Source organism: Girardinichthys multiradiatus, chromosome 11 (genome assembly GCF_021462225.1).
Source record: "Girardinichthys multiradiatus isolate DD_20200921_A chromosome 11, DD_fGirMul_XY1, whole genome shotgun sequence".
Lineage (NCBI taxonomy): Eukaryota > Metazoa > Chordata > Actinopteri > Cyprinodontiformes > Goodeidae > Girardinichthys > Girardinichthys multiradiatus.
The window spans coordinates 29912013-29967930 of NC_061804.1; the positions used below are offsets into that span (position 1 = coordinate 29912013).

Consider the following 55918-nt stretch of genomic DNA (forward strand, 5'->3'; position numbering starts at 1 on the left):
GCCTTGGTCAGTTGCTAGTTTATGTCCATGAAGTGAAAGGGGGGGCGCTGTAATGGTATGACATCTTTGTGTTTTTGTGTTAACTGTTGCTTTATGTTTCCCTTTGTTGTTAATTAGTTCCACCTGTCCCTTCTGCCTCCATGTCTCCTTGCCACACCTGTTCTTAGTTCCTGTGATTACCTGCCTTTGTTTTATCCCTATATATTAGTTGGTCTGTGTTTTTTGTTCCCCGCTGGGTCCTCCGTCACTATTCCTGGTTCTGTTTCTCTACATGTTCCGCAGTGAACTTACATGTACGTTTTTGTCTGGACTCTTGTGATACCTGAAGTGATTTTTTTGCTTCATCTGGAAATCGCTTAATAAAGCTGATAACTCATTTAATCATGCGGCTCCCAAGCTCTTGTCTGCGCATTGGTCCGATCCAAACACAGAACGTGACAAAACAGACATATCTGGACAAGTAAAGTTATAAGTAACTTATAACAAATACAAATATTTTTGTGGAAAGGGCCTAAAAACCTTGAAGTTGATGCATACCTAACAACAGTACCAATTTCATTTAAACTGCATATGTAAAAGAATCTTGTGTGGGTAGGGTACCAAATCTCGCTGTGGCCCAAAGACCCCGCTAATGTGTTGAGTTTATGGTTTCAGACAAAATCTTCAATTAAATGTAAATCTTAGAGAAATAAACAGGTAACAAGTTGTAAGATATTTAAGAAAAAAACTTTATTTGTGACTTCTTAACAAAACACATTACCAGATTGATGAAATCATAAGAACCACTATTATCACTGTAACAATGATTAGCAGGTGTACAAAAAAGTCATGAACAGATCTGTATGGACACAGTGGACCGGTTTGAGCCAGTCACAGCCCCCGCACCCAGCGACTGAGGAACATTCACTATACACAAGCAGAGAATACATCAACTTTTTTTTTTTTTTTTCAAACATTTATGTTTTTATATAGCTTTTTTTCTTATTTTTTGTGTTTTTCTCTACTGGGCAACAGACAGATATGCAGGATGAGTAAATGTTTTTATTTCACATTAGTGTTTGTTTGATCATTACAAAGCTCAACACAAGTTTAAGGATTGATTTTCTTAGCTATGAAAATCATATGGATAAAAACGTTAAAAAAAAGGCCTTTCATACACAATAGCATAATTTATATCTAGAAGATTAAAGTCATTTTCAACAGGATACAAAATGTGTTTCTTTTAGGTTTTTCCACAATTTACTGTTCGCAATAGTGTGTCTTTATGAACTGGATGTGTGTTTACTTGGGATGAATGCGAGTTCTTGAATGTGTGCATTTTCTTTTGTAGGATCTATATGTATTCCAATACACATTGGAGAAAAAAACATACCTATGTATATATAGTATTTATATAGAATCTGTTTCCTTTGCTTAAAGCATGCAAGCAGCCACTTGGTGCTCTGACAGCACAGAATTATGTCTGCAAAACCTTGCAGAGGGGCAGGAATCAGGGACATGGGAGGGACCGGGCAGTATAGCAGCACCTACGTACATAACCCCAATGGTGATTGGCAATACAATGATCTAAAGAAAGGAACACTGAGGTGAAATTTTCCGGTGCTTTTAATCCTGTTGTTCTGACACCTACTGCTTTAAACAGTCTGTCTGACCAACAGTGGTTCATGTTTTGATCACTGCTCAAGTTTGATGCTTGACATGGCACTTCTGGGCAACCTTGTTTCAGCAAAGCAATAAAGCAATAATAATAAAAGTAGGAATAATAGCAAAATTTTATTTTTGTCTCGAATGACCTGCAACTGCACATCAAACAGTTTTACCCCCATTTGTTCTTACTCCCACCCCCACCAAATTCCTAATTGAATTAAAAGTTTAGACCATTTTCATTAGCAATGAACTGTGCTTCATCCTCTTTGTGAGTTCAGTCAACCTAAGTTGATCAATTCTTATCGAGGAACTCCAATTTCTCTTCTCATACAAAAGACGATCAAGTTGCTCAGTAACTTCTCTTTCTTTTGCACAGGAGCAACACTTTTTGCTCATTTTCAACTCCCTATCGTTTTTGCCTCTCCATCATATCCAGAAGATCATAATCTGAGGTTCTGCTAATCTGTCAGACGACCTCACTATGCTGAGTGCACAACCCAGGCAAGTGGCGACAGAGCTGTCAACAATGAGAAGTCAGAAGGTGGGGCTCGCTAGCAGAAGCGCCTAAGCTCGGTTTGAGCCGAAGCCGAACACAAGGAAAGGGGTAGTAAATGTGAGTGTGGTGGATTGAATTATTGCGCCGCTATGCGAATATGCGCCGCTATGAATATACACAAATGTTATACTCTGTTACAATTGCACAGTTCACCGAAGGAGAGCAACTTGAAAGATGCCGTTGAACCATGTAGATCTGAGGAGTCGAGGGAGGAAACAGGCAGCAGGGGCAAGCAAATCCTAAAAGCACTGAAGCAATCGAGGCAGTGATGCAGAGCTTGAAGAACAACTACTTAACATTCAAAGACAGAAGCGGAGGGATCGGGGCTTGAGCAAAAATGAAGCGACAAGCAACGTTCCTGCTTCTGAGCCATATAATACACTCTCGTATTAAGCACTTGCTTTCAGTTCTTCAGTTTGCAGAAAGGAGTTTGGGGTTTTGATTTCAATTTGATTTTTCATTTCTCCTGTTTGAAGACAATCTCTGTGTTTTTGTTTTTATGTGTGAGTGTGAGGCAAGAAGAGTTTGTGTTTGTGTCTGCCTGCCTGGGTGTATTATTAAGACCACATTGACCTGTGCCATGTTTTGAGAGGAAAGTTTAGGGGCCACCCACATCAGCTGCATGTAGGTTCCCTAGTTAATTCCAATTCCTGCTTGACAAACTACACCACAAAAATCTGTTTCAAGTAACCCTATGGAACAGCTATATAATTAAGCAAGCAATAAAGCAAGTGCAAATTATACATAATCACACAACTGCACTTACTAACAGTAAAGTAGCATTTTTCCCTTTTTTGTTTGCAAACAGCACATTTTTGCATTAGCGATTTAGCAAAGACCCTAAGCTGTAAGTTTGAATGTTTCTATCCATTTTCTACACATTATATTACACTGCCAACCAGTTAAATGACAAACCTTTTTAGTTTTTTCTTTTTCATCAGGCAGAATATTCTTCTTGTTTAAAAATTGACTTGAGATGCTGTGTTTAAACCATCATATTTGGGGGTTTAGATTAGGTTGAGATGCTAAATTATCATGTCCATGTTTAGATTTTTTAAATATATGACATAAATATGGCTAAATTATGAAATTGCGAAAAATTCCCCTCAAACCAATTCCAGTCTTAACTCAGCCACGTAGTGGCCAAAGTTATGCCCATTTATTCCTGATTTCATTCATTTGCAAATTAAATATCTGAAATATCTATTGTATGTCCCCTATTCAAATGAACACTTTCTACTTAATTTAGAATATGCTTGATAGAAAAAAAAAAATTATTCATTTTTTTTTTTTGTATAAACAAATTTAAGGCAGTATAGAGTAAAGCAGTAAGCGGTTCTTTCTGTTGAGATGCAGCAACTTTATGTTATGGAACAGTCCAAAAAAGGAAATAAATTAATTAATTGTAACACAAAAAAATCTAATATCACAGCAGCTTTCAAAAATTGTTGGCAAAAAATAATTGGCAGATAATGGACAAAAACATGTCAACCGGTTCTATTAACTTCTAACCATTATACTATTTTCCCATCTGTCTAGTTCATAAAACTAACTCTGTACAATCAATTTCAGTGACTTACTAGTTCCAAATGAACTAGCAGTTATGAAGCCACTTGCTTATAAACTAACTTGGGGACAAACTTGCGGGATAGTTAGTGCACCCCAGTGCAGGTCTTTAGCCCATCCAATATGTTTTTCCATTAAAACACAGCTCTGTCCGAGCATGCTCCACCTTCTCTCAGCCACCTCATTGTCTTAAAGGTGCTTATCTCATGGTAGGCATACAGGAAAGGTTAGAACTTTTTTCTTTTTCACTTTTTTACAAAAGACTTCTGTAATACTGAAGATGAAAGCTTGTACTTCATTTGTTTTGTTCGTTTCATTTTGGCTTTCACTTCACATTGGCTTGGCAAGAAATAAAAGGGTGCCAGAGACATTGAAAACAGCAGCTTCAGCTGACAGTGGTCAGATACAAATAGAGCACCATCTATGGTATATTTCTGTTGTCATTAAACAAAGCAGATCGTTCAATAGATTGAACAAAGTGGTTTGGGGGACTGGATGGTAAATCACAGGAAGGCTAATCTAATGAAATAATTGGTTTGCGTTTTAATTTGGTCCAGCCTATGGATTAAGAATATTTGTATTTTATAAGAGCCAAGGCTGATCAAATGAGCCGTTGGCCGCTGTACAAGGTCTATGCAAACATGGTACAAGCAGGATCCCTTGGTTATATTGTGCATTTGGTTTATTTTTCTGGCTCTGAAACCGAGACGGTGAATTAAGTAGTAGCTCTGCTTTTTGGTCACCTCATTTTCCTCTAATCATCCCCGCTGTCATCCTTTCCCTTATCTTTTTTGTCCTTCTTGTCTTTCTTCTTCTTTTTCTTTTTTTTGGCCTCGTCCTTCTTGCCGAAGCTTATGAAGTCACCTTTGTCATCCACGGGGCCGGCGTCGTGGCGGATGGAAATGATGGCCGGAGATCCGGGAATGATGAAGGCTTCGGGTGGAATCTCTCCAGGTTTCAGGGGTTGAGGAGGTATGTAGCCTTGTCCAGCGCCATATCGGAAGTGCCAGCTATTGCTGTTGACTCCAGCACCCACTGGGGGAGAGAGTTCTCCGCCACCCTCTCCATCTAAAATAAGCATAATAAAAATGAGAGAACATGTTAAATGTAAATAGTATTTGACTGGACTGAAAGAGGTTGACATATTGGGGTTTTTAATTTATTTTATTGGTAAATGGAGTGCATGAAAGTTCACAATAAATATGTATATGCTAGCTAGCAATCAGTTGATATTCTGTACTTTTCAAGACTTTTTTTGACACCACTACAAATTTTTCATAATGAAACTCAATTTTAAACAATGTCACTGTGTCAGCAACAGATAATGAATGGATCAGTGTTGCACTAGAGAAGTCCTTTATCCACAACTAACATGAAATATATGCTTAGCCCCAACCACCTACAGTACAGTATATCCTGAATCCTTGGTTTAATCTGTTTGTCTGTTGCTTGTAAGTTAGATCTAATATTTTTATAGATGGTGGCAAGAAATTCTTCTACATTTTAGCCTGTGCTGTGTTGGCTGTTAGTGTTAACTAAAGAAATTTAAACACAACAAGATTTCTTGTCAAAGTGATGTCTGTCTCGCTTTACACTGTGAAGTTGCTGATTTGGTTATAGCTAATTTTCTGGCTCCTGGATGTGAAGGTGGGTGCTTTAAGCTTTGCCCCCTTTATGAATGTTTTACATTCCATTTCTTTTTGGAGTAAAACAGGTAGTACTTCTTAAGTTGCTGTCTGGTTGTACGACAGTGTCAGCTTAGTCAGCCTTTTTTATTGTGTGGTTTCGTTCACTAATAATAAATTATTTAAAACAGTTTGTATTCTGTGAAACCTTTATTTATAGCAAATAAAATCATTCTTAGTTTCGGGGAAAATGTTGTAAAATGTTGTTAAAATCTTTTCTCATTCTCATAAATGCAATATTATTATATTTAGCTTGATAAAAATACACTTTTTTATATTACCAGCACATGGTAATATAAGCCTATGGTATTTTGACCCAGGCTGTGGAGGTGACTTCGTTATATTTATTAAGCAGTTGTTTCCCTGCTTGAGGCGATTATTTTGAAAGACAAAAGAAAGCAGTTCTTTAGTTGCCCCGCTTTGATGACTGAGTCAACTAAGATATCGTATTTAGCCGGGCAACAATGCTTAATAATATAAACACTGAAGAACTTTTCACAACAGTTGTTTGTGTGGCAACATTATGGGGACTTGATATAAAAAAGTAAGCAACAGACTGATAGACAAGACATGAATTGTATTGTAAACACAGAGAATACCACAACTGACTGATCATTAGCTGTTAACAGCACTATATTTGGCAACTACATTTTGTCCTCTCATTTTCAAAAGCTAAAATACTTAAACTGACCACACATGAATAGGATAATTTTACACTGAATATAGATTCGTAAAAAAACAGTTTGCAATTTATGAAACCTTTATTTTCGTATTGCAACACAAAAAGAAGCGTTTTAATATTTCTGGCTCTATGAGCACTTTAGAATTTGCTATAAATGTTTTTCCCCAAAATATGTGGGATGGATATTTTGATACACTTTTATTTAGCTTATTTATGGACTAGGGTTTGTCAAAAGTGACAGTGAGTGGATATTTATAGAACTACAATTTGGCCTACACGACTGAAACCAAGGTAAGGCAAGGTAATAACCTTAAGAGCTGTTTAACGTTTCAGTGTGATTGGTTTTTGTACTCAGATGATGCCAGCCACATAATCCCACTATGTAGGAGGCCAGAGAGAGGGATTCAGCCTCTAATGCAAAAGCATGGATGTGCAAAAGAAATTAACCCAGCTGGCAAGCCAAGAAAAAAAAATCCTATTTTGAAGAAAGTAAATTAAAAAGTACCAATACAATATACCTGTTAGGGTCAAAAGGTCAGCTATTTCAGAGTGAAATGGAAAGGGGGAGTTAGATAAGATGAAAAGAGAGAAAGCACAAGAGCGAGGCAGTCAGAAGGATGGGGGGTGGGCGGGTTTTGCAGACGGTGCTCTCAGGCCCGCACCAGTTCCTCTGCACTGACCTACTTTCAGTCTGGATTTTATTTAGATCAAACACAGACTGTTGCAAAAAGCTTCATTTTTTTTTTTTTCCTTCCATTCATTTGTATGCTATTTATGACTTTGCTGGAGTGCTGAAATTGTTTTAACCACAATCCCTTCAGGACAAAGTCTATTTTTAAAAATCTGCTACATCCACGTGCATGTTCTCACATTAAATCCCCACAGTCAGATCACCAACAGGAGGAATAACATGTAGTGACTACAAAAAGAGCAGATGATAGGGACACGACTGCACTGGCAGTAGATAGCCCGCATAAATGCCACGCTTAACCATTCAATAAATAGCTAGGCACATCACAGAGAGACCTGTGGCAAGTTTTTGAGCCACAGCTCACTGCAAATTGATTCTATCAGGCCCTAAAATGCAATGATTGACGCAATTGATGTTTCCAGGTTAACAGAGCTTTTGTATAATGTAGCAACATACAAATGCACTGTGACTGAGATATGAAGAAGAAAAAGAGACAAAAACTTAAATATTTTAAGGTATCAAGTGATTTACATGTAATTTATTAGAGGTAACCAGAGAAAAAGATTATTTACATATACCTGCCTATGTTTTACATTTGCAGTTTCCCTTTACTTAAAAAATAAGCATGTTAACAGACTAGTGTAATTGGCCTAATTTAATTATATCATGTCTCATGTCAGCATAAGCAGACTCATTGCTGTAATACCGTAATGATGTCTGTTTCTGAGGATTATGAAATTCAAGAGTATGGTTTGTCTGGCTGTACTTAATCTGTGTATTAAAACCATCAAAACACTGTGGTATACTTCTCCTGTGGAAGATCATAAATATTATTAAAATAAACTAAATAACATCAGATTGAGATCCGTAAAATACCATAGAGGCAAGTAAGCAGTGTACCAGACTGCATCAGTCCGGAATTTATAAACATATGTGTAGACTTGGTCCCCTTACCTATATCAAGATATCCTGAGGTTATGGAAAGTTAGGCCTTCAAAATTGATAAATTTTTCCACTATACAGTTAAAAGAATATATGTAATTACCTGTATTAGGCATTAGGTTATCAGTGCACTTGTAAATGACAAGGTGCTTTTAGTGCCAATATCTTTTCAATGTGATGCTGCTCAAATTATGTTTTGGTTAGATTTGACATGTAGATTGCTGCATATGCAAAATAAATCCCACATTTCATTGCATTGTATTTACATTTTCTACTGGTCATTGTACTTACGTTTGTAGTAGTTGTCGACTTAAAACCCTGAGTGACTTTGTACACCAAATTATGCTAATTCTGCCACAGTGGACACCTTGGAAACCCTTAATTGTTTTATAAAGTTCACAGTCACATTTGTTGCACATAATAATGTGTCCTTCATGTCTTGCAGCAGTTATTTTTCCTTTCAAATGAATTGAGGTAAAGGTGTGACATATATTTAGGCATTTCACAGTTGGTTTAAAATGTTAAACTTAGCGCAAGTGTTACGCCGAAGTCTGCAGATGAAGCCTGCACCTGTGATGAGTACCGAGTGAAATGTAAAGTCTGCCAGTGGGCCTGCAGTACAAATTTTAATAGTTAGGCTTAGACTTTGGAGTTAAATAATAAATAAATAAATAAAAAAAGAGTTCCATCTCTGACCACTACTGATATCTATCATAAATATCAGGCAGTAGAGAATGTCCAGCAATGTTGGATTTTAATCCATAAAAGCTTGTGAATAATGTTTTATACAATTTATAGTAGATTTATCTATTAGCTTGTGGTCATAGTACAGTAGATTTCCTTCGGCTGATGTCATGAAGATTATACATGACCACAATAATTTTATATACAATCAGTGGAAATGTGAGCAACGTATTTGAAGTATAACATATATGGTGTCAGTCACATTTATTGGCAACCCCGGTAAAAATGTGCAAAAACCCATAAAGCAAAATTGTCTATTATTGTAGTAGTATCAGCACACACTGAAAAATGTAGACCAACAATTAGGTTGGTTGCACAATATTTGTTTCTTCTGCCGTCACTACTTTGTAGAACCCATTTTGGAAACAGAACGGCACTCAGTCAACTTCCATCGCACTATGTTGGCATGACATCCTGAGAGAGGGATCTTTGCCCAGTCTACATCATCCAGAGTCTTCTGTCCTCACATTATGCTGTGTTTTTTTTAAGTTCATCCCTTTGAAGTTTTATAGGATTTAAATTTTAGGGACTGCGATGGTTGTTTTTGTGTCTGGTAACTAATGTGTTGATTTAGTCATATGTTTTGGATGATTATTCTGCTGAAAGACACAATAATGACCAATTTTCAGGTTTCTGGTAGGGTCCACCTGATCTTTACTTATAATCTCCTGGTATAAAGCCATGCATTCTTAACAGGCTTCTGAGGACATTCAGAAAAGAAACAGACCTACAGCATCAAAGATCCTACACTATAGCTTTTTCCTCTTTAGTAATAATGCTTAGTTTCATTGGATTGTTTGTTGCTAAAAAGATCAGCCTTAGTCTCATCTAACCATAGCAGACAGTGCAGGTTAAATGTTACATTTGCGATGATAGGCTAGAAAATACTTTTTTTCTGACATTCTGACCTCCAAAGATGTGACTCTTTGAGACAGTTTTCAAACAGCAACCTATGTAGATTTGTTTTACCTTCCTAACCATTCTGCTAACTGTGTGGGGTCCCCGACTGAAACAAATAGACTTCTATGGTGTGTTCAAATTACAATTCAGGGAAATACAAAGTCATGGATTACTAATTAGGAGGTTCTAGAATATGGAGGACCGATCCTGCCATAATTAAGAATAAATATATAAATAAATAAATGACACAATAAAATAATTAATGGACCAAAAAGGTAAATAGGAGCTCCAATAATTGCGCCAAAAAAAAAAAATCTAAGGGATTTTGTTTTTGACAATTTAAGACAATTTTAAACAATTAACATCTTTTGCTGTGAGATGCTGCTGCTGCAATAATGGATGAGTTTAATTTAATGATCTTTAGATGTCTTTCTCAGGGTTGCTAATAAATGAGACTGGTCTTACATCAGCTGAGAAAAATAAGAGTGGAAGCAAAATGAAAATAAAACCAAGCCAACAACAGCATAAACAAGCTTTGGTTTTGGAATCAGAAATTCCAAAGCTCTTCTTTAAATGGTGGTTTAGGATATTTCCCCATATTTAGATCTTGGCTAAGGCAAGGCTAATGCTGATCTTTAGGATTATTATCACCCAGGTAAGACTTTATGCATTGGCAGTGTGGAAGGAATGACAATTTAGCTAAAAAAATAAGACTATTACCAAAACAATTATATCCAGAGCATATTTCATGATGGATTATAACCAGATGGCATATTTCTGGGTTAAAATTTTATCCACCAACACTGCAGCCAGAAATGCATTTAAAACGGGTTCAGCTAAGTTGCTGGCACAACACTGGATAATCTATTGATATAGGTGCCCTTTGTATACTTCAACAAGTAAAAGCTTAGAGTAAAAGGATTTAATAAATTAACAAATGAACAGAGATGTAAAGGAGGCCAGATATAAGAATGGAAATCCCAGTAGCAAAGATTTTCAAGAAAATCCTTCAAAGACTTTCAGAAAGCCAGCTTGACTATTGTTTAGGACCACTTCAGAAGATTCTAAGAAAGACTTGGTCCTTGGAAATGTATGCTATCAGAAATTGAGGGGTGGTTCAAGACTCTTACACAGCACTGCAGCTCTAATCGAGTTTTGTTGCAGGACCTCGGGAGATCCAAGATCTTCTTGGGCTGCTGTGACAAATCCAGATCCCGGACATTGGTAATTAAGATATTGATAATAATCAGATATATTTTTATATTTGTGTATGTGTGCGTGAGCAGGTCATGCTCCAGACTGGTATAATTATAAAGCTATTTGTGCCTCTGTGCTGCTGGTTTTCTGGCATGTTTAAAAAATTTTCCAAGATAAGTTCATTTCAGCATATAAGGGGCTGAAATGGATTATTGTGTGACAGCTGGTAAGCAGGTCAGTACAGCTCCTTGTGAGGACGTTGCCATGACACCTGAGGAGGATGTAAGATCATTTGAAGCCTCATTTTGCCTAACCTAATGTCCTACATTTAAAAGGAAATGAGCTAGTTTATTTTCAGTCTTGTTACAGCTCCATCTCAAGTGAATCCCTTAAGAGGTCATGTATGAAATGCAACGCATTTCATATATATTCATGGCAATTCAGACATAAATAAGTCCCACTTCATCATCTTGACTTCCCATTATTTCCACACTTGATACGTTTTCTTCCTTCTATTCTGCTCCTACTCCTGTCTGCAAAAATTCCATTCAGAGATACAGCCGGTTGCGATGGAAACTGCCTTCACCCGCTCCCTGCTGATGGTGGGTGCGGCTGCTGCAGTAATCTCTCAGTTAGACAGTGTTGCTAGGCAACAAGTCACATGCTGTTACCTAGCAACAACACCACTGCAGGAACCTTACAATCCTCTTAACCTTTCTCTTCCTCCATCCCCCCGCACCTCACATTTTTCCCCCATACGCCACCTTTGCTCTTTTTCTCCCAAACTGCTTTTAATGGCTTTCTGTTTCCTTCCACCGATATCTGATAAAAGCTCGCCTACCCCTCTGGCATGAGACAAATGTCCTCCTTGTCTGTGCCACGGATAGCTTATATAAAATGTGAGTTTGAGGATAAGGCATTTAGATGCACAACAGCATGCTGGACGAGTTCATCATTGAAAAATAATTCCTGCAGATTTGATGTTGTGCCACTGCAGACGTTTCAGATGTTTCAAAGGTGCCACGAAAGTGGCTTAGCCTCAATCAAAAGTAAGTCATAGCCTTAGCTTTTAAATTATTTCCAAATCCAATAAAGTAAACCAAAATATTATCTGTTAAACAAAATATTCAAGGCTTTGCATGATTATGAAGACACATGTTAATCTGATCAAGAAATGCACACATGGAGAAAAAGAGATTCGGACAGGCAATGCCACAAAATAAAGATTCATCCGAATAAACACGGGTACAGACAGATAGAGAGAAACCTTCTGTCACTAACTGTCATGCTACCCTTCACCTTGAAGTCTCCAAGCTTATTCAAGTTGCTGCAGCCAGACAGATAATCAATGAATGGAAGCTCGGCTGAAGGAAGGGAGCACTTCACAGTGTTGCAATAATTCACAAATGTTTTCCGTTCATCTTTGCCACTTTCGACATCTTGTAGTAGTACCAGATGGTCTTAGTCATTAGCTCCAAGACAGAAGATTCTGCAAATGATGCAACACAAGTCATTTCTGAGGGCCAGCTCTCTTTGCCCTTTAAATAGTTTGACATTTTTGTGGCACTAATGCCCTTTATCTAACAGTTTAGAAGACAGAAAAAAGGGGCAGAGAGAGAAGGCATGCAGCAAATGACCCATGCTGGGTATCAAACACAAGGCAGCTTGATCTAGAACTGTTGGTCTCCATATATGAGGCTCCTGCTCAGTCCATTGTGTCACAGATTTTTGAAGTGAAGTGAAGCTTCAAAAGTCATAAGCCGTTAATGTCTAGATAACTCTTGCCATGTTTATCTAGTATGAATCCACCTGAGTTAAACCCCAACACTGACACTAAAAATAAGTCTGAAAGGGGTTAAAATCTCTTAAAATATCTAAATTTTTTTAACTGTCAAAAATGTTCATGCAAACACTATTTTCAAACCTTTCAACCTTTCAAACTGTCAGCAAATTTGCATTGAACAGTTATTCACAAAGAAACCAATAATTATTAACAACAATGGAGTTGGCAGGCAGTGCACCACAGATGGTCTTTGTGTGTAAAAAAAAGATAATCAAAAAGGTACTTATAAATTGCTTCCGGGCCGGGGACAACTACTTAATCGAAAAGTAAGGCAGTGTAAAATTCAGTATAAGCATTGACTTAAACCACTGCAATGTTTTTTTTTTTTTGGGCATGCAACAGTCTGGGTGGTACGCTTCTTTGGGGCTTCACCACACCGTAACTCTCCCGGATGTGGGGAAAACAGTAAAGGTGGACTCATCAGAGAACAATACATGTTTCACATTGTCCACAGCCCAAGATTTGCGCTCCTTGCACCATTGAAACCGACGTTTGGCATTGGCATGAGTGACCAAAGGTTTGGCTATAGCAGCCCGGCCATGTATATTGACCCTGTGGAGCTCCCGACGGACAGTTCTGGTGGAAACAGGAGAGTTGAGGTGCACATTTAATTCTGCCTTGATTTGGGCAGCCGTAGTTTTATGTTTTTTGGATACAATCCGGGTTAGCACCTGAACATCCCTTTCAGACAGCTTCCTCTTGCGTCCACAGTTAATCTTGTTGGATGTGGTTCGTCCTTCTTGGTGGTACGCTGACATTACCCTGGATACTGTGGCTCTTGATACATCACAAAGACTTGCTGTCTTGGTCACAGATGCGCCAACAAGACGTGTATCAACAATTTGTCCTCTTTTGAACTCTGGTATGTCACCCATAATGTTGTGTGCATTTCAATATTTTGAGCAAAACTGTGCTCTTACCCTGCTAATTGAACCTTCACACTCTGCTCTTACTGGTGCAATGTGCAATCAATGAAGACTGGCTACCAGGCTGGTCCAATTTAGCCATGAAACCTCCCACACTAAAATGACAGGTGTTTCAGTTCCATTGTCCAACCCCTGTATATATATATATATATATATATATATATATATATATATATATATATATATATATATATATATATATATATATATATATATATATATATATATATATCTTGACTCGTGTCAGGGATTTGGGATTCTTTGGGATTTTGTATTATGTATTTGTATTCATTTAGAATATTTAGAATTTAACAGTGAAATATAAGACAAAAGTCACAACTTTGTAAAATCTTTTGCAAAAATTGCAAACAGTATTAAATTGAGAAAGTTTAAAAGTTAGACCCTTGTTCTTTTCATTTCTTGCATTGTTGCTCTGGCTTTAGTCTTTTTATCGTTCAATTGATAAATTTGTGTGTAAAACCTGTGGAAGAAGAAGGTTTACTATTATAAAAAATGATGAAGAGACAACTGGTTCCCTCTTAAAGCCAACGCGGGGGACCTTTTATTCAGCACATCTCTGAATACAGGTCCTTCTCAAAATATTAGCATATTGTGATAAAGTTAATTATTTTCCATAATGTCATGATGAAAATTTAACATTCATATATTTTAGATTCATTGCACACTAACTGAAATATTTCAGGTCTTTTATTGTCTTAATATGGATGATTTTGGCATACAGTTCATGAAAACCCAAAATTCCTATCTCACAAAATTAGCATATTTCATCCGACCAATAAAAGAAAAGTGTTTTTAACGTCAACCTTCAAATAATCATGTACAGTTATGCACTCAATACTTGGTCGGGAATCCTTTTGCAGAAATGACTGCTTCAATGCGGCGTGGCATGGAGGCAATCAGCCTGTGGCACTGCTGAGGTCTTATGGAGGCCCAGGATGCTTCGATAGCGGCCTTTAGCTCATTCAGAGTGTTGGGTCTTGAGTCTCTCAACGTTCTCTTCACAATATCCAACAGATTCTCTATGGGGTTCAGGTCAGGAGAGTTGGCAGGCCAATTGAGCACAGTGATACCATGGTCAGTAAACCATTTACCAGTGGTTTTGTCACTGTGAGCAGGTGCCAGGTCGTGCTGAAAAATGAAATCTTCATCTCCATAAAGCTTTTCAGCAGATGGAAGCATGAAGTGCTCCAAAATCTCCTGATAGCTAGCTGCATTGACCCTGCCCTTGATAAAACACAGTGGACCAATACCAGCAGCTGACACGACACCCCAGACCATCATTGACTGTGGGTACTTGACACTGGACTTCTGGCATTTGGCATTTCCTTCTCCCCAGTCTTCCTCCAGACTCTGGCACCTTGATTTCCAAATGACATGCAGAATTTGCTTTCATCCGAAAAAAGTACTTTGGACCACTGAGCAACAGTCCAGTGCTGCTTCTCTGTAGCCCAGGTCAGGCGCTTCTGCCGCTGTTTCTGGTTCAAAAGTGGCTTGACCTGGGGAATGCGGCACCTGTAGCCCATTTCCTGCACACGCCTGTGCACGGTGGCTCTGTTTCTACTCCAGACTCAGTCCACTGCTTCCGCAGGTCCCCCAAGGTCTGCAATTGGCCCTTCTCCACAATCTTCCTCAGGGTCCGGTCACCTCTTCTCGTTGTGCAGCGTTTTCTGCCACACTTTTTCCTTCCCACAGACTTCCCACTGAGGTGCCTTGATACAGCACTCTGGGAACAGCCTATTCGTTCAGAAATTTCTTTCTGTGTCTTACCCTCTTGCTAGAGGGTGTCAATAGTGGCCTTCTGGACAGCAGTCAGGTCGGCAGTCTTACCCATGATTGGGGTTTTGAGTGATGAACCAGGCTGGGAGTTTTAAAGGCCTCAGGAATCTTTTGCAGGTGTTTAGAGTTAACTCGTTGATTCAGATGATTAGGTTCATAGCTCGTTTAGAGACCCTTTTAATAATATGCTAATTTTGTGAGATAGGAATTTTGGGTTTTCATGAGCTGTATGCCAAAATCATCCGTATTAAGACAATAAAAGACCTGAAATATTTCAGTTAGTGTGCAATGAATCTAAAATATATGAATGTTAAATTTTCATCATGACATTATGGAAAATAATGAACTTTATCACAATATGCTAATATTTTGAGAAGGACCTGTATTCAGAGATGTGCTGAATAAAAGGTCCCCCGCGTTGGCTTTAAGAGGGAACCAGTTGTCTCTTCATCATTTTTTATAATAGTAAACCTTCTTCTTCCACAGGTTTTACACACAAATTTATCAATTGAACGATAAAAAGACTAAAGCCAGAGCAACAATGCAAGAAATGAAAAGAACAAGGGTCTAACTTTTAAACTTTCTCAATTTAATACTGTTTGCAATTTTTGTAAAAGATTTTACAAAGTTGTGACTTTTGTCTTATATTTCACTGTTAAATTCTAAATATTCTAAATGAAAGATTCCAATATTTTACGTTTATAATGTGTTCACTTAAATGTGCATTTGAATCTAGTGTAGGATTTGGGCTGTTTAGGAAATATTGTTCAGCACTTTTCTTCCAGATTGGCAACAAAGACTACCTAATCTCAAGTCCTGTTTTACAAATCCTTCTGCTTACCACTCACCTGCAGCACTGGATACAGTAGGCCAGTTCTGGACCAGCATCCCCTGGGCACCTTGCATCACGGAGGACTCCTCCATGTGGACAGAACTGCAAAACAAATCAAACACACAATCATTTGGCAATTAGTTTGCTGTGTGTGTGTCTTTTAGCTGTTTCTGTAACACGCTTGTTCAGATCTATATGGATCTAAATAAATTAAAAAGATACATTTATTTCAGAAATAAATTATGGAAGTGAAATTCATTTATTATACATGCCATAACATACCATATTTGTAATATAAATCCCTTTTTTATTGGTCCTATGTGTATCCAAATTTCATGAGAAACTGAATATTTGGTTTTCTTCACCTGGAAGCCATAACCACCAAAATAAAAATAAAAAAAAGAAATGCCTGAAAGACATCACTCTGTGTTTAATGAATTTATATATTATGTACGTTTCTCTTTTGGAGTCAAATTAATAAAGCACATAAACTCTTTAGTGATGGTCTGATTTATTGGCAAGTAGTTGCATTTTTGCAGCTCGGGTTCTTTTGCTTCAGGCTCTGTATTGTCACATAAAAAGGGTGTACTCCACTTGTCATGTGATGCTTCTGTAATCAACCAAACAAATAGTTTGGTTGATAACAGAAGTTATACTGATTTAAATCATAGGAACAGCAGGGTGAAGAGCATTGCAGGAAACCACTGTTGATGCTTGCTGAAACAGATTTGCTATTAAGGTTGTGAAAGCTCCACAGAAAACACTTTTAACACCATTCTGAGGACATTTGATTTTCCCAAAGACTGTCCAATAAAGAGGTAGAACATATTATATTGACAACATCAAATAAAAAGTGTATTAAGTGTATATTATCCATCCATTTGTCCATCCATTGTCTACACCCACTTATCCTTGCAGGGTCGCAAAGTGAATATTATTTTTATGCTGTATTTGTCAAACAATGAATTTACAAACATTAGAAGTTCTAGATAGGTTTCAATCTTGGAAAGATTCGAAAATGTAAACGGACCACATACCAAATGTTTCATTGAGTAAAATCCTAAAAGGTTTGTTAAATAAACATTGTCCTAGGGATAATTTTGTTGAATAAAATGCTGTGTTATCGGTGGGTAAGTGTGATGTATTGACTGACTTTGAAGAAAAAGGTGAAATCCTTCATTTTCGTTATTGGAACAGTTTCTTAGCCTAATAGAATTTGAAACTTGTTTATTTGTCGGGCATATTGTCACAAAATGACATGGCAATTATTTGAGATTTAATCTAAAACACCAACACTGATTTGCTCCACAGCAAGTTATGAGTTCAGGTGAGCTGGTCAGGTTCAACTAAAATCAGATTCCTAATACTGAAAACTTTCACTTTAACTTTCACTTAAAAATTGTTCTTACTGTCAAATGACAGACTTCAATACTTTGAAAATGGTCTTCATGGGTTGATGTACAGCAGCAACTGCTTCTCTAAAGTCAGTACTCATGTCTTTCCTTCTTGGCATTGTGGTAACATACAGGTAAGTGCTCCAAATCAACTAATTATTGTAAGTCTTGCTTATTTAGAACTCGTCACAATTGTTGACGATCAATAGATTCGTTAGAGGCTATTCATCCTCTTAAATCCAATGAAAGAAGCAAAAGTGTACTTATTTTTTTTCTATTTAGGCTTTGTTTCAGGTAGAAAAATAATGCCAGTGTGAAATCTCTTCTGTGTATTCTGCATACATGAGATTAGAAATAAATCACTTTGGAACCTGATGAAGTCCTCATGATTTTCACTATGTTCTGATAGGTAAAACTCTTAAAATTAAACCAATATACATAGAGGTGCATCTTCAAAAAATAGAATGAAAAGTTTTATATTTTTTTGTCATTTATTTCAGAGTGAAACACATCTATTATTTAGATTCATTACACATAAAGTAAAATATTTGAAGCCTTTATTTCTAGTAATTTTGATAATTATGGCTTACACTTAATTAAAAATATGTTTAATGTCTTAGAAAATTTTAATACTACATAAAACAATTAAAAGACATATTTTAAACAGAAATGTCAGGTTTCTGAATGGTATGTTCATTTCTATGCTCTAAATACTTGATTGGCCCTCCATTTGCATGAATTACTGCATCAATACGGCGTGGCTTGGAGGCGATCAGTCTGTGGTTTTACTGAGGTGTAATGGAAGCCCAGCAGCAGCAGCAACAGCAGCCTTCAGGTCATTTGTGTTGTTGGGTCTGGTGTCACTCATCTTCCTCTTGACAATACCCCCACAGATTCACGACTGGGGTTAAGGTCAGATATATTTATTGACCAATTAAGCCCAGTAACAACTTTGTCACTAAACTAACTTCTGGTACCGTTGACAGTGTGGGCTTGTACCTAGTTTTGCTGGAAAATGAAATCAGAATATCACAAAACTTCAAAAACTTGTCAGCAAAAAGAAGCATGAAGTGCTCTAAACTTTCCTATGGACTTCAGGAAACACAGTTGATCACCACCAGCAGATGACATAGCTCCCCATCACTGACTGTAGAAACGTCACATTGGCATTCAAGCAATGTGGTTTCTGTGCCTCTCAACTCTTCCTTCAACCACTGGCTTTCCAAATGCAATACAAACTTTAATTTTGTCTTAAAATAGGACTTTGTACCACTGAGCAACAGTCTATGTATATATTTTTTTAGCCCAGGTAAGATGCTTGTAACCCATGGATATGATCCATCTGAGGAGAGTGGCTCTTGATTTGTTGACTGCAGCCTCTTCCCACTCCTTGTAAAAGCTCCCCCAATTTTTTGAATGGATTTTGCCTTACAATCATCTCAAGGCTACAGTTATTCATGTTGCTGGTGCACCTTTTACCACCACACTTTTTCCTTCGACTCAACCTTTTATGAATATGCTCTGATACAGCACATTGTAACCAGCTTCTTCAAAAATTATCTTTCACTGCTTACCCTTCTTGTGGAGGGTGTCTGTCAGCCTCCACATCTGTCAGCCAGCAGTCTTCCCCATGATTGTATAGCCTACTGACCCAGACTGAGAGACCATTAAGAGGCTAGTGAAACCTTTGCAGGTGTTTGGAGTTCATTAGCTAATTAGGATATGACAACATGAGTTTCAAAGGGTTAATCTTTTCACAATATTCTAATTTTCTGAGACACAAAATTTTGGGTTTTTATTATCTGTAAGCCACATTAATCTAAATTACAAGAAACAAATGCTTAAAATATTTCAGTCTATGTGTAATGAATCTATATGATTTACAAGTTTAACTTTCTGAAATAAGTGACATAAATGTTGAACTATTGTTTTTTTTTTTGCAATATTGTTTTTTGTTTTTTTTGATGTACCTGTGTTTTGCATCCATGACTATTACTATACATCTGAACTGATATTTCTAAGATTGTATGACTATTATGAATATCTGACTGGTACTTTAAACTGACCATTGGTCAGTACTGTTGGAGCCACATGCACATTGCAGAACAACATATCCACTCCTGTCTGTGTTGGGGTTAAGGGTTAATTTGAGCCACCTTTGTCTGTGTACGCTACAAGCTCTGTCACTTTAAAAGATGGCAGCGGCAAATTGCAGTGATGATTTATGTTAATCCATGTCGTGTTACAGTGGCTTGATGACAGCATGCACGTTATGATCTCTTGCTCACCATAAAAAATTAACACTAATATCCAATTAAATCAAACTTAGATGGAGCAGATGATGGCACAAGTGAGCAGTAAGCACAGTTACCATGAAATTAGAAGAATTTTGAACAAAGCGTGGGGATGGGGAAGGAAAACTCATTAGTTCCTGATGTTCCAGCTATCCCAGTATCGAGATGGAGAAGATCTTAATTTCATGTTGTTATGGAACTTTTGCCTGACTTAACCATTTTAATATTTTATTGAAATCGTTTTGATCTTTCAACTTATTTTTTTAATACTGAAATATTCTGGTAAATGCAACCAAAGACAAAACATCCTAAGCTGTCAATCTTTAAAACTGAATCTTCATTAAGTCCTGTTTGAAGACAATTTTCATAATCAGTTTGTCATTTTGTCTGTAATTTGGATTTCATTTAGTAATTAAGACTTGCGATAACTTAGTACAAGGCATAGTTTACTTGAGTTCAAACTGCCCCCTGAGAGGTGAATACATATGCATTGAGGATAGTTTTTAAAGCACAAATTGATGCATGTGTGTATCGCATAATCTGAGAAAGGTCATCATCAGCTCATTGTGTCCTTCATGCTTCATGTGTAAAGACTGTAAGGGGTGGTGGTGTGGTTGGGGGCACACTCTGAATGCTGATGACCTAAATACTACTACACTGCAGAGAAAGATGGTTACTGGATCCACAGAGGGAGCTGCTCAGGCTTTTTACAAATGGAAGAGGATGGATGTTTAAATAAACTCTGAGGTGTACCCAGAAGCAGTTACTGAAAATGAGGGATACTGCACAGCAAAATGATGTAGCTGTGTCCTCTTTTAAAATCATCTTGCAAGTGTTGGAGCAACAAATGTGTCAACAAAAATGTAACTTCAAAAGTAGCATGCCCGTTTTGGTTGTTTAAATGCAGGCAAATCCACAAAAGCAATAAACTACGGTTGGCAGTTGCTGTGGAACAACGCATTTAGGTATACCCCTGTTACTAATGCATATCTGTATATTCATTTCAATGCTGTAGGAAGACACAATACCATATGAAAATTATACTCAGGCAATGCCTTACTACACATTTGAAACTGTGACATACAGAATTTAAGCACCAGATAGGCCACGGTGCCGCAACATTCTGCCACATGGGAGCCGTGAATTTCAAACTGCATTATAAAGCATTTGTGCAACTGCTAAGAGAATTGATGCAACTGTAACTCAAATATCACAGCAATGGCCTAATAATATTACTTAATATTATGATATAATATCTGCATTGATTGAGATTCACTCAGATCATTATGCCGAATGCTTGAAACTGAAAGTGAAACTGACATTATGACCTACTTTTTGATAAGTTATGATTAGTTAATAAATAAATAACTACTTGGGGGAACTCGTAGGGCATTACAAATCATTCCCAGGAGGTCAGTTGGTTCTTAAATGTAAAAAAAATACCAGTCTTCACAAAATAGAACATTTCAAATTCCACAACCCTGATCCCAAAACAGAGGCACCATAAAGAGCAGGAGAAACATCAAAAAAATAAAAGTATATTAGAGAAAATTACTTAATTTCATTGGTTGTGAAAGCAGGTATGAAACATCTTCCTGGTGAAAATGAATTGCCGCTTGGTCATTACAAAACCTCCCTATTTCTAAAATGTATTTATTTTTTTGTTGTCTCGTCTCTCTCGTTGTCTTCCACTTTATCCGGGACTGGGTCGCGGAGGCAGCAGACTCAGCAGAGATGCCCAGACGTCCCTCTCCCCACACACCTCCTCCAGCTCCTCCAGGCGGAGCCCAAGGCGTTCCCAGGCCAGCCGAGAGACATAATCCCTCCAGTGTGTCCTGGGCCGTCCCCTGGGCCTCCTCCCGGTGGGACATGCCTGGAACACCTCCTGAGGAAGGCGTCCAGGAGGCATCCGGTATAGACCGACGTAGACCGACCGGTAAATCGAGAGCTTCGCTTTTCGGCTCAGCTCTCTCTTCACCACAACGGACCGGCACAGTGCCCCCATTACTGTGGCAGCCGCACCGATCCGTCTGTCGATCTCCCGCTGCATTCTTCCCTCACTCGTGAACAAGACCCCGAGATACTTAAACTCCTCCACTTGAGGCAGTTTTGTAAAAAAATAAAAACAAAGATTTGGGATCTTTAAAAGATCTCAGTAGATTTCAGGTCAAGACCTGTGGCTATGTATTTAATTTGCATGATTTTGTACAAATAGCTTTGTGTAATTTTATACTTAAAATCCCAACAGTTTTACCCCAAATTTAGGTTTGCGGCACAGCAAAACATATCTGCTGAGTTTTCTGGGTTCATGACTATTAATTCACTGCTTTACGTTAAAGGGACCTCAATCATATATTAATGTGAAGGATGTTCTGTTCCTTATGAGCTTCACTGCATTTCCTTTAATAATTTGATGCATTGAATCCCCACAGGGCTCTTTCTTCTGTAGATAGAATGCTAAGTGTGGCTTTCCCAAAGATAGCCTATGTTAATAATATTATGATATTTTTGTTGTTATCCTTTGCAAAAAAATATAGGTATTAAAACAGCTATTTTAAATGTCAGGTTTAAGTTCTTTTGATATTGTGGTGCATATTACTACCAACATACAGTGCCTTGCAAAGGTTAATACCTTTTTCACATTGTATCATATTACCAACCAAAACTGAATGTGTTTTCTTGAGATTTTTGTGTTAGACCACCTCAAAGTAGTGACATTTTGAAGTGGAAGGCAAATGACATGGTTTTGTAATTTTTCTACAAGTAAAAATCTAACAAATGTGGTGTGCATTTGTATTCAGCCTCTCCTAAGTCAAAGTTTAGTTGGAAAAAATGTACAATTATATCTGGTAGTCTTTTGAGGTGTCACCTCAGTTTTAGACACCTAGAGACTAAGATATTTGTAAATTCCTCTTTAAAAAACATCTCATGATCAGTCTGATTGAATGGATAGTGTCTGTGAACAGAACTTTTCAAGTCCTGAAAAAGATTCTTAATTTAGGTCTGGACTTTGACTGGGCCAATTAAAAACAAAAAAATAAAATAAATTTACTTTAATTTGAACCATTTGAAGGTAGCTCTGGCTGCATTTTAAGGGTCATTGTTCAGCTTTGAGGAAACTTCCAGAACTATATCAAGTATTTTGTAGCCAGATTTTCTTCTAGCATTGTCCTGCTTCATCCAAAAATATCCCACAGCATGATTCCACCACCACCAAACTTTCAAGTGTTAATTTTCTGCCACATAGTTTGTATGTTGGCTAAAAAGTTCAATTTTGATCAAATCTGACCAGAGCTTCTTCTTTCACGTTTGCTGTGTCCCCTACCTGGCTTGTAGCAGACTGAAAACAGCTGTTCCCATGGCTTTCTTTTAATGATAAGTTATTCTTATTCTTATCACTTTTACATTTAGGCCAGATTTGTGGAGTGCAGGTCTAATTAGCTGTCTTGTAAGCCAATTCCTCCACTTGAGCTCTGGATCTGTGCAGCTCTTCACAAGTAAATGCGTCAGTGATTAATTCTCTCCTTGGCTGGCCAATCAGTTTTGGTGGACAGCCATGTTTGTAGGTCTGCAGTAATGTTTTTTCTATTTTTAGATGATGAATTAACAGTGCTCCGACAGATGTTCAAAGCTTTGGCTATTAGTTCATAACCTAACCCAGCTTTAAACTTTTCCATAACTTTACCGTTGACCAATCAATCTGCTGTGTTCCTGGTTTTCTATTGAGCAATTTTGTCATTTCTAAGCTCATTTGGGAACATCAGATTTAATTTAAGGTCATCTGGTTGGCTTTATACAAATGTATCCCACACTTTCCATTCATTTAACAATTGAGCAGAGTTTGGTGTTGGTCTGTCCTAAAATCCCAATAAGACTTATTGAAGCTGGTGATTGTAATGTGAAAAAAAGTGAAGAGTGATACCAATGCTTTAGCAAGATACAGTTTTTTTAGATTACCTTGGAACCTGTGGTTCCTAGATAGGCTCTTGTCTATCTATTACTAAAAAAGGAATTTAATAAAACTATATTTGAAAGGGTAATTTGGTATTTAAATTCTTCAGTGCCAAACATTGCGTCCTAGATACATTTCTTGTTTTGTGGGAACATGTACACTGTGTACTTATGAAATAATGAGGCTCTGATTTAGATATGATAAAAATTACAAAACAGGTACAACCGTTTTGTGAGAAAACAAAAAGTTGCAGGAAAATAAATGCTTACCTGTGCACCCCTGCCCTCAAAGATGCAGAATATCGCCAGTCAGCATTGGGGGCTTTTGGCTGAGAGAGCAAGATGAAGAAAGAAGATAAGAGAAGCAAAAGATGGAAATAAAACACAGAGAGAAGGAGACAGGGAGGGTTGAGAGTGAGTTTAACTTGATCTCATACTGTGCATGGCTGGGCCATGGTTTCATCTATTATTTATGATGCACATTCCAGGTCAGGTTGCGGTTCGAAGGCTGCACTTGTGTCACTCCATCCACACACATCCATAAATATTAACATACATACAAAAACTTTAAATATGGTCAAATATGCCACTGAAAGGCAATATGACAGCTCTTTTGACAGATTATTACTTAATCTTGTTCAAATTGGAGAGCTAGAAGGAATTGGCCCTGTCCCTGAGTGCTCATGTCTTTTATGAGACTAATGTGTGTGGGTTTGTGTGTAACTAGAGTAAATCTATCTGCTACTGATGAATCTGATCTGATATTGAAACTGTATTAGAACAAGCGATAAATACTGGGTGGAAGACTTCTGCAAAATTTCAAACTTTCTAGGAACTTTCAATGAAAGGTTAATCTGAGGAATTTTGAAAATATTGCAAATAGGAAACATTCCTTGAGGATTTTGGGGAATTACCTAGAAAAATCACTTCCAATCAGACAAAATATGTTGGTAAAATTAAAAGATTAAATTAGACCTAAATATGCCATTATTATTTTGGGTTTAACTGTTTCATTTAAATCCCTGCTAAGGGCCAACTTTTAATATTTTGAAATTTGGGGTTTATTCCAATTCATTTGTATAAATTCTTGTTAATACTCAGAAGTTGCAGTGAATTACAATGGAAAGTTTTCAACTGTGAAAATTCTGAGAACAAGACATCCCCAATCAGAAGCAAGTTTTAAATATAATGGCATCTTTCGTTGGAAAGCGAAAAAGGGCTACTTCAAATCACTTTCTACCATCTCCTCATATGTGAATGGACTATATATGGGAAAATATGAGACCATTTATATGAGACATTTTCTGGGATTGCTCATTCATAGTGGAATTTGGAAGAATTGTTGAGCAAGAAATTGAAAATATTTTACATGCTGTTGTTCTTGCTTAAGTCCAGCATTATTTTTGTTTGAAACTACACTGCGAAAAACAAACAATCCAGACCAAAGATATATGCTGCAGATACCCATGTAATGGCAATGAAGATGATAGCAGTGAACTAAAAAGACATTAAAATGCAGTCAATAGATGACCCAGTTCAATTCAGGTATTTTGTAAGGCTTAATTACATCTTTTAAAATATGACTGCTTACAACATCTCAGGTCTGTCCCAATCAGGTAAGATTCTGTGAAGCAAGACTGTAGTATTTAACTCTACTACATCACTGCTTCTTTTTACTCACTCACAAGTTGTCACACTTAGGAAGGTTTGAGACACTAGTAAAGGCAAAACATTTATTTTGTGTTTTTCCAAAGGTGTAGATTTGAGTTCAGCCTCAACGTGTGAAGCACAAATCCCTGAATCATCAGATAAAACAGGTCTTGAAAAGCATCAGGAGTGACACTAATGCAGAATGATTGCTGAGCTTGGCATAGATGTGTGACTGCACATTACAAATTTGGAGGGGAATGAAAGCAATGAAGGCTGCAAAGATTCTATTCAGGACAGGATCAAACTTGACCTAAAGGAAGGACATTTTGCTGCATTAAAAAAAGTTACTGGCAAAAAATATGGCCACAATGAACGCAGCCATAATGCTCTCAAGCACATTTCAAGGTTTGTAATGAGAAGCTGCACGCACACCCTTCAATACTAATATGCAAAATTTTGAATTTAAAATAAAGTGACGCACCTCTGGGCAGATCTGAAGAGAGGCATCAGGCATACTCAGTCTCCGTACAAATCCACTTCCACTAGTAAAGAAACGGTCAGCACCGCTACCCCAGGTGCCACTGATGGGCCGACCCGTGTTGTAGAACATGAAGGTGTCGCTGCCAGAGGTGGCAGTCAAGCAGGTCTTGTAGCAGTACGTCTTTGTCAGGGAGCCATTCCCACGCACCTCAATGTAATGAGGCTCCACTTTGAGATCTCTTCGAAGCACCACGTTGTTATTAGGCTGTCCTGCGGCCCCTCCGCCACCTCCTCCGCCTGCACTGACACTGCTGCTTCCACCATCTGGAGGAGGCTTCTGTGACCCACAGCAAGGGGAGCAGGAACCGGGCTGTGTGCAGTAGGCATGGCAGCGGACAATGGCGAGCACCACCACGGTGACCAGGAATACAAATGTTGTGGCACTCAATGCTACAATAAGATAAAGAGTCACGTTCGAGAAAAACAAAGTGGCATGAGGTCGCATTACTTTCTTGGTATCGGGGGCCACTTTTGGTGCCACCTCCATGACCGCCACATTGATGGTGGCGGTAGAGGAGAGAATTGGCTCACCATGGTCTTTCACTACAACTGTTAGAGCAAAAGAAGTGGAGTTGTCCTCCAGGATCCTCCGAGTGGTGCGGATCTCTCCGGTGTGCTCATGCACTTTGAATAGGTCCAAGTCAGTGGCTGTCTCCAGCACATAGACCAGCCAAGCGTTTGGACCAGCATCTGCATCGTATGCCACCACTTTGGTCACCAAGGCACCAAGCTCTGCATTCTTTTGTACCGTCTCCAAGGAGCGTGTCCCATTGCCAGCAGGACTGACTATCAGTGGAGCATGGTCATTCTGATCCATTATATAAATGTAGACGGTAGCAACTCTGCTGAGAGGGGGGATGCCCCCATCCTGAGCTTTGACCTGGAAATGAAACTCTCTCAGTGACTCATAGTCAAAGGCCCGGAGGGCATAAGCCTCCCCTGTATCGGCCTTTACAGACACATATGAGGTGACAGGAATGCCATGGTTGTTATCATTGAGCACTGTGTAGGTGATCCGTGCATTCTCTTTAATGTCTGCATCTTGAGCTTTTACAGTACACAAAGAGGCCCCAGGGGCATTGTTTTCAGTCACATATACTGTGTATGAAGTCTGCTCAAAGCGTGGTGGGTTGTCATTAACGTCTGCCACATCCACCTGTATGGTCTTTTGAGAAGATAAGGGAGGGTTTCCTCCATCTGTGGCACTCAGAGTGACATTATAGGCATCAGTGGTCTCACGGTCCAGGAAGGCTGAGGTAACCAGGGTGTAGTAGTTTCTGAAGGACTTGATCTTGAAAGGAAGGCCTGCTGGGATCTCTAAGGTCACCTGCTTGTTAGTGCCAGAGTCTCGATCAGTGACACTAATGAGGGCGACCACCGTGTCCGCACGGGCGTCCTCCCTCACGGGGCTCGAGAGAGATGACAGCACTATCTGAGGGATGTTATCATTCACATCCACAACTTCTACAACCACCTTACAATGAGCTGCAACTGCACCCGGGCCCTTATCCATTGCTTGGATGTACATCTCATAGGAGTTGGTCTCCTCATAGTCCACATTGCTCCTAACTCTGATATCACCTGTATTAGTGTCCATGCTGAACATCTGCCTGACTCTCTCTGAAGTGTAGCTGCTGAAAGAGTAATAAACCTCTCCATTTGTGCCTTCATCCAAGTCCGTCGCATTCAGTTTGATCACCAGGGTATTTTTGGGGGAGTTTTCTAACAGTTTCACTTTGTACACCGAGTTGTCAAACACCGGGACGTTGTCATTTGAGTCCAGGACCCGGATGTTGATTTTGGCAGTCCCTGTTTTTTCAGGTATTCCACCATCCACAGCACTCAAAATCAACTGGTGGTAAGGCGTTTGCTCTCGATCGAGGGGCTTTTTGAGGACTATTTCTATGTGCTTTGTGTTGAGGGAGGGTTTGTTTGATACCAGCGCGAAATTCTCATTTGTGCTGAGCTGATACATGCGGACAGAATTGGACCCAACGTCTGGATCTTGAGCATTTTCAATCGGGTAACGAGACCCCGGCATAGCAGATTCTGTTATTTCCAGTTGATACTCATCTCTGGGGAACTGCGGCGCATTGTCATTTGCATCCACAATCTCCACCTCGACGTGATGCACTTCTGTGGGGTTTTCTAACATCACCTCCAGATTAATGAGGCAGGTGCTGGGCAAATCACACTGCGCCTCTCTGTCGATCCTGTCATTAACGAGCAGTTTCCCATTTTTGGGATTGACAATCACGTAGCGCTTCCCGCTGTTGGAGGTTAACTTGATTTTACGAGTGGAGAGCCTTCGAATATCCAGGCCTAAATCGCTCGCCAGATCACCTACCAGAGCTCCGTTTTCCAGTTCTTCTGTGATCGAATACCGCAGCTGTCCAAATGCAAGGCCACAAAATAAGGAAAACAGCACAAAATAATAAAAAGGCACATTCCTCCCTGTCCAGTTGCATGTCCCAGTCACAGCCATGGCAAGCTCACAGGATCCGCAGACGGATTAAACGCACCCTTCCGCCTTTTTTGCTTGGAGTATCTCGCATCCCAGCACCTCATGAAGGTGGGCTAATTGGTCTCCCGGTGAATGAAAAAGAAGCGGCTCATCCATCGCGTTGTCCAGCTGAAATCAATGCTCCACGGTGCACCCATATTTTTCCTTTGTCCGTGATGCGTTTTTTTTTCTCCTCTCCTCTCTCCAATGCGCGTTGCTGAAGGGTGTGTTTCCCAGCCACTGGAGCTGTGAGACTATAAAGGCAGATGAAACATGAAACATACACGCACAAAACCGGAAACTAAAATGTTAGATTTCAAAGTAAAACCGTAGGCTTTGTTATTATTACTATTTAATATGATTATTGTTATTATTATAGTCTTGTAGATGGGTAAAAAGTAAACAAAACGAAAAAAAAAACCACCACTTTTTTCTCTTTTTATCAGTTTTAGAGTCTTAAGATGATTGTCCATGAAGTCTTTAATTTAACCCTAAAGAAACAAGACTTAAAATAAACACGTCTTTTTTAAAATTATTATTATTTTAAGATCTGGCTGCCCACACAGGTTTATTTATATTTTCAAACTAACAATATAGTTAGGTCTTTCAGGCCCTGTCTGCATAAAAATCCAAAATGGATCATAACTAAAAATGTACTCTTAAACACGGTATTTTCTGTAGAAACATATTATGTTTCCCTATCTATATGCAAAAAAAGTCACCCAAAACAGTGAAAAATTTTAGAATTTAAGAATTTAAGATGTGAGATGCATGGGTTGTAGGATGATTTGATTTCTAACGGACTGATCAACTCCGGTTTCTCATACAAGATAAAGTTGAATAAACCATTATTTTCAAACCTTTTTAGCAAAAACAATTTAATAGTGTTGCTAGTTGATAAAATAAGATAAAACACGGATTTAACAATTTATGAATGCAGTCTGTGTGGGTATAACAAAGTCTAAAACAGTATATGAGCACTCAAGCGGAAGTGGCGTGGTTTACTGATGCCGACTTGACGTAGGAAGGAGCGCATCCCACCCTGGCGCGCGCTCAGACCCCCAGCTCCTCTCCTCATCTCCGCGGTGGCGCAGCTCTCGTCCTCCATCCACACCCATTTCTCTCCTCTCTAATCCCTCCGTTGCGATGCTGGTTCTGAGAGCTACGACCAACAACATATCCAGTAAAAAAATCCCAAATAAACCCCCCCCAAAAAAAAAAAAAACAGAGAGAGATAGAAAGGGATGGAGGTAGAGAAAACAAAAAGAAAGCACTACAATGATTGCACCAATCGCTTTCACACACACGTGCTCCCAGTGACACCAGCTGGGTTATAAAATAGATCTGCCCGTGCAGCACGTGTCTGAAAACATTAATGAATGAATTATAAATATGGAGATAATAACCAACTATTGGAATGTGTTGTTATTGCTGCAGCCCACCCACTCCGTCTTTACAGAAAGGGGGAAAACGCGTCTGCAGACACAGACACATGTTTGGGGACTGGATCTGGCTTTTGTCGTTCTTTGTCTTCCTCCGCTTGAGTCGCAAGAACGGTTATTTTGCCGGTAGCTATTCAGCGGCGCAGGCGGCGTACCGCATGGCGAGCATTTGGGAACGACAACATCGCCCTGACAATCGCAACCTTCCCTCCTCATGGATCACTGTCAGCAGCGGACCTCACGCTGTCAGGTCACATAACCGTTTTGAAGGCAACTCGTGGGGGGACCTCATGAAGCCAGCACAAGCCTAATTTCCTCCTTTAGAGAAACATAGTGAACTCAACATGCAGGGCCTAGCAAATGTATTCACACCCCTTGAAGATTTATACGTCATGTAAAATTACAGCCTTTAACCTCAACACATTGCAGTGCAATATTATTTGATACATGTACAAAAATAAATAATTGTGAAATAGGAAACGTGGGATGGTTTTAAATGTGTTACATCCTTTTTTTGTTTACTTTGCAGGTCCTGTGCAGTATTTCCCTACCAGCTTGATACATTTACAAACTGAAATTTATTGCCCTTTTTGTTGTAAAGCTCAAGCTTAGTCAGATTGCAGAGAGCGTCTGTAAATATCACTTTTCAAGTCTTGCCACAGATTACCAGTTGAATTTAAGTCTGGAATTAGACTGATTCATTCTAACATACAAATATGCTTTGATCAAAAATACTTCAACACAGCTCTTGGTGCATGTTTAGGTTTGTTGTTCTAAGCGTTTGTGGTAAAGCCCAAGCCTCCTTAGCCAAAAAAAGAAACTGAAGAAATACAACAAAATATGAAACACAAAGCTTTTGGTTCAGGAAGAAGAAATGGTAGCTGTAAAGCATGCTTTAAGCATCTAACCCAGCTGAAATAAAGAAAATAAAAAAAGACAGGGTGCATCATGTCAGAGTAAGGCCAACGTCTGAGAAATCCATCCAAAACACAGAGGCAAAGTCGGTCACAACAGCTGGTACAGTAAGGCCTTCCTCATAGCCTAAAGGAGGACAGATCACAGGATGAACACATTTCATGAGCGAAAACCCTGATGCTTCCAGTCAATAAGCTATGAATGTTTAGCCATGACAGTTTTTGATCATCTACTGTTACAAAGTTTCCTTTTCTTCTGCAAATCATGATTTACACAGAACAAGAAAAATATTCCCAATTCACATGACATTTTATCAACTATATATATGATGACCCTGTTTCCCCAGGATGTTATTTTTAATGTTTTCAATAATTATTTCAGCTCTGGTCGGCATTGGGTCCACTAAATTCTAAGGTAGAGGGTGTATTACATAAATTGAGTCTGCTGCCATATAGTATGTTACTTCCACACAATACTGCCTCAGCTTGAACCAATAAACTACACTGCAGCCATCATAAGATCTTCAAAGCTTCAAAATGTGGTAACCTCCAGTCTGATGGCAGAAATACTATTTTACTGTTTACAAACACTTAATTCAGACTGGGTCTTTTAAGCAGCTTTAGTCAGTGATGGAGACACACTGCCCTGCCAGCTGTAGCAGCATCAGAGCTGCAGCTGTACACATGGGACAAAGAAAGAGGTGAGATCAGACCAAATAAATGAAATAAACTGTAAGTTTATATCAGAATAGTGCCAGAGTTTAGAATTGTCAGGGTTGAAAAACTGCATGTTAAAAATAATAAATATGATACTTTTAGCAACAAATACTTGAGGTGGGTCTGACATGAAACAGGAAAGTATATGTTAAAAATCATCTCCCACCCACTTTTAAGGATGATGGATGATGTGTGATGATGTGGGCCTGTTTGTCTAGAGCACTGGAGGCTTTGTATAGCATCAGTTGAGCACCACACATACTGTTTTGCATGCAAGTTCAATTTTGGCCTGATCTGACCAGCTCACCTTGTTGCATGTGTTTTCTGTGTCTCCTACATGGCTTTTTTGGTAAACTGCAAATGGGACTTCTTATGGCTTTTGTTCAGCAATGGCTTTCTTCTTGCAACTCTTCCATAAAAGCCACATTTATAGTGTGTGGATAATAGTTTACACCTTTTGGCTGATTCTCTAATTAATGCTCTATGTGCCCAGGCTGTCAGTTTAGGTGATTGTCCATGTGTTGCTAGGTATGAAGTTGTGCTATACTTCATTTTCAGATGATGGATTAAGCAGTGCTTGCTAAAATATGGCTGTGTTTTCCAATGTGCTGTTGTTTGTTCACCTGCTTGGTCCTAGAAACCATTTTGTTTTCTTTTGTTGCATATGAATTGTGTTTCCATGACAACAGCAACATCATGAATGCATAAGCTGTGACCAGCATTCTAAATCGGACACACGCACAACGGCGTATTTATTTATATACCCACTTAGCAACACGTCTGGGGAAGTATTGTCTGTAGTTGCATTTAATGCAAATTATGCGATATTGCTTTTGGGGTCACCTTCTTCTTTGAAAGATACATTTCAGTGGGTAAAGAGTAAATCACCTACAGTATTAAACAGAACTACCAGGTCTTTAACTGGTTGTCAAATGCAACTCAAAATGCCAACACAGATAAGAAGGAAATAGTAGGAACTTTGGAACCTGTCAAAGATGGTCACGTTGCCCCATAACTTTGAAGGTACATAATTAATCTAAATCATCTAAATTAACCAGCAAAGAATACCAGACATAAACTAGTGCAGCAGTGACAAGGGCAACCATGCACATAAATAACCTACCACTGGCCTCGCTCATGAAAAAGTCAGACTCTCACTTTTCCCAACTTTAACAGACCTGCTATCAGATCCTCATTTTCTCTCCCTGGATTGCCCTGACACATGAAGCCTATGTGTTGTTTTAGCATAGATCTGAATAATGAAGACAGTATTGGTATTTATCCATTGAAAGATTTGCTTCATCAAATGTAAAATAAAGTCAATCGGACATATGTTGTCTGTGGCTATCCTCAGTTTCCTATGGTAGATTTTACAGATGCAGTAACAGATTTGTACTCCTGTCTTGTCCAGTGTGCTTCCCTAAATTGGAGTGACAACCTGCTCATATCAATTCCCTCTGCAGTGCTATGACTGTTTCATCTTTCCAACAAAGCCCCATCTCAGACTCAAACGAACGATGCATCAATTTTTCCCTTTGACTGCTGTTTGAGCCACACATCACTAGACACTTGCCGGAAAGCTCCTTGGTTTATCCCCCCGACTGTTATGCAAACCAAAGCTCTAGGTGAAAAGACTCCTGACCCCATTGTGCATGGGCTCTGGCCAGAGGATTGCAGAAAATGGGTCAAGTGCTTGATAGCGTCTCTGATACTTTAAATGATGATGTTGCAATTCTAAACGCAACACAGATTTTTAAATGAAGCTTAGCTTTGGAAGTCGCTGAGCAAGCGTACTCACTGCCCTGACATGACCTAATGCAATCACAGTTTTAAAAGTAATAAAAATCACATCACCATGAATGAAAGTAGAAAGGTTCACAATAATAAAGTAACCCAATATCTTTTAGACAGGTAAGAACTATAACCAGTCATTTTCTATCTTCCCCTTTGGGCCTAAAAGCATAAATGGAGAACTGACTGCTGTCATCTGCAGGTGCATTCAAATTGACTAAAGGGCAATTCAAGAAAATAAATAGGGTTTTCAATTCATATTCTAATGCTGCTCAATGATTGATCAAAAACTTTTATTTGGCAATAAAAAAAAAAAATCCAACACCAGATGCATCTATGGTAACTTGCCAAAGTATTCATACCTCTTCAACTTTCTACAATTTACCGCAATACAACCGGCTTGTTTTTTAGAATTGTATTTGATTGACCAACAATAAGTAGTCCTCAGCTTTGCAGTGGAAGCAAAAATGATGAATGGTGAAAAATGGGGTGTGCCCTTGTATTCAGATCCTCTTAGTTAATACTTTGCGGAAGCAACTTTTGCTGAGGTTGGAGGTACAGAACTTTAGGGTTTGTCTCTACCAGCTTTGCACATCTAGACACTGACAAATTTGTCCATTCTTCTTCACAAAGTAGCTTTGGTTTAATCAGATTGGATGAAGAAAGCCTGTTAACATCACTTTTAAAGTCTTGCCACGTATTCTGAATTGGACTTAGATGTGGACTTTGACTGGGCCATTCTAACACAAGAATAAGATGTGACTTAATTCAATTCAATTCAATTCAATTCAAAACAAAAATACTTTATTAATCCCAAAGGGAAATTAAATGTTGTTGTATCTCATATTATGAAGGTTTCTTCAAAGAGCCGTTGTAGATGCTGATGGCTGTGGGCAGGAAGGATCTCCTGTTGCGCTCCGTCTTACAGCAGATCTGAAGAGGCCTCTGACTGAAGACACTCTGTTGTTGTAGGACAGTCTCATGAAGAGGATGCTCAGGGTTCTCCATAATATTCTTCATTTAATGAAGAATTCGTCTTTCCACAATGATCTCCAGAGGTTCCAGAGGAGTCCCTAGAACAGAGCCAGCCTTTTTTATCAGCTTGAAACCATTCTATTGAATTTAACTCTATCAATTTTGGCATCAATTCTGAACAAGTTCCCTGCTCTTGGTGAAGAAAAACATTCTCACAGCATGATGTAGCAACTGCTATGTTTCACTGTGGGCATTGTATGTTTATGATGATTTTCCACTACATGAAGCACTTCACATTTAGACCAGAAAGTCCAATTTTGGTCTTACCTTCCCAAAGCACCTTTTTCCACGTTTGTTATTTCAGACAAGGTTTATGACACACTGTCAAATTAGATTTTCTATTGATTATTTCTTTTCTTTTTTGCCAAGTCATTGAAGGCACATTTCTGGAGTGCATGACCAATAGCTGTTATGTTAATTTGCACATCTTAGTTGTTGATCCCTACACATTCTCCAGAGTTACAATGGGTTATTTGATTGCATCCGCTGTCCTTCTTTATGCTGTCAGTTTATGTAGCTGTCATGTCTTGTTTGGTTAGCAATTGTGTGATAATTGTTTCATTTTCAGATGTGGATAGAGCAGTACTCCATAAGATAATCCTGTCCGGGTATTATGATTTGTAACCTTACCCTGTTTTAAACCGTGACCTATCCGTGTGCTGTGTTCCTTGTCTTCATGATGCTGTTTGTTTACTAATGTTCTTTAACAAATCTCTCAATGCTTCAGAGATCAGCTGGATACGCTGATGAAGATCAGCTCCTTCAAGTCCGAGGCCATGGTTCTCGACCGGAAAAGGGTGGCTTGTCCTCTTCAGGTTGGAGGGGAGTTCCTGCCTCAAGTGGAGAAGTTTAAGTATCTCGGGGTCTTGTTCACGAGTGAGGGAAGAATGGAGCGGGAGATCGACAGACAGATCGGTGCGGCTGCCACAGTAATGGGGGCGCTGTGCCGGTCCGTTGTGGTGAAGAGAGAGCTGAGCCGAAAAGCGAAGCTCTCGATTTACCGGTCGGTCTACGTTCCTACACTCACCTATGGCCATGAACTTTGGGTCATGACCGAAAGAACGAGATCCCGGATACAAGCGGCGGAAATGAGCTTCCTCCGTAGGGTGGCCGGGCACTCCCTTAGAGATAGGGTGAGGAGCTCGGCCATCCGGGAGGGGCTCGGAGTAGAGCCGCTACTCCTCCACATCGAGAGGAGCCAGTTGAGGTGGCTCGGGCATCTATACCGGATGCCTCCTGGACGCCTTCCTCGGGAGGTGTTCCAGGCACGTCCCACCGGAAGGAGGCCCTGGCGATGGCCCAGGACACGCTGGAGGGACTATGTCTCTCGGCTGGCCTTGGAACGCCTTGGGCTCCCCCCTGAGGAGCTGGAGCAGGTGTCTGGGGAGAAGGACGTCTGGGCGTCTCTGCTGAGTCTGCTGCCCCCGCGACCCGGTCCTGGATAAGCGGAAGACGACGAGTACGAGTATGAGTACGCTGAGATTAATTTAGAAACAAATGGGTTTTGATCACTAATTAGGTGGCTACTTGAAAGGAACTGACTGACAGAATTTTATGCAAGGGTACCAGGGTAAAGTGGGCTGTATACACTTCAGATTTTTATTGATAAAAGATTTTGTCAGCCATTTATTCTATTCATTCTACTTCACTATTATGCAAAAGTTTGTTTTGGTCAGAGGTGTATAATAACTCTTCTCAGGCAGAGAGCACAGTTGTGGATGCACGTCATTCTACATGATGGCTTTTGTGTTATTCTGAGTTCTTATGAACAGTACTGTTTGAATACCATGTTTTCTTAGGGCTGAATTGAGTTTTCCACAAATTCTACCTACATTGTTTTTACCCAAGTGAAGTAAACAGATTGTCTTGCTTCTTTTTATGTACAAAAATACTTAGTATTTTTACTTTTACTTTCCCAATTATTGTGAACAATTATCTTACTTTTACTTAAATACTTTTTTGTACCAGTGACTTTCAATTTTACCCAAGTAATTTTCCGTTCAGGTATTTGTACTTTTACTTAGTTTTTTTTGAGTACTTTATACAGCTCTGTTTTGGTCTGTCACATAAATATCCAATGAAATACGTTTAATTTTGTGGTTGTAAAGTAACATTTAGGGTATGGATGCTTTTGCAAGGTACGGTAATTGGTTGAAAATATGCTTAGGCACATTTAAACTTTTTTTACTTCGGACACTGTATTTAAGTACTCAACAGGAAAGAACAGCAGTCTGCAGTTAAAAACACTTACTGGATCAATACACTGTAATCTGCAGATCTAGCTCCATGCAGACAAAAGCAGTTTTCCCTGTGATGGCGAAATAATGCAAAATTATTTATGATGAAGCCTGAAAACTACACATAACAGCATTGCACCATTGCTTTTAAGAATTAAATGGCTCACTCATCCACCTTTTGACAACATCTTGTCATGACGAGAATCATGTTTTGTACTAATATGGAATTTTGGTGGTTTGCATCTGCAGTTTACCATCAGTGATCTCATACAGTGCCTTGCGAAAGTATTCGTCCCCCTTGAACTTATCAACCTCTTGTCACATTTCAGGCTTCAAAGATAAAGATATAAAATTCACATTTTTTGTGAAGAATCAACAAGTGGGACACAATCATGATGTGGAATGAAATTTATTGGATGTGTCAAACGTTTTTAACAAATAAAAACACTGAAAAGTGGGGCATGCAATATTATTCAGCCCCTTTACTTTCAGTGCAGCAAACTCACTCCAGAAGTTCAGTGAGGATCTCTGAATGATCCAATGTTGTCCCAAATGACTGATGATGATGAATAGAATCCACCTGTGTGTAATCAAGTCTCTGTATAAATGCACCTGCTCTATGACAGCCTCAAGGTTCTGTTCAAAGTGCAGAGAACATCATGAAGACCAAGGAACACACCAGGCAGGTCTGAGATACTGTTGTGGAGAAGTTTAAAGCTCGATTTGGATACAAAAAGATTTCCCAAGCTTTAAACATCCCAAGGAGCACTGTGCAAGCAATCATATTGAAATGGAAGGAGTATCAGATCACTGCAAATCTACCAAAACCCGGCCGTCCCTCTAAACTTTCATCTCGAACAAGGAGAAGACTGATCAGAGATGCAGCCAAGAGGCCCATGATCACTCTGGATGAACTGCAGAGATCTACAGCTGAGGTGGGAGAGTCTGTCCATAGGACAACAATCAGTCGTACACTGCACAAATCTGGCCTTTATGGAAGAGTGGCAAGAAGAAAGCCATTTCTCAAAGTTATCCATAAAAGGTCTCGTTTAAAGTTTGCCACAAGCCACCTGGGAGACACACCAAACATGTGGAAGAAGGTGCTCTGGTCAGATGAAACCAAAATTTAACTGTTTAGCCACAATGCAAAACGATATGTTTGGCGTAAAAGCAACACAGCTCATCACCCTGAACACACCATCCCCACTGTCAAACATGGTAGTGGCAGCATCATGGTTTGGGCCTGCTTTTCGTCAGCAGGGACAGGGAAGATGGTCACAATTGATGGGAAGATGGATGGGTCCAAATACAGGACCATTCTGGAAGAAAACCTGTTGGAGTCTGCAAGAGACCTGAGACTGGGACGGAGATTTATCTTCCAACAAGACAATGATCCAAAACATAAAGCCAAATCTACAATGGAATGGTTCACAAATAAACGTATCCAGGTGTTGGAATGGCCAAGTCAAAGTCCAGACCTGAATCCAATCGAGAATCTGTGGAAAGAGCTAAAGACTGCTGTTCACGAACGCTCTCCATCCAACCTCACTGAACTTGAGCTGTTTTGCAAGGAAGAATGGGCAAGAATTTCAGTCTCTTGATGTGCAAAACTGATAGAGACATTCCCCAAGCGACTTGCAGCTGTGATTGCAGCAAAGGGTGGCGCTACAAAGTATTAACGCAAAGGGGCCGAATAAAATTGCACGCCCCACGTTTTTTATTTGTTAAAAACGTTTGACACATTTAATAAATGTCATTCCACTTCACGATTGTGTCCCACTTGTTGTTGATTCTTCACAAAAAAAAATTTGAATTTGATATCTTTATGTTTGAAGCCTGAAATGTGGCAAGAGGTTGACCAGTTCAAGGGGGCCGAGTACTTTCGCAAGGCACTGTAGATACCCCCTCTTGTTAAGGCAAGCACAGTATTAAAATTGTACACAATACCCATGGGTTATGGTAGGAAAAGAAACAGGCAGACAATTCAAAGGTGTTGTTTATAGCACCCTTCACACTTATTGGCACCCTCAAGGCTCTAACAGAAATTAATCGTTTACTGTATTAGCATAGTCTCCTATTGAAAATGTTTTAAAACCAACCTTTATTTCGGATTAATCTATTCAGTGGGAAGAATATATCAAGCTATAAAATATTTAATCACAGATGTAGACTGAATGTAGATGAAATTTCTACTTTAGTTTTTTTTCTTAGGCTCAACAGAGTATCTATGAATGTTTCTTGGCTATAAATATGATGTGACACAGAGCCTCAGTTCTCATAGCCATTAAGACAAGAAACAATCCATTCTGACATATGGTGCTTCTCATAAGCCAGGAAATGGCTGAAAATATGTATTCACCTATAAAATTGTCATTTTCTACTGTAGGAGTAATAATTAAAAGGCTTTAAATAATTGGAACTGCATCAAAATTAGACAACTGCATCAAACTTTGGTGTCAGGTAACTGGAGCATCTGCTGCTTTTGCTCCTTGCCCAAAAGTGCCCTTTTGGTCAAAAGCGATTTATTTATTTATGTATTTATTTATTCATGCATTCACATAAGCCCTTATTAATTATTTAGTTATTAGTTACTTAATGTTATTTCATAAGAGATGACATGATCACATTTACTATTTTGCAGTACATCATAGTACATTGAACTGTAAAAGCTGGGTAAGATTCTTGCTAATATTCCGCCCTAGAATCAGGCTGTCGGTGCCCTTGTTTTACTATGAGCATCTCCCCCTTTAGTGTTCTCTGCACGGCCCTCCCCAGGACGCTGAATGATCTAGAGTGAAAGATCCCTCTTGCATGCTCCCACTTTGCTAAAAGTTACAGGAAAGGTCCAATCGTATTGGCAAAGGGGTGCTAAGAATTGTGTCAATTGTGGTTATGTATGAAACAATTATTCCTTAATCTGGAAAATTATTTATCCACACTGAACAAATGTAATCAAAATATATATGTTTTTCAAATTTAAGTGTGATATTTTGCAATAAAAGATGAATTTACTTTAAGCCTTTTTATGCATATTTACCAGAGGGGTCAATAAGACTGAAGGGAAATGAATGAGACATCTGGACTACTGTATACAATACATATTAAAGAGAATGTAAGAATAAAAATTGTAGAAATCTTATGCAGCCCACACCATTTTTAAAAAGAAAATAACAATCCATTTCTTCCTTTAGGTTATCACAAGCACAATTTTACTTCCATAGTTTGGTTGTGAAACACTTTTAGAACCAGGGCCATTGCCTATTCTGAAAATCAAGCCCACAGGGGAGAGAACTGATGGCAGTAACACTCAGCACACATGTCTCTAGCCATTGGTGCACTGCTAAGTTCTGCTGACCTACTTTGGATTCTCTTAAAGAACAACCAAGTTCTGGACCTCAAGGCCTACGATGTGGCAGTTTTTAGTTTTGCAAAGGACCTGAGTGGTGAGAGTGATTGATGTTTGCTTCCTGCTCAACTAACTTGATAAAACTTTTGCTTTTTCATTTTGAAATGTAGTTTATTTTTTGATCATAGTTTTTTAATCATAGTTTTGCATTATTGCATTAGTTTTGTCATATACCCCTTGTCGTCTGCACAAAGCCAGCAGCACTGTGAGGATCATGTTCTGTGATTTATCCAGTGTATTTAACACAATTCAACCTGATTTGCTTTGTCAGAAACTCCTGGAGACTCAGGTGGAGGCCTCAATAATCTCCTGGATTAAAGACTACCTGACAAACAGACCACAGGTTGTGAGCCTGAAGGGTTATGAGTCTAACCAGGTAGTCAGCAGCACAGGAGCACCACAGGGGACTGTACTCTCACCATTCCTTCTCACTCTGTACACCTCAGACGTCCAGTACAAGACAGACTCCTGTCATCTGCAGAAATATTCGGATGATTCTGCAGTCCTGTGGTGGATCACAGATGGACAAGAAGATGAGTACAGGTGGACCGCTTTGTGGCATGGTGTGGAAACAATCATTTAATCTTGAACGTGAATAAAACAAAGGAGATGATTGTAGATTTAAAGAGAAACATGAATAGGTCAAAAACTATTTCCATCATGGGAGAAGAAATTGAGGTGGTGGAGAAATACAAATACCTCAGTGTTCACCTGGACAACAGACTGGAGAGGCAACTGTGAAGCTGTCTGCAAGAAGGGACAAAGCAGATTGTACTTCTTGAGGAAGCTTAGGACCTTTGGTGTTTGCAGCAAGATGCATATCTTCTATAAGTCTGTTGTGGAGAGTGTGATCTTCTGCCATTATCTGCTGGGGTAGCAGCATCAGAGCCAGGGACTTAAGAAAGCTCAACAAGCTAATAAAGAAGGCTGGAGGTAATTGTGCAAAGAAGGATGCTTCATAAAATGAAGAACATTATGGAGAACCCTGAGCATCTTCTTCATGAGACTGTTGTACAACAACAGAGTGTCTTCAGTCAGACGCTTCTTCAGATCTGCTGTAAGACAGACAGCTACAGGAGATCCTTCCTGCCCACAGCCATCAGCATCTACAACGGCTCTTTGAAGAAACCTTCATAATATGAGATACAACAACATTTAATTTCCCTTTGGGATTAATAAAGTATTTTTGAACTGAGTTGCTTTTAAAAATTTTCACAATATTTGCTACGACAGAAGTCACTGATTAAGTTCATTCCAACTAGACTTCATGTACAGCACCTGGCAGAATTCTTCAAACCCTTTGAAATTCTCAGGTCCTTATGTTAAAAGAAGCATATAATTGTGAAGTTGAAGGAAAATAAAACATGGTTTTCAAATGTTTCACGGAATGACAATTCATAAACCTGGGACGTGCATATGTACTCAGCCCCCTTTACTCTGACACCCCTACATAAATTCAAGTGCAACAAAGTTGCCAAAGTCTGGACAAAAATATTTTCATGTATTAGAATGACCCATCAATACTGTTACAAGAAACTGTTTCTGTCAGAATATTTTTGATCCTGAGACATATACTGTTACTGTGATAAAGTTCGATGGCATAAAAATCCCATAAAATCAACACATTATAATGCAGGACTGCAAAGTAAAAGGCTGGTATGGCCACAGCTAACACAAAACAGACTTGAAAAATACAGTTATCCTGAAAAAGCTATTTGTCTCCTTCTGAAATTTCAGCAGTAGACCAATCTCCTTTATTTAGTTTTTAACTTCTAAGAATTAGCACACAATGTTGTAAAAATAAACTGGGTCAAACTCTGTCTGTAAGGGAATTTCAGAGAAATAGCTAGGGAGAAGGGGTAGATACATCTAAGAAGTCATTTTTGATGACTTCTGTAATACATTTTTATCACAGACACAACTAAGAGATGGATTAAAAAGCTTTATTCAAACTAGCATGATCAGGCGTTACATTAAAACCCAATAAGCAACATCAAAATCGGTTAATTAACAAGACACAAAAGTAAACAAAGATCATTCTCACTCATATTGTCTTTGATTGGCTAAGCAGGATGAAACTGGAGAGTGTTTGATACAACTGTTGAAGCTTACTGTACAGTATGACCGGCAAAGTAGCTGTCGAAACAAAAAGAGAAATAACTTGCTTATAGCCTACTACAATTAGCACAAGCATCCCCTGTGCCATTCAATCACAGTGAATACAGATGATATCAAAAATGTATGTTGTATAAAAAAACACAAAGTATAAAGCAGTTTAATGCACAATTAATGCATCTACTGGTTCGTAGCAGAACCCCTATTCTGAGTCTAAAAGTCCCTATCCAACAAGCAGCTCAAAATACTGTAACCTGGGAAAAACTAATTTATTATACTACACACACAAAAAAACCGCTGGGTTATTTACCCATGTCCTGCGTTTATTCTGCTAGGCCAGAAGCTGGATCATATTGACTAAACATTGGGTCAAAACCTGTGACTCAGTTGGGTTATAGAAGAAACTACACAGATAAATCATAATTTTTCAGACAGCATTTTGAACTACATGAACCGAATCAAACTTCACTAAACCACTTCCACAGTTTATAAGAAAAGGTAATATGCTAAAAAATATGCTGTAAAACAATCTCTTTGTCTTTGAGTTGTGTTAATAACCAGTTCAAACTAGAAAACAGGTTAGTTCAGAAAGCCTAAGCTAGTGCTTGTTATGTTCAACTTTCACATTTTGACCAAAGAACTGACCATTCAGTCGATGTAGACAAGCTTAAATGCTTTATCTATTGATGTTTTACATTTTAGTGCAATCGTGTTATCACAATATTACTTGTTTTAGTTGGATTACTTTTCATAATTTATCTAGTTTTTGAGTTTTATTCAAATTGCTGGATTTATGGTGTTGGGACAAACGTTCAGTGGGTTAACTAAACACTGGGTGTAAAATTATGTCTCTGAAGAGGCTAGAAGGAGCCTCATCATTTATAACTGACGGCCATTTTGGAGCGTGATTAGACTTCAATGATCCTCTTCTATAGAGCAAAATACAAAACAGTAACCTGGCAAAACTACGCTGCAAAATAAATGCAGTTGTTTTTATGCGTTAAGTTCCCACTAAAGGACAAGTTTTTTTTAACTTAATAAAACATTAGCCATTTGTTAGTGCAAGCGCAAGCTAAGTCCAGCTATGTTAAATTGACACTTTGACCAAAATAATTAGTCATAAACATAACTTAGGCTTACAAGCTATATTTATTTCTGCTTTAAATGGTCTTGCAATTGTTACTTAACATGATGATGTGTTTTAGAGATAGTAATTTTCATATTTATTTATTTTGGCTTTTATGCTGTTGGGACAAAAGTCTGGTAGTACTGACCTAACCTTAGATCAAAAATTAGGGTGAAACTAAATACAGTTCTCTTTTAGGAAGAAATAAGAATTCGTAAGATGGTACATTTATGCTGCATAATAATGTTAATGGCAATGGGTTCTGTTAATGACTTAAATTCACTCAAAAGAAGTTTGTTCATTCAAGATAGTATTAGCCTGTTACCTGCAAAGTAGCAAGCACAAGTACACCATAAATGTACTTGTGCCACAGAATTGTTCATAAGGTCTAACTTTGAGGTTTTCTCGCAATTTCTCTCGTATTTTTTTTTTATTGTTAAACGTTTTGAGCTTAAACCAAAGATGCTCTGAGAACAAAAATCTCAGTATTCTGTTGTGTTAGATTGAGTACATGTTTTGCTATCCAAAGTCAGCTGTTTGTCAATAAAACACCAGTTACACAGCTTATATTATAAGGAAGATGAATTTTCTATCTAATCATTTTTATTTAATGCAGTATTAAACTAAATATAAACACATAAATCTTCACTTAAATATAATTCGTTTTGGTTTAAAACCCTAACTCATTATGCTTTGTCAAATCCAACTCAATTGTGTTAAATCAACACAAACTAGGATTGACCAAACGACCCGGTCAGCAAATAAACACACATATATATATATATATATTTAACCCAGCAATTTGTTTGAGTGTGCACAAAATTATATTTTTTCAATTGTCAACAGTCATCCTTTACAAGGCAGAAGGCACACAAGAAACCCATCACATGAGCAACCCAATAACTGCATTACCACTGTTGGAATCAGTTCTGTCACTGATTGCACATCTAACATGCACTTGACCTCAAAAGATCCCTCATTATGTGGCATGTTCAGTCTGACAAACAGCAAGCTAGATGCTTTCAAAGGTGAGCAGCTTGAAAGAGAAGAAAAAGGAGGGTAACATTTCACTGACTCAGAGCATGAAGCCGGATACATCCAGAAATATTCCTCCTTTAATGCATTACCGCAAGAGTGCTGCATGGGATCACATTTAGATTCCGTGCATTTCCCAAATTCAAACTGCTGTCATCTGCTTAATACATTTTATGCACTGTCAGCAGAGGCAGTACAGGAATACTGTTGCTCTAATTAACACAGTGTTCTCTTTCCTTCCCTAATACAGCATCCCCAAACTCAAGCTAGTGCATTTGATCATTTAGCAGCCTAATTAGCACTCTTAATAGGATTCCTGTTACAGAGAAAGTGAAGTCATGGACTTGACAGCGGTGCAACAGCACTACGTTTGAGGTCAGAAAATGTTTTCTTATTCCATTTTTTTTTTATGTACACAACTAAAACAACGCACTACACTATAAATATGCAACATAAAATGTTCTTTAAGAAGCTCACAAAAGCAGCAATAAAAGTTACTACATAAAATATATAAAAAACATGAATATTTATCAAAGAACATCTTGTCTCTACCTCTGATCCTCTACACTGGCAAAGATTATTACTTATATTTTTACTCTGGTTATTAAACATATTTATCATTTTATTTTAGATTTTGATCTCATACATCTTGCTTTTTTCTACTTGTATAATTATTAAAATCAGCTCTTACTTTAACTGCCAGTTTTTTAGGAGAAATAATAAAAAAGCTTCCAATGACCTTTGAAAGAAAACATTTGATTAACAGTCAAGTTGGTTTTGTAGAATATGGTTCATTGTTTGTTATAATGTATTAATGAAGCTCTTCCCTCTGGCAAAACTATGTAATGGCCGACAACACACCTCACCTCAACTAGAAGAGATGAGCTGATTGTACGTATAAAAGTTTTTGATTTTGTTTAAAAATGTGATTTTGCATTGCAACATACAGTTATGGTTAAGTTTACATGCAATCATCACATGGCATTCATATGAACCTTCATGATGTATTTGAACATTTATTTTTCAAAGTTGGAATGATCATATAAAAAAACAACTTTAACAACTTTTTAATATAATATTCAGAAGCACAAATTTATTTTTGACTTTTGCTATTCCCCACAGGGCAAAAATGACAAATGTAGCTCAAATATATACACACACCACCACTAACATTTGGATAAATGTCCCCTTGCATGTTGCACCTTAACTTCTTTATTTTCATAGTCTGGCACAGACCCAGTTTTCAGTTCATAAAATTGGTTTGAGCTCAGGGATTTGAAAAGGTCATTCAAGATGCTTTTGAGATCATGTTCCCACCCGAACACTCAACTGCTTCCAAATTTTAACAGTCTGATTCAAACTGCAATTTTCAGATGAAAGGACATTGATTAGAATGTTCAAGAGCAACCCAAGAACCCCCAATGTTCAAGCCTATTATTCATGCTTCATTATGCTCCAAAAAATAACACCTTTAAGAACGACTAAAATTAGCATCTACCCACATGGACAAGACAAAAGCCTTGTGGAGGAAGATTGATATATTAGGCTACAATGACAGAAATAATGTTGGGAGAAAAGCTAAGCTTTTGAATACTATGAACACTGTAACATCTGTCAAGCATGGTGGTGGTAGAACCATGCTTAGGATCGGTTTCACTGCCAATAGTATTGATGCATTAGACAAAGTAGGAAAATTAATTAAAACAGCAGCATGCCTTCAAGATGTTCAACTACACTTCAAATCAATAGCTACACTGTTGTAGCTTCAGACTCAATTTGGCTTTCCAACAAGACAGCAATCCCTAACACAGATCAAAACCGATTTTGAAATGGATAACGCAGAATAACATTACTAACCCACACTTAAGCTCTGTTGAATATTTTTGGATTGTGCCAAAAAAAACAACCTATTTACACAAGCTATACCATTTCTTCCAGGAAGAGTTGTTAGGACAGTGATTGGTTTTTGGTGTTTCCAGGACATTGTTCATCACTATGAAAATTAGTTTTCTCTGAAACTTGCTGGTGGACATTTATAAAAAAATATACGTGGAGATGTATGTGTATATTTTAGCCAAATCTTATCCATGTGTGGATAAGAGAACTCCCACAGTGAATTCTAATTTCTGAACCCAATTGCTGTCATGTCATCACTTGAAAATAAAAGTTCAAATAAATAAAACCCAAACATTAACATCTAAGGTATGATGATGAGCAGATGTACACTTCTTACCAGAAATGTATGCACCAATTGCACGTCTATTGTTGGTTAGCCTTTTATCTTCTCTAACCTTATACCTAATCCCATATACTTAACTACAATCAAAAAATAAGAAGAGAAAGTTGTTGGGCTTTTTTTTTTACACTTAACTGTTTTCTTTCATTCTTTTTTGTCATTTTTTAAACATTCAGAACTTGGCAACCACAACAAACATTGTATAGAAAAAGACCGATAACTGAATCATTGATTAAGACTAGGTAAAAGTTTGAACCTTATGAAACTGAAAGATTCTCCATACAAAATAGGACAAAAACACCTAGTTTCAGGCCTGAATCAATGTTGTAACCAGCTACAATAATGGATTTACCAGATGGAAGCATTTTCACCCTGATTCCTTTGTATATTTATAATTAGGCGTGTTTCAAGCTCCAGCATTCAAAAAGTTACATTATGGCAACGTAGGTAAGTTTTGGACTATTGGCTTCTAAAAGTGTAGCACACTGTAATCCCTGGAGAAAAAAGGCAAATTTATCCAGTGGGAAATTCATGATGCACTACATGAGGCCTTTTGTAGTAAAGTCCAGGCATCCTGCTGTAAATGGTTTGTCCAAATGCTAGTTAGAGAAAGAATTTATACATAAAAGCAAAAACATTGGTAGAAGGCTGAGGTAATTACTAATTCATGTTGGTGTGTGGGATTAATGGAAACAGGGGAAATTATGGAGCAGAGGAACTGAAGGCAGAAGAGCGCTTTATATCTTCTTTGCAAGTCCCTGGAAAGTTTCGGCCAGAGACTCCAGTGAAAAGATGATTACATCACTACAGCTCTCTTCTGGACTCCTGCTGAGGGGAAAAAAAAAAACATGAAATTAGTCTAGAAACCAAGTCAGTCTCAATATATAGTTTTAGAAACTCCTCACTCATGCAACAGTGGATTGTCACTGGTTACCGCCACCATGCCATTGGACTTAAGGGTCATTTAGAATTACATAGGAGATCAATGATTTGCTTCCTTATTTAAATTATTTAAATGATCAGTTTTTTTTGTTTTTTTTTAATTAGAGGTAATATTATTAAAAGTTTCTCAAAATCACTAGTACAAATAAGAAAGACAAATACTACAGCTATTTTTCAATTAGTACACAGGGGATGCTATTCAAGCATGCACAAGCAGGCATCACTACATCTAATTCTGGACTCAAGATTGCAAACTAGGATTGGGTGCTATACCATAAACCGCAACATGCAAAAATAGCAGCAGTATTGTTTGAAATACTATTTTTAATGCTGAATAAGGTATGGTGACATTTGTGCCTGAAAGGACATTAGATTCTGATGCCTACTGTTTAACAACATAACTTGCTTACAAGATTACCAAAACAAAGCTAAGTCTGGATAACTGGTCTATATAACTGCCAGCAACTATAAAAAATTGTCCACAATCCCACACTGACTCCAGTGTAAGGTATAAATAATAGTGTCATATTTGTAAACAATTTTACACGCCACTAATGTGTTTTTCTCTTGAGTTTCAATTATTAAAACCAGAGCATGGCATTCACAACTTTTTAATCGCAAGGTGAAATTGTCGCTTAAATTTGAACCCCAATTGGAAAGTTATTTCATCCCTTCCTACTTTGATACATAAGATATTTCCACAGAAAACAGAAATGAATTGAAATAGTCACTGACTAATTTACTACCTGAAATATATGGACAAATTAGTTGACTACCAAAAATAATGATTAGTTGCAATTCTACCGTAAGGTTGGGCAGTATGTTAAATCTTTTAAAACAAAATCAGGTACAATGTATGCTGCAGTACAGACAATAGAAAATAAAAAGCAGAAGTGGAGCTGACTGGACACTATAGAACCTGTGATTTAACATGACAGACATCTGACCTGAGCCTCTGTGTACACAAGCACATCATCGTGAACCTTTAGGCCATAATTTATACATCAATTTTTTCAGCTGAATTTAATCTTAAATAAAAACTATTATAATCCCTTAAAATGCACTAAACTTTGTGGAGTTATACAATAACATCCTAAGCCTTTCTTGCCAGATTGTAATACAGTATGCCATGCTACATTTTGAGGTAGATTAATGTTATTAAAATATTGATACTGCCCAACTCCATTACAAGCACTCAAATGATCTTTATCAGATTCAAAATTGTGTCTATGTTGCATTTGTTACACATTTGAAACATGGTTTAACAGGTCTTGTTTAAATGTACAGATGACCTTTATTGTGACAAGCTGTTGAGACAATTCAGTACTTAATATTTTTTTCAGTCAGTGCCATTACAGAGAGATGTGCACAACACAAATCTGACCAGCAGTCAATTTTAGTCTAATCTCAGTTCTCAATATAAGCTGGTTTCTCACTTGATAGACAAGCCAATTCCCATCGTAGTGCTCATGTCAGAATTAGATTGGAACAGATTATTGTATTTGTGAGGGACATTTGACTAAACATAAGCAGAAATATTAGATTCTTCTATTTAATCGGGAAATTGTGTTGGCAAATAATGATTTAACAAAATATTTGCAAATTAAACTATGGCACTTTATTTATTTTCATTTTTTTGTCTAACCAAGAATGCATATCAAATAGAAAAGGATTGTGAATGTCTATAAAATAATAGTGGCTCTACAAATTGTAGTTAGCACACAGCATACCTCCAGTTGTAGAATGGACTTCCTTTCATTTTGAGTACTTAAGAACAGAAAGAAAAAACAAATTCAGTGGGATGTGTGACACCCAAATGCACGATACAGATACATTATACACAGCTGCATTTCTCCCTTCATATGCACCTGTGCATGCATATTTATATTGTTGATTCTTTCAGTGCATAGCTTGATTTAGTTTGCTTTGTGGGACCAGCTGTAGGAAAAACAAACAACATCTGGATCATTCTCAGCACATACACCCTGATGGCAGTCTTCTGTGCACCGGTGTCCTGCTTGAGATTTATAACGGATCTCATTTAATGCAGCGCTATCTGTTGTCCTTGTAGAGAACCCCCTCCAACTCTGGGCTTCTTTGTAGAGCTCCCCCTCATACGCCTACTACTCATGCTGCAATTGTGTGTTATGTATCTGCAATACATGACCTACATACCGCATAAGACATCAAACACTTGCAGATTTGGGAGGTAGAGGGGGTGGGAATCTTGGACTAATTATGGATAAAATGCTGATAGTTTGATCTACTGATCTATATTTAATCAAACTTAGGAGGACTCCTTTACTTTAACTGTATTTCTAACAAAATATGCTCAATATTTTTGATATTATACATGCATTTCAATGTAAGGGTGGAGCGAACTTTGACTATGTGCATTACTTTTCGCACTGTACTTTAACAGCTTTGTAGTGCAATTTAAAAAAAATGGAAGGTTATGACAATCTTCAATGAGTAATATATGACAGCCACGCTATTTGATTAAAAAATACAGACTTTCAAAACAAAAGTCTGAGATTTCAGGGATGGATGGATGGATGGAAAGACAGATGGATGTTCAGATCAAAGGAGGGATGAACTGATAGACAGATACTCTGATCAATAGATAGATGAATGGATCCATCCATTCATCTTCCCATGCTTATTCAGCCCTGGAAAATCCTTCTTTTTAAAACTGCATGGGAACTCTGGATTCTGAAACTAAGAGCTTTAAAAGTTATTTTTAGCTTGCAAATTGTAGTAAAGTTGCAGCAGTATAACCATTTCACAGTATGATCACCATCTCAGAGACATCTTAGTATTATTTGATTCAAAAAACTCCATATTCCCAAGTAATTTTCAGTCTTAAGAAATACAAAATGAAGAAGAAATGATTCTGTTGCACAACTTGAATAGCAAATGAGATGATCCCAACTCAGTGAGCTGTACAGGGAATAGAATATATCGCTGCAACCCTGTTTTTCAAAGGTACTAACAAACCTCTACAACAATATTATAAAACAAAGAATGTATTTTCATTCCAGGAGAAAAAATACAAGTAAGAACATTTTATATAACAGTAAGTAAGCTGGATCAATGACCAGTGATATCAAAGGCTAAGTACCAATTCAACATACCTCCAGTGTGGATGCTCTGGAGTCTGACGTTTCACTTGTGCCTATGCTCCTTGGTATGCTGGATACAAAATATCCAGCTCCTTTGGGAATTATGGGTTGTCTCACCACCACCTTGCCCTTCCTGGTTTCTGCAAGGAACAAGCTATACCAATAGGCATCACTGGAGATCAGAGTGGAATCTGCAATGGTGGAGCTTCTCTGGCTGATCAAGCTGTTTCTGTTGACTGGGGGCATCTTGATGGCCTTTGGCTTTGGTTTTTGACATTTCAGGACAATAATAACCAAGATGGTTATCAACAGCATAAAGGACACAGCTCCCAAACCAATTACAAGGTACAAGTTTAGATTAGTGAAGACTTCATATTCTAATGGTAACTCTGTTGTCTCTAAGAAGGTCATGGCATGTTCCACTGTTGATATCTTTATAGTAACGGTGGCAGACAGAGCAGGTTGTCCATTGTCTTTGGCAACAACTACCAGCCTCTGCTGTCTTGGGTCTCGGTAGCTGAACATCCTAGTTGTTCGGATCTCACCGTTGTACTGATCCAGGCTGAAGAGGGTTGAGTCACTGATCTGCAGTAACTGGTAGGTGACCCTGGCATTCTGGTCAGAGTCTGCATCAATGGCAACCACTTTGGTCACCAAGTGTCCTTTTTCTGTGGACCTCGGTATGACCTCCTCAACAACGGAACCGTGCGCCCGCCATGGTGATACAATGAGGGGAGTGTTGTCATTTTGGTCCAGAATGACAATGTGAACCGTCACATTGCTGCTCAGCGGGGGAACACCAGAGTCCCTAGCCTCAATGTGAAACAAGAACTCCTTTTCTCTCTCATAGTCAAAGGTCTTTAGGCCATAAAGATCCCCGTTCTCAGGATTGATGGAAAAAAGCATGGACATAGAGATGTTAACTATTTCTTTCTCCATTATGAAATAAACCAAGTACTGGTTCTCATTCAAATCTGGGTCATGCGCACTTAGGGATGTCAATAACGCTCCGGGTGGATTATTCTCCACAACATGGATAGTGTAGAAGGACTGAGAGAACAAGGGTTCATTGTCATTAACATCTAGGATTTCCAAGGTGATGGTTTCGTTTTCAGATAAGGCCGGAATACCTCTATCTGTCACAATTAGTTTGATGTCATATTTGCCTTTGACCTCTCTGTCCAGCGGCTTTGACACCAGCAGCTCAAAGTAGCCCTCTGAGGATTTGTTTAAAAGAAAGGGTAAGGCTTCTTGCTGCTTCAGGATGAGGTCTACTTCACCATTGACTCCAGAATCTCTATCAGTGACGCTGACCACGGCAATCAGCGTCCCTACAGAGACATCTTCAGCCACTGATCTCTTCAGGGACTTGATGGTCACTTCTGGGTGGTTATCGTTCAGGTCTGTGATGAAAACCATCACTTTACAGTGTCCCGACAGTGGGTTTGCCCCTCTGTCCTGAGCCTGAATGTGCATCTCAAAACTTTGACTCTCTTCATAATCGATCACTGCCTTTACTCTGATCTCACCTGAATTTGGATCTAGGGAGAAGAGCTCCTGTGTCTTCTCTGAGGTGTACAGCGTATACGAGTATATCAACTTTGCATTTGTGCCTTCATCTAAATCAGTTGCATTTAAGGTCATAACCACCGTCCCCACTGGAGAGTTCTCAGAAACATTAACGGCAAAAACTGATTGACTGAACGTGGGTGCGTTGTCATTGATATCCAGTACATTAATAATGATGCTGGCGGTGCCGGAGCGGGCAGGCACCCCTCCATCCACAGCTGTTAAAATCAAATTATGAACTGCGTGCTCCTCCCTGTCCAATTGACCACTGAGCACTAGATCAACGTATTTGGAGCCATCGCTGCCCGTTTGGATGCTAATGCTAAAGTATCTGCTTTCGCTGAGATAGTAGGTCTTGACTGAATTCGCCCCCACATCTGCATCCACGGCGTTGGTCAGGGAGAATCTCTCCCCGGGAGGGGTTGTCTCTGACACGTCCAGGTGCATTGTCTTCCTCCGAAAAACGGGCGCGTTGTCGTTGATGTCCAAGATTTCCAGCTCAATGTTGAAAATGCGAACGGGATTGGAAAGTATGACATCCATTTTTAGAAAGCATGAGGTTGTTTTAGTCATGCATATGCTCTCCCGGTCCATCCTTTCGCGGATGATAAGCTCCCCCGTGTCTTTGTTAATGTCAAGGTAATTTTTGCTGTGAATGACATCGAGTTTTGCGTTGCGCTCCAGCAAGCTGCGAACGTCCAGACCAAGATCTGTGGCTAGATTGGCAACAAAGGAGCCCTCTTCCATTTCCTCCGGTATGGAGTAGCGGGTGATGGAGAACGCAAATCCCCACAGCGCGATAAACGTGAAAACAGCCACGAACGAACGTGTCCGTAAAAGTGCACAATTAAACGCCATTGTAATCATTGATATAAAAGATAAGGGTCACAATCTGTTCTTACGAGTGGGATTTCTTCATGTGAAAGAGCGCCGGGGACATCCTCCACGAGTTGTAGCAGGCGCTGCAGCAGGCCATCTGAGGTATGGAGCTGCTGGAGGAGCGGCGTGCGCTCTGACAGCAAAAGCAGGGGCGTAACACAGAACCTGAAGGTTCAGGGGCTTTTCATCAGTGACTTTAAATAGTGCCCATGTAAAAATAGCTCTATTCAAATGAAAATACTTTTAGATTAAATATGTTTCAATAACATTTTTTAAAATGATTTATTTTGGGAATGTTTTACTTTGAGTTATTTAAACTTTACTTAACTAGGAAAACCACTGACATTTAAAATCATATATAGAGTCTTCAAGACAGTACTGAAGCACACAGAAACATAATCTTATAATACAGTGCCACAAATTCTAATGCGTTTTTATTTATTTATTTATTTATTTTCTTTTATATTTTCCATCCATCCACTGACTATACCACCTTATCCTTGCAGGATTGCTGGAGGGGATGGTGCAAATCTACAACAGTCATAGGGCTATCACATATTTTCTAAATACTTTGTCAAATTCAAACCACATATGTCAATGTTTATTGTGCATAAATTTAGAAATTGTTAGAAATGTCAGAAACCTAATTACTATATAGAGAAATGGCTTTGTAACCCTGTTCATACTGATTGACGTCTATTACTTTGTTTCACATTTGTTCTTGAATTAATTTATTCTTCTTGTTGGCCATTGGCTTTCTGTTATCCAATGACATTACAGAGAATTATGTTGATCTCAGCAAACATTTATTATTATTATTATTATCTGAGTACAATTCAAATCAATTTAACTCATCCATATAATCCAGTCATAGAGTCATATTCAGATCCAATTACACACTGTCCCATTCAATCCAAAACATAATACAGCACCATCAAAGTCAGCTGCTCATATACAGGTCCTTCTCAAAATATTAGCATATTGTGATAAAGTTCATTATTTTCCATAATGTCATGATGAAAATTTAACATTCATATATTTTAGATACATTGCACACTAACTGAAATATTTCAGGTCTTTTATTGTCTTAATACGGATGATTTTGGCATACAGCTCATGAAAACCCAAAATTCCTATCTCACAAAATTAGCATATCTTTAAAAGGGTCTCTAAATGAGCTATGAACCTAATCATCTGAATCAACGAGTTAACTCTAAACACCTCAAAAGATTCCTGAGGCCTTTAAAACTCCCAGCCTGGTTCATCACTCAAAACCCCAATCATGGGTAAGACTGCCGACCTGACTGCTGTCCAGAAGGCCACTATTGACACCCTCAAGCAAGAGGGTAAGACACAGAAAGAAATTTCTGAACGAATAGGCTGTTCCCAGAGTGCTGTATCAAGGCACCTCAGTGGGAAGTCTGTGGGAAGGAAAAAGTGTGGCAGAAAACGCTGCACAACAAGAAGAGGTGACCGGACCCTGAGGAAGATTGTGGAGAAGGGCCGATTCCAGACCTTGGGGGACCTGCGGAAGCAGTGGACTGAGTCTGGAGTAGAAACATCCAGAGCCACCGTGCACAGGCGTGTGCAGGAAATGGGCTACAGGTGCCGCATTCCCCAGGTTAAGCCACTTTTGAACCAGAAACAGCAGCAGAAGCGCCTGACCTGGGCTACAGAGAAGCAGCACTGGACTGTTGCTCAGTGGTCCAAAGTACTTTTTTCGGATGAAAGCAAATTCTGCATGTCATTCGGAAATCAAGGTGCCAGAGTCTGGAGGAAGACTGGGGAGAAGGAAATGCCAAAATGCCAGAAGTCCAGTGTCAAGTACCCACAGTCATTGATGGTCTGAGGTGCCGTGTCAGCTGCTGGTGTTGGTCCACTGTGTTTTATCAAGGGCAGGGTCAATGCAGCTAGCTATCTGGAGATTTTGGAGCACTTCATGCTTCCATCTGCTGAAAAGCTTTATGGAGATGAAGATTTCATTTTTCAGCCAGACCTGGCACCTGCTCACAGTGCCAAAACCACTGGTAAATGGTTTACTGACCATGGTATCACTGTGCTCAATTGGCCTGCCAACTCTCCTGACCTGAACCCCATAGAGAATCTGTGGGATATTGTGAAGAGAACGTTGAGAGACTCAAGACCCAACACTCTGGATGAGCTAAAGGCCGCTATCGAAGCATCCTGGGCCTCCATAAGACCTCAGCAGTGCCACAGGCTGATTGCCTCCATGCCACGCCGCATTGAAGCAGTCATTTCTGCAAAAGAATTCCCGACCAAGTATTGAGTGCATAACTGTACATGATTATTTGAAGGTTGATGTTTTTTGTATTAAAAACACTTTTCTTTTATTGGTTGGATGAAATATGCTAATTTTGTGAGATTGGAATTTTTGGTTTTCATGAGCTGTATGCCACAATCATCTGTATTAAGACAATAAAAGACCTGAAATATTTCAGTTAGTGTGCAATGAATCTAAAATATATGAATGTTAAATTTTCATCATGACATTATGGAAAATAATGAACTTTATCACAATATGCTAATATTTTGAGAAGGACCTGTAATTATAACTGGTGAAAAAAGTTATCTATCTAAGATTGCATCAAGATTTGTAGCAATCCTTTGTGAGCAAACAAGCAATGTCAGTGGAAAGGAACAAAGCACTTTTAACAGGAAAGAAACTTGAGCAGAATGAGCAGCCATCTGTTGTCACCAACCAGGGGATAAAAGGACAGGAATCACACACAAAGAAACAAAAAACAACAAACAAAAGCAAAAGCACAGAGTTAATGGCAGCAATTGGTCTTTTAGTGGTTTTGCTGGTAAGAGTAATGCAGTTAGAGAGAAGCCCTGTGGCAGTTGTGCTTTCTATGGGATGAAAAACCATAAAGTGGTAAGAATGGAGCAAAAGCTCCTTTAATATTTTACGGGATCTATCTAGAAAAAAAGTGAAGAGAGATAAATCTAACTCAATAACAGTAATTTTTTACAATTATACATAATGCATAA

At 38.6% G+C, this 55918-nt stretch overlaps 2 protein-coding genes across 5 annotated transcripts; both read right to left on the minus strand.

Annotated features, from left to right (window-relative positions):
• Positions 1-707: 707 nt before the first annotated feature.
• On the minus strand, positions 708-28571 carry LOC124876406 (protocadherin alpha-C2-like). The gene is made up of 4 exons (XM_047379132.1): positions 25779-28571; positions 23918-23976; positions 16025-16110; positions 708-4837 (listed from the first exon to the last, which is right to left on the minus strand). Exons 1-4 carry the CDS (start codon positions 28320-28322, stop codon positions 4524-4526), a joined length of 3003 nt encoding a protein of 1000 aa, XP_047235088.1. The 5' UTR covers positions 28323-28571; the 3' UTR covers positions 708-4523.
• A 13240-nt stretch (positions 28572-41811) lies between these two features.
• On the minus strand, positions 41812-53024 carry LOC124876712 (protocadherin alpha-C2-like). Of its 4 annotated transcripts, none has more exons than XM_047379695.1 (3): positions 50471-53024; positions 49067-49103; positions 41812-47219 (listed from the first exon to the last, which is right to left on the minus strand). In XM_047379695.1, exons 1-2 carry the CDS (start codon positions 52892-52894, stop codon positions 49092-49094), a joined length of 2436 nt encoding a protein of 811 aa, XP_047235651.1. In that variant the 5' UTR covers positions 52895-53024; the 3' UTR covers positions 41812-47219; positions 49067-49091. The 4 variants fall into 4 exon arrangements, with proteins under 4 accessions (XP_047235651.1, XP_047235650.1, XP_047235649.1 ...); XM_047379694.1 differs by having other exon boundaries at positions 41812-47222; XM_047379693.1 differs by lacking the exon at positions 49067-49103.
• Between the last annotated feature and the right edge of the window lie 2894 nt (positions 53025-55918).

Coding starts and splice junctions, on each gene's coding strand:
- LOC124876406 (XM_047379132.1), bottom strand. CDS start 28,322: ATGGCTGTGACTGGGACATGCAACTGGACAGGGAGGAATGTGCCTTTT. Junction 23,977..25,778: donor CTCTTCAGATCTGCCCAGAG/GTGCGTCACTTT, acceptor TTGCTCTCTCAG/CCAAAAGCCCCCAATGCTGA. Junction 4,838..16,024: donor TACTGTATCCAGTGCTGCAG/GTGAGTGGTAAG, acceptor TGCTTATTTTAG/ATGGAGAGGGTGGCGGAGAA.
- LOC124876712 (XM_047379692.1), bottom strand. CDS start 52,894: ATGATTACAATGGCGTTTAATTGTGCACTTTTACGGACACGTTCGTTC. Junction 47,223..50,470: donor CCAGAGCATCCACACTGGAG/GTATGTTGAATT, acceptor TTTTCCCCTCAG/CAGGAGTCCAGAAGAGAGCT.